Source organism: Thalia democratica, chromosome 8 (assembly GCF_965202585.1).
Source record: "Thalia democratica chromosome 8, ktThaDemo2.hap1.1, whole genome shotgun sequence".
NCBI classification, from domain to species: Eukaryota; Metazoa; Chordata; class Thaliacea; order Salpida; family Salpidae; genus Thalia; species Thalia democratica.
The window spans coordinates 10,379,595-10,451,683 of NC_139172.1; the positions used below are offsets into that span (position 1 = coordinate 10,379,595).

At 24.7% G+C, this 72,089-nt stretch overlaps 3 protein-coding genes across 3 annotated transcripts; 2 read left to right on the forward strand and 1 right to left on the reverse strand.

Moving 5' to 3' along the window:
• Positions 1 to 933: 933 nt before the first annotated feature.
• On the reverse strand, positions 934 to 25,013 carry LOC145842729 (uncharacterized). Its single transcript, XM_082950208.1, has 9 exons — positions 24,945 to 25,013; positions 9,643 to 9,789; positions 6,856 to 7,009; positions 6,017 to 6,309; positions 4,569 to 4,668; positions 3,794 to 3,905; positions 2,328 to 2,481; positions 1,450 to 1,605; positions 934 to 1,043 (listed from the first exon to the last, which is right to left on the reverse strand). The coding sequence occupies exons 2-9, from the start codon at positions 9,770 to 9,772 to the stop codon at positions 1,021 to 1,023; spliced, it is 1,122 nt and encodes a 373-aa protein (XP_082806334.1). The 5' UTR covers positions 9,773 to 9,789; positions 24,945 to 25,013; the 3' UTR covers positions 934 to 1,020.
• Positions 25,014 to 47,379: 22,366 nt separating this feature from the next.
• On the forward strand, positions 47,380 to 49,048 carry LOC145842905 (late secretory pathway protein AVL9 homolog). The gene has a single exon (XM_082950380.1). The coding sequence runs from the start codon at positions 47,380 to 47,382 to the stop codon at positions 48,973 to 48,975; it is 1,596 nt and encodes a 531-aa protein (XP_082806506.1). The 3' UTR covers positions 48,976 to 49,048.
• Positions 49,049 to 59,608: 10,560 nt separating this feature from the next.
• Positions 59,609 to 71,101, forward strand: LOC145842427 (translocating chain-associated membrane protein 1-like). The gene is made up of 10 exons (XM_082949871.1): positions 59,609 to 59,754; positions 60,541 to 60,643; positions 62,516 to 62,619; positions 64,845 to 64,964; positions 66,287 to 66,376; positions 67,497 to 67,621; positions 67,697 to 67,807; positions 68,904 to 69,047; positions 69,609 to 69,754; positions 70,445 to 71,101. Exons 1-10 carry the CDS (start codon positions 59,638 to 59,640, stop codon positions 70,477 to 70,479), a joined length of 1,095 nt encoding a protein of 364 aa, XP_082805997.1. The 5' UTR covers positions 59,609 to 59,637; the 3' UTR covers positions 70,480 to 71,101.
• Positions 71,102 to 72,089: the final 988 nt, after the last annotated feature.

Below are 72,089 nucleotides of genomic sequence, written 5' to 3' on the forward strand. Positions count from 1 at the left end.
ACGATCAAAAATACTAAACTTTAGATGTCAGTAATTATCATGCACGAAAATTCACTAAAACTCAATTCTATCTAATAACACAACATGATATAGTTTGTCCATACAATTGATAATTTTAGGTGAATCTATTCGAATTTATTTGAATTTCAAGCTTAAAACAAGTTTTCAAAATGTGGTTTGTATTAAACTTGAGAATAATATTTATTTTTATGATTAAGTCAAACAATGCTTCAAATTTGTTAATTAATTAAGACTTTAGTCTCTAAGAGTTTTTAGAGGTGTCTTTTTTGACTAATAAACTAGTGATATAGACCGCCCCAAAAGTTCTTAGAAATTAAAGTCTTTATAAACTAACAAATTTGATATATTGTTTGTCTGTATACTAGCTCTTTAAATTCTTTTTAAATAGAGCAAACTTATTTAAGTCACTAAAAGTAAATTAGTTATAATAAAACGCCATAGTTTAATAAATAATAAAAATATATTATTTAGATTAAATAGAAAATTATGAAACCTGTTTAAATTTGTATTACAAAAATATGAAAATTTCTGAAAAAATGTCTTTTACACTTAACATAATCCTGAGCAAAACAATCTTATATTACAGCAACTATAAAAAAGAATGTTTAAAAATTAAAAAACAAACCTTTAAAACTGTGTAACAGAAAAAGTTTCAAACTTCTAAGTAAAACTAATTTGACATTAAAAGCTGAATTAGCTGAATGTTGCTAAAGACTTATATTAAACAAACTTTTTGGCTACTTTTTAAACCAATTTATGTTTGACAGACGAACCAAGAAAAAAAAAACAAACACTTATTCATTTTTAAAGTAATCAACTTTAAACCTAAAACATTAACTAAAATCTAGTAAATGCTATTAACACAATTGAATTTAGTTTTAAAAAATTGTTCAATATTTAAAAAATATTTTAATCGGAATCAACGGTAAACAATCAAACTGAAGTAGAAACGTTTTATCTGAGGTAGAAATAACTTTTCTTTACCATATATTCATAATGTTAACTTCTTTTGATTTTTTGGTCTGTTAAAAATTTAAATTATAAAAAAAAAACAACTTATTAAATATTTGTATCTTTTTTTAAAGCACAGTAAACTTTAAAAACAAATTTCTTAATATTTTTAAATAACAAAATATTATTTTTTTAAAGTTTTAAGGGCTACTATGAATTTTGTTTAAAAAAGTAATTTAAGCTTATGACTTTGATATTATCTAAAAATTAATATTTGTTTAAATATTGTATCCTTATCAATAAAACGGAGTCAATCATTTTAAATAATATTTATGAAAAAAACTTATTAGTTAATTTTAAAATGTCTTAAAAGTTAAATAAAATGCGTAAAAAACTAGTTTAGTATTAGCAACGTATTTTGAACGAAAAAATATGCGCAGCGCACTTATAAACTGTATTAATTTCAGTTCAAAAAACCTCTTTTGTTTTTTCGTTTTTGTTTGTGAGGTAACAATCTGTTAAACGAAACCAGATGATCATAGTTTCCATTGTTTTGTTTGACTTTTTTAATTTGCAGCAGGCGAGCAGATATTTTGTTCATAACATATTCATCCATACAATCGTCTCTGTTTGCTAAAAAGATATATAATTTTAGTAAAGTAAAATAATTCAGAACTCCATGAGTATTCTAGGCATTTTTGGTTTGAGAGTATTTTAAAGTTTTTTTAATTAGTCGGTATAGAATTAGTTTAATACATGTAAAAAGTTTAATTTGACAAAATATCTAAAACTGTTGAACTATTTAGAGTTAAAAATTGTTTAGACTATATTTTTAAATATATACAAAAAATTAATACAAATGAGAAATTAAATTAAATTAATCTGTTTAAATAATTGCTTCACATAATAATATTGAGACTATAAATTATCATTAATATAATTCAAAACAAAATTAAATAATTAACAACTTTTATAGACAAAAAAAAAATTAGCTACTTTTGAATTCTAAATCTCTTTATCTTTTAACATAATAAAAATAAACTAATACCTAACTAGATAACTTAATGTTTTACTAGTAACCAAACTTTATATAAAGTAATTTCTTTTGAACGAAAAAATATGTTTTAACTAAATTTTAAAGTCCTATCACTCCTACTACGTTCACTTTCAGTATTTATATACTCTCTATTTTTTTCAAGTACTAATTAAAAATACTTCTTAAATACGTTATAATTCTTTTTTTTTTCTCCCTGAACAACCAACATTATTACTTGCATTCAAACAAATGTCGAAACAAACAACTGACTTTTTTTAACGAAAAAACACACAAATCCAACAAAACGTATCCAACTTACGCAAGGGTAAACGTCTCTCTCTTTTTTGGTGCTGCTTCTTAGCCGAGTTGTCGGTGTTTGTAGCCTGCGAATTCGATTGGTCCAAATGAAAGGTCACGTGTCGTTCCAGCTGATTGGCCGTGTTGAATCGTAAATTGCAGCCGGGAAAGCAACACTGGAAATTGAGATGATTCAACTAGTAATACTCTCTTAATGTTTACAAAACAATACAAACAATTTTTTCTGTAATAACTTTTACTGATACGTTACAAGTTAAATACTTGAAAAGAACAAACTTGAAAAATTAAGATTTTATTTTCCCAATTAGTTTCTATACTAAATGAGAAATTCAATTGAGATGGATACAATAAAGATAATTTTTCTGTGGTTGACGTATGTTTTATTTGGTTAGTAAGAAACTCAATTATTAATAGCATTAAAATTGCATTTAGATAAACTGATCGAAATTATTCTTGGTACTAATTAAAACAGAAAGATAACTAAAAAACTGCAAATATTGTACCACAATTTTTTTTTTGTGTTTGTAAATTAAAAAAAAGCATTTTTAAACTATGCTAAGTATTACAAAACTTTTCTCAAACTTATATTCTTGGAGGGTCGGCAAACTGCAACCCGCGAAGAACTTTTTAGCTAAAAACATACTTTTTTAAAACTATAAAAACTGAAGGTTTTATAATAAAAACTTGCACTCAGGTTCTTAATTTAATAAAAACTCTTTATTAGTGCTCTACTATTGCTTATTATGTCATACTTTTGGTTGATAACCCTATTTATCTACAATAGTTTCAAATAACTGCGGCTCTCTAAGACTTTTTTTGTAATAGTGGTCCGCAAGCTATTTTGGTCAAAAAAAAAAGGCTTGCAAGTCACAAAAGGCTGCCGACCCCTGCTCTAGGACCCAGAATTAAACCTTTTTTACTTGTTCTGATTTAGTTATTTCTAATGGTTTACTTTTAACGCGTAAATTTTAAAGACTTGGTAAGAACAACTTGAAGTTCTAAAACTTAATTTTATATTTTACTTTACTGTAAATTACAATATCCTTTTAAAGCTACTTAAATGTATTATATGTTTTGGTTTTAAGAAAACAAATAGAGAGATCTCAACTACTTAAAAGTATGATAGCCAAAGTATTGCTACTAGTCAATATTTATTTTGAAATTTTAATATGAAGTATAACAAATTGCTTGTAACTATTTGTTTTTTAACATACATGTTTATAATTACTATGAAATTTAAATGAATAATGAACATATCAGTCTTTTAGAAGTTCAGTTATTATTCTTTTTTTTTAACAATTTAAAACTGAAAAGTGTAAAATCCTAACAGTCTATATTTATTTAGTAAAGAGAAACTGCTTAAAAAAAAATTCTACGTAAAAATTGAAGAAACAATTTAAACTTAAAAGTATTAATTTCTATATATTGGTAAACATATCAAAATACTATGTCAACGAAAATACTCACGGCATGAGGTTTGCACTTGCTATGGACTTTTGTTACGTGTTGTAGCAAGCAGTTTGAATTTCGAGAAGACTTCCCAAATACTCTGCACCCTACCCATTTGCACGAAAAATTGCTGTAAACATATATTTTTGATAAGCTTAGTGAGCACGGCTCTGATTGTTTTAACATTTAACAATCCATTTCCGTAAAATTAAACAAATTTAAGAAAGTAAAACTTTACTATAAAAACAAAATCAAGAAAAGTTTACTTAAAATTTATAAGCTAAATAAAAATTACAATTTTTTCTGGTTGGCAGTCAAAATTTACTGCAGAAGGAGCTTTATAGACTCGATTTTTTTCACAGGTCACGTTTTAAAAAACCATAACTTTATATCAAAAAATTAGTATATCGTGAAAATTCATATAAATGATCATTTTATAAGCACTGTTGCCTGCTGAATATCAAATTAAAAGATAAGATTAAAACAAAATTGTGTTTGTTTCACACAGGTTCTTCTCAAGATAAATTTGCAGGTCAGAGATTTCTGCCAGGTGTGCTGCGGGCTGTTGCCCACCCTTAAGATGAGAAATTAGTAGAAATATTGAGAAAAAACAAAAATATAAAACACAAGTCAAATTACTATATTAGGGTAAAACATCAGACACTAATTTAGGAATAATTAATAAAATCAAAATTTTGAAAATTAAGAGCGATTAATTAGGGAGACATACATGTTTGAAAAAATTAAATATTTTTAGAGTACTATAGCCCCTATCACTTGAAATAAATCATACCTATTTGCAGGCATGGAATTCACATGGGCGTTGTGAAGGTGGGATTGCAGTTTGGCAGAACTTTTGAACACTTCGCCACATTTCTCCCACTTGCACACAACTGTTGAAATAAGAATGTATAAACAAACAATTATAAACAAAAAATAGATGAAAAATTAATAAGCTTATACTTAAACTATATACGAATATTCGGATTCTATAAATTTGCTGATAGCATTTGTTTCGATTTAGTATTTAAGAGCTAACATATTCCAAAGAGGTTGTTTCTTTTTAATTTTTCATTAAAACATCGTTAATAATTAACAGTTTAAATATTTATAATATTAACATAGGAGTTGATCATACCAATTCGACCATCAGACCACAAACTTTCGGTAGACTGTGACCGGTTTGGTCCTGTTTAGGACTCATTAGTCAGTCACAACCGAAAAATTTGCTTGTAGCTTAATATCAAAAAATCAACAAAAACATCGGCGAAAGTCTGCAGAGCAGAAGCCTGGACTTTCGTATGCCGTGAGAAAAGCTCAAGTTTAACATAACAGTTGATCATACCAATTCGATCATCAGACCACAAGCTTTCGGTTACGAAGGAAACAAAAAGCAAACCGAAAGTTTGTGGTCTGATGATCGAATTGGTATGATCAACTCCTATGTTAAACTTGAGCTTGTCTCACAGCATACGAAAGTCCTGTCTTCTGCTCTGCTGACTTTCGCCGGTGTTTTTGTTGATTATATAATCTTAAGCTACTAGCTTTATAAACTTATGTTTTATTTGTTAAAAACTGTAAAAATGTATGAATGCTGTTTTAAGTCGTTTAAATTAGCCTTAAAAACATTATTTTTCATTCATTTTAAGTTAACTTTATTACTTTAAAAAATTGTCAAAGCTTAAATGCTTGGATAAAAGTAAGCAGACATTGTAACAGCCTTCATTTAAATTCTTTATTTATATACTATTTATTTAAGTATTTTGATTATAAAATGTTAGTGTAAAATGCTTTGTAAAATAAATACAAATTTTTAATACTAAAAGTCTGCTTATAGCAGCTAGTTTTAAAGTTAAGATTAATCTATTAGCCATTACATTACATTAACAAACATTGTTTAAAAAACATATGATAAAAACATAAGTCAATACAACTTAAGTATAATAATGATAATGTATCTTTAAAGAGATATTCTATTTGAATAAGACCTATTTACAACAACTGAGGATCTCCTATATGCAAGTATAGGAGTGAAACATTGTTTTGTTTGTAATAAACTGTTGAAATAAATATTGGACAACTTAAGTATGCTAAAACTTGAAACCAATTGAAAATTTATTACCAGAGTTTACTTGATTACTTTAAAACACAAATAAAATACTTAAGGAAAAAATATTAGTTAAAAGTACATAAACTTTTTATATTCGAAAATTTAAAATTTCAAAAGTAAATTGTACTAACGTTGGGACTTTAACTGTCTTTGAGGGGGAGGCAAAAGATTTAATCGGTACGTGTTTTTGACACTTCCCTTTTTTTCAGCAGCTTTTGATGACGGGCTGTTCATTAAACCAGGTACGGGCTTCTCAGTTTCATTTGAGCAACGTTTTTCAGGCAGGGGTCGAGAGAGGCAGGTAGGAGGTAGTTGGGAGAAATTACAAGATTGCAGTTCGGTTTGAGGTAGATTCGAAGAGGCAGCTGGGTGAAAATTACTGAACTTCATTTGTAGTTCGTACCAGCTATCAGGTGTGTCCGACCTTTATCATGTTTGAAATTAAATTGTAATTTATATGGCTTGAAAACTCATTTTTTGACAAACAGCCAAGTTGATGGTTTTAATTTTTTCATAAACTTGGTAACATAAATCTTCTAGAATAATGCATTGTTGAACATTTGATCAGGGTTGCCACTTGTTTTTCACAAAAATTTCCAGATTTTCTAAATTTCTTCCAGGATTTTAAATGTGCACATTTTTGGGTCTATTTTTAGTTTAAAGTTAAGTTTAAGGTAAGAAACTGTGTTAAATAGTATAAAAACATTGAAAAGATACTGTAAAGCTACTTTAAATATATTTTTAATAAAAAAAAATTTTAATGATGACAAATTTTTTTTATTTATGTGATACATTTTTAAATGTTAAATCGAAATTTGACTACTAAACATTTAAAAATTGTTAAAATTCCAGGTTTTTCAAGGTCTCCACGTAAAGTGGCAACCCTGTTTGATATAACAATAAGTGAATAAATTAAGTTTATATAAAAAAACTAAACTTTGTTAAAAAAACAGATTTTAAACAGCCTAACCTACAATTTTTGTTACAAAAAGAAGACTGTGAGTGGCTCGGTAACAGAGAGTCGTTGTCAGAGTAACCACATGACGTTGTTCCACTACTTGCTGTAGGAGAGCAAGCTTCGTCAGTTCCATTGCCCTCGTCGAATGATGACGTCATGATAGTCTCTGTTTTAAACAACGCTTTAACATCGTAAAAAATCAAAATCTATTGTTTTTAAAACAGTTGTAGTAAATTAACTAGTCAAAAATAGCACACACAAACGCTAAGTGAATGACTATTTCATTCAACTTTACTTTTAACTGGTTACTTTTAAAAATTTACAGTAGATTTCCTTGATTATGCGATTTACTAGAACTTTTATTAACAAAAATAGCCAAAAAAAAATTGGGGTAAATTTTGCCTGTGGACTAGAAAAGTTACCCACTCCTAGTCTTAAATAGTACTTAAGTTTTAAAAAATAACAAGTAGAAGGATTTGATATTATTTCTTAAATAAAAAACTCAATAGACAACATATAATAATGCTTTTAAATATTACATAAAGTGCATAACAATTTATTTCGAGAAAATAATTTTATTACATCATTACAATTTTTGAACATAAATTTTTTTTGTCTTAATCAAAAAAATAATGTACATTTAAAATGCGTTTTTTCATTTTATTTTCATTTTATTTTCTAGTATTTTTTTTAATACTACGATTGTTTTGGTAATTAGACAACAAGTAAAATATTAATGAACAAATTTTAAAAATATGTTAAAATTTTATCTCACTACATTTAAATAAATAATACTTTAAGAATTTTTAATTTATTTTTTGATAGATATTTAAAGAATAAAACTGTTTGATTTTAAAATTTATAGCTCTTAAATCTTATACTTATAATATATAGTTAAAGACATTTGTACCAATCAATAACTTAAAAAGTCTTGTTAAAAGTTGAAAAAGATAAGAATATTTTTTTAATTAATTTCTACTTAAGTTATAGAAGTAGTTTTCTTTTTTAATAAAGGTGAATAAAAATATAATACTAAGTACCTCTACTTTCTTTTAACAGTATTACTTCCTTAGGTATAAAATAAAACTCTTTATTTTAAATAGTATGTAGTTTTTATTTTGATACTACATTTTAAATTTGTTACTTTATTATACTTTGGTTAAAAAATTATTGAGTTATTAAAGCTGGAATTAATGAGCAAAACTTTTTTTTTTGTTGCTAGAACTTAACCTTAACACAATACTTTATATTAAAAATATTTGTTACATTCATTAAGTAAAGGAAATGTGTTAAAACGTTTTAGCACACTTTAGGTTTGTAAACAGCTAAAAGTATATATTTAAAATTACAACAATCTAATAAAAACAGAAATAAATAAATTGTTTCACAATTTTTAAATAAATATTATTTTTATAACAGTGCTCTTTGGATGTGCAATTTCGCATATGTCACTTGAAATTAATTTTATTTCCAAGTTTAAGTTTACTTCTATTTATTTTAAATTTTTTTTTAAACTTCATTACGTTGCTGTTACAGTGCAGAAAAGCATAACAATTGTTACAAAAGAGAAATTTAAAATAAAGCTAGCAATTTTACAGCACTTTTAATTATTAATTTGACATTCACACAAATTTTTAGTAAAGTAGTCTAAACTAGCATAAAGGAGCTGAGAACCATAAAACTGCCTTGATATTTGTAGAGTTGCAACAGTTAAGTAATAAGAGACTATTTTTTCTGAATACCTGAACAAATTAAATACAAAATAAGAGTAGACTTTGAACACTACCATTGACTTCTTTCTGTTCATGTTTTGATTCTTGAACAAGTAAGCCAAGTTAAGTTTAAAAATTGTTATATTCTAAATAAGTGGTCTCTAAGGTGTGCATAGATTTTTTTTTACTGTGCACTGTGTAAGAAAATTTAGCAAGGTGAAAAAACGTTTTTTAAATGACGTTTGTTTTGTCTATTTCTATGGGAAAAAGCTAATTATAATATAAAATAACAGTTTTCAAACCGTTATTTATATACTAAGTCACTCTAAACATTAAAAAAAAATCTTTAACAATAACTACAATTTTTTTAAACTAGTGTGCACAGAATATATTTCCTAGTAACTTAATGTGCACAGGTTTTGAAAAGTTTGAAGACCACTGTTCTAAATGGTAATCATTTTTGCAAGGTTTAGCCAAATATATGAAAAATTATCATTTTAATCCTACGCAGTAAACTGAGTATCCTTATAATTAAATCATAAGTAACAATTGATATTCATTTTCTAGTATCATTCTTATTTAAACTAAAAATGTACAAACTATTAGCAAGTCGTACCAGAAAAGTAATAAAAAGTGAGCTTACTATACTTCTTATACATTATCAACTTATAAATACTTTATGAATTGACACATTGACATCCAGTATATAATTATTTGTTTAATCAATGTTTTTTATAATTTTTAACTATTTTGAATTTAAAAAATAAGTATATAATTTTTTTAAGCTAAAATTACCTGACTACTATGACTTTTTTGTACAGTACTAAAGGTTTCACCAATACTTTCTTATTTTTGGACTGATTTTATAGGCTTTAGTCTTTATAACTTTTAAGAAACTTATTTTAAGAAATAAAACAAAATTTTAAATTGTGTTAATGAATTATGTAGAAAGTACTTAAATAGGTATTATATATAGAAAGTTCATATGCTTCCTAACCAGTTAAGTGTTCACAAGTTTTCCAAACCTTCTGAAGCACTAATAATAAACTGTTTTTACAACTGAAAAATAATAACTTTTTATGCTTACCTTTACTACCGATAAAGTCTTGATATTTGTTGTTGCACATTTGCTGTTGAGAGGAAATTAAGTTACTTAGAACATCGTTGTTGTTTTTGTCTTTTATACTTGATTTCATACTATTATGTTGATCGAACATTACGCTAATAACGTTTTCTGTAAAAATAGGTTGTAGTTTTATTTCTATTTTTAATATTTTATTTAAAGTAATTTATAGATATATACAAATCAAGGTTTGAATTAAATGATTTAAAAATTTCTAAACAAATTATCTCCATTGTTATGTTAAAATAACACAGTATTGAATAAAAATATAACATTAACTAAATTTTCTAAACTTCATCTTAAACTATTTAAAATTTGAAAAACTTTTCAAAGCTTAAACTTAACAATATAGTTTTGTAGTACTTTTACTTGTTAGTAAACAACAATACTTATACTAGTGCTATTACTTAAAAGAATATTTATAGTTCTTAAAAAAATTTTGCGTTATTAATTACGTAACAAAGTTCTAAATAGAGCTGTATTTTTTTTTACAAAAAACTAAAATAAACGAGGCTACAATGATTAGCTTAAAATTTATCCTCTTTAAAACAGCAAATACTTTTAACAGACTTTTTGAATGATGTAAAACTTGAAGTTAAAAATTTAGCTACTTTGACTAATGTATTTAGTGTTTTATTTATAAGTAAATCATCGAAACAAACATTAACTTACCAATTTAGTAAAAAATAAAGCATAAGCAGTATACTAGTATAAAGTATAAGAAACAAACTCTAATTAACTCGTCACATAAAATAATATTTTTAAACGGTAATAAAACTTAATACGTTGCTTAATGTAATTTAGAAAACTTTCGAGCTAAAGTATTTTTTCCACGACTGCAACAAGTCAATGGTGTCACAAACTTTGTAAAAGTCAAGAAAGATTATGAATCTTCTCCAAAAAACTATCAGTGCGAAACGAACACTGTTTGGTGTTAGAGAGTCATTTGATTTTACTAACTTTTTAATCTAAATCAATGTAATTTAGCATGGGCAAATATGTAGCCTTTATTCGAGCTGCAAACACCGAATTTCTTGTCAATAAATGATGAAAAAAATATTGAAAAACTATTATATTATTTGATGCTTTTTTTGCTAGTAATTTTTTTTTAAATACTTGACTGAATTATCATGACAAAAAAAAATTTCGAGATTTTAAATTATCAGAAATAGATACTTTAATTTACTAGTATTTTAATAAAACTTACACATTCAAAGTTTGTAAAGATAAATAGAATCATTAAGTATAAATAACTATACAAACACAATTTACCAACAAAATGCTTTTCTGTTTTTGTAATAAAAAATATTTATATTGTTGCTTAAATACGCAATTGTAGTTTATTGTATAAAAGGTGAACAACTATACATGTACAAAATCTGTAAAACATATTGAATTATTTTAAAGTATTAAAATACTGGTTAAAAAACTGCTTATTAAGACTACAAGTCAATTTTTTTCTAGCTTTTCACGAGTGGTGTTAGTAAAACTAAGTGGTAGCGAACAGAATCTTCGAAATTATGTACAAAAATACTCTTCCGATAAACAAATAGAAAACGTGAAAAAATACTTTATCTCTAAAGTTTCAACGGTTTACAAAAATCGAGTTTCATTTAAAACCTAGTTTAAGCAGAATTAAATTAAAAACCAACAACTTTTTAAATAACAGTTAAATTTTAGCATAGTAAAAATTTGTACAACATTAATCTATTCAGTTAGATAATATTTGTTATAATTCAAAACTAAAACTGAATATTTTTTAAGATGTTAATTCTTTACAACGAAATCAAAAACTTTTTTTTTTGTAGGTAGCAATCAATGCGTAGGACGCCATGTAAAAAGCGTAGTGTAAATAGATTAGTTGAAAAAAACTTTTTTTTTTGCTTTTAGTATAGTATAAAACTAGTTAATATAAATAAAATCATGGATACGTTACGAGTGTTTAAAAAATCACAAAACTAAAGATATACTCGAGTTGCAAAACTATACTTGTGAAATATTTAGTTCAAAGTTTTTAAACAATAACATTTTGAAAGGTAATTTATCAAATTAATTTATTTTTAAAAAATTTAGGTTAAATCAATGTTTAGTTAAATACACCTTACTTATTGTCGCATATATTTATTTAGTTTACGAAGTATTTAAAATATATTTGCTTTCATAAACTTAGTTCGCTTGTAAAGAACTTTATAGTACTATCTAGCGATCAAAAAGCCTAATAAACTTTATTTTGGTTGTATCTCAAACAAAGTTTTTTTTTAGCAAACAGTTTCAGTATAAATACTTCGTTAAGTTAATTGTTGCCGACCCCTACTTTACAGACTCAACTCTATAAATTACAGACCTAAATAAAATTCAACTTCTATTTTGCTTTTTCCGTAGCAACTTAACTCGTAATCTTATCCTTTTCAATATTATAGCGTTTATTTTTTACACTATGAAATGCTAAAGCATGTACCAAACTAGTTATTTAATTAAGTTTTGAGTTAAGTTTTATTTAAACTAAAAGCATTTTCATTTATACTTTACAATTTGTATTAAACAAAATATCATTTATAAAAAAAATTATACATTAAGGTACAAATCAAAATATTTAAATTATATTTACAGTTAAAACTTACTATTAAATTTTTGAATAAAAATTTTGAAACCAATACTATAATGCAATTTAATTGACAAACAAACTTTTTTTTCTTTCGAAAACTTATCAAGCATAGGAAAAGCGAATACTTTAGTATTGACTATTTAGAAAGTTCTTAAGAAAATATTATAACTTATAGTTGAACAAATAAAGGTTTTAATAAAGTTATGTACTTAAAGGAATTTTTTAACTTAATTCAAAATTTATAAAAAGAAAAACAATAAAAAATTTCAATTATGAATATATCTCTTAAGTAATATAATAGCTACCTAAAATTTAAACAGTAAAACTAATACTTTTAAAAAAGATTTATTATAAGCTGAGATTGTTGACTAATATAAATATTTACGTACTTTTACAAGCAACAGTTTTATTCTACCTGTTAAAGCATTAGTTTCGAACTTTAAACACATCTGGCAAAAAAAAACACAGAATAAACAATTTTTGAATAACTGCTATAAAATTTATGTGATAGTCATTTTAAAACTTTTTTCATAACAAACCAGAAAAAAAAACCTTAGAAAAATTATGGTTTAGAAAAACCAACCTTCGATTTTAATATAGTTATTTTGCCTTACTTCAATGATTAAAAAATTATATAAATCTTACTATGAAATAAAACTATGTCTTAAAATTTTTTTATATACAAAAACTTGTCTTTGATAAAAAACTAAATATACTTAAAAATAATTTATTTCCAGTTTAAACAAAATATTTATCTAGTTTTTTATAACTTATACTATGTTTAAATTAAAAGTTTAAATTAAATATCGTTTACTATAAAACTTTAAACAATTACAATGAAATATAATCATTAAATATATATATAGAAGTTTTATTAAAATCTTTATAAATAAAATAAAATATTTTTAACTGAATATTCAAGCAGTTGAAAATGTTTAAAATAATCTTTGCTTACAGAAATGCTTAATTTTTACCAACTAGATCTTATCATTGTGTTTTATATTAATGTTATAATAAAATAACTTTTACAATGTTAAATCGTTAGTAAGAATCAAATTAAAGATCAAACTAGTTCACTTACTTTTGAAGAAAAAATATTGCAACTCAAACATTGAAAGAAAAACGAGCCGGTGCTTCATGTAATGCAGCGACGAAACCGCTCATGCGGAACTTTCAAGGGAGAAACTTTAAAACGAGACATCAGCCTTATGTTGTTTTAAATCAAAACTAAAAGCGTCGCGCAGAGTATATGTTAACTGGAGTTCACGGTAAAAAAAAACAGCTTTGTTGGTGGACAACAACCACTTAATTAATCATCAAACGCTATTGACAAAAATATTAACTCAAACTGAAAAAAACAATTGTGCAGGGAAGCCGGTTGCAAATAGATATTTCTCATGAGAGGAGAAGGAGACAAGGACCGGCCGGGTGATGTGCAAGCGAACAAGCATGCTTGAATTATTTAACACTAGCCGCTGTAAACATCAGCAACGTTTTTAACATTTATATTTTGTTGTGATTAAACGACAGTAAGCGTGATTGTGTAAAATCCTTTCTATTTAAAAATTTCATATGAGTTTATTTGATTTCAATTGTTAGTTTAAAGTATTATAACAATTGAGGTTACAACTGTTACATGGTAATTATATATAGAACAAAACGTTGTTTTTAAGTTTTTATTCCATTTTTTATACTGCCAAATAACTTTCACTAAGAGTCATTTAGTCGTGACTATTGAGGTTAAAAAATTTTGACTAAACCTCTATGAGCCAAACTACATATAAACTACTCATGAATTACAAACAACTTTACTTTATAGAAAACTTTGTACCAAACAAGATCATTAATTTAAAATATCAGTTAAGTAAACTTCAACTAGTTTCCGTTGTTCGTGCTTAAACTATATCTATCGACTAAATATTAAAATTTTACAATGTTAAATATAAATAAAAAACTATTTAAGTATAGTTATACTACTATCCGAATAAACTATTTTAAATAGCACAATTATTAAATGAGTTTATGACAATTAAGAATGTTTTTAGTTTTATAGTACTTTTTCAACACTAAAATTGTTTTACTATAATAATATTTATATATTTTTAAACTTGTTAAAATTCCATGTTCGTAAGTTATTTAAATATAGTTTAATAAATTTAGATATTTATAAAAATAATTCTATTATAATAAACATTAATAAAATACTAATATTACTTTTAGTCACAAATAACTCCTAACTTTACTTTGAGTTAAAGCCTGAAAAACATACTTATTTCTAGTATGCACAATAACTCCATAAAAATAAATAGTTTTTTGTAGATTTATTATGCATACTAGCAATAAGTTGGTTTTAAATAACATATATTTCATAGAACTTTTAGTTATATGTGCTTGCTTTATTGCTTTTGTTTAACTTTACATTATTTATTTTTTTAATTATATGCAGATTACTAAAAAAACAATGCAACAATCAAAACAAACTTCTTTTTTTCTGCTCGTTCAAAATACAAAAAAAAAGTTTCTTTGGAGTGTTGTAAAATTAGACAAAGTTTTAATTTTATTTCAAACAGTCAGACATAAACTAAATATCAAAGTAGAACATGTAAAAATACAGAATTTGAAAACAAACTGGACAATTAATTACAAGACAGCAGCGAACCGAAAAGATTTGCATGAAAAGCAAAATACCTCGAGGCTACGTCAATAAGCTGAATAATAAATAACAAAATTTTGTTATGTTTTTGTATATGCTAAATAGTTTCAATAACGATTACTATCTAAACTTTAAAAAGTTCATTAAGCTAAGTTTTAAAGTTTTGACCAACTTTATTTAAGAAATAATTTTCAAGTTAAACTATATGGCGCATTAACGTTTTTACCAAATTTCTTTCATTTTGTTTAAGTGAATTGCAGAGTGTTCATTTTGTTTTACAACTTTATTTATTTATAGAAGTTGTAGAAAAAATTAAAATTGATAAAATGAACCAAAACTAAATATAAAACTTTTCATATATTAACACTATAAGAAAAAAACATAGGCTTTTTTCTACTATAAGTGAAAAATGATTTAGGTGGTTGTGAAGAGTTTAGAACCAATATTTTTACAATCATATATAGTCTTAAGAATCCTAAAAAAAAACTTAAGTATATAAATCAAGGTTAATAAACTTTAAAGATACTTAAACTAATCTTAAAATGTTTAAATATCCTTTATTTAAGACTAAAAACTACATTTTCACTTAAAAAAATATACAAACATTTAACACTAATGTAAAAATAACTTTACTTTAATGTTTATTTAAAGAGTATATATTATAATATAATTGTTCCGTTTAACATCAATAGCGTAAAATAATATTTACTTTTAAAAAGTGAGTATTTGTTTTAAAAAAAGTGTTTACTAAAAAAGTCGGGTACTTTTAAAACAACTTCTTTTTAGTTTGATAAAACATTTTTCCAATTAAAATGTTTAAACATGCTATATTATTATTTTTTTTTACATAATTAATTTATTATTTATACAGCAGACTGTGTATACACTTAATAATAATAAAACTAGTTAATTTTTTTAGCCTTATATTTTTAAATAAAAAACTTTATTTAAGTATAAGTAAAGCAAACTTTTATCGAAAAATTAAAAAAAAAAAAAGAAGTTTAATAAAGTTTTAGATATGGTTTTTACATGCAATATATTCTAAAATTTCATTTTCAGTTTTTTAAAATTAGCTTTATTTAAGTTGAACGTTCAATACACATAACAAAGAATAAAGCTCAGGTTTACCGTTTTTTTCAATTATCTCACTACGATAAAAATCATAAAAACTTTTATAAAAATTGTTTCAAGAACATACAACTTAATTCGTAAAAAAGATACTAAAATTAAACTAAATTTTAAGAACACCGCTGTATAATTCTTAAACATATTGAAAATAAATAAGTGTATTAACTGCTTTAAAATTGAACATTAACTAAAAAACTACTAAATCTTCACTTTTACAAGTAAGTAGTTTCAAGTTTAATATAACAAACTACTAGAACACAAAATAAAATATAAAAACGGAAATGTGTGCTTTGTAAGTTAAATCTAAATAGTAGCTAACGGCACTAAAAAGTTGAGAATAAAAACAAAAAAAAATCAGAATTGTTAAGTAATTTCCGTCAATTTTGACAGATGTTACAACTTTTCGATGGACATATGAATAATATGTGGGAAAAATTTTTGTTTTTGTTTAGAACATTTATAGGGTTAGTTAAAAAGCATGGTATTAGTTCATTTTGCACCTCTCATGGTAATATTACTATTAGTTTACAGTAAGTCAAAACCTTGAGAACTAAAATTTATAATAATTTAAATTCTAAGACATTTAATATAGTTTAATATATTATATGTTTTGATTTATCGAAAACTAATAAAAAGATCTCAATTTCTAAAGGATAAATTTATTTATTAAATTCTTTCAAGACTATTTAATGCACACTCAAATTCGGTCAAAGACCTCGTCAGTGCTTATACAAAAATATTCTTCTATTTGAATAAGATTTTTTATATAAGCACTGACGAGGTCTTTGCCGAAACTGAGTTAGCATTAAAAAATCTTGAAAGAATTTTTTATATATAGTTCAATAAATTTAAAATTATAAGCTTTTTTAAAAAGTTTTACTTGCTGAGCTTGAAAGATTGAATTTTGAAATTAAAAAACAATATAAAAACTAATACAAGAGGAAAACAAAAGTTAGTAAATATTTGTCATTTTAGATACAGACATAAAGAAAGTAGATAAAGTTGTATAATATTTTACAAATGCTTTTGTTTTACTTTTATTAACTCGATAAAATTAAAGTTACGCGTAACAATATCTCAAAACTCTTTTTATAGTTTTACTTTTTGCTAGCTCTGTACTTTTCCACTGACCAATTTTATGTTTAGTTTTTTAAAACGCAGAAAATTGAATTAAATATTGAAAAACTTTTATAAATAATTTCAAATAGATAGGTACTAAAGCAGTAGTTTAGACTTTTATAACAAATTATAGCTGAAATTAAACTGAGGAGTGTTGTGTCACTTTTTTATTATTTAAAGCTTTTAATCAACATGTTGTATAAAATTAGCCTAAATTTTTATTTAAAAAATACTTTCAAAAACAAAACACAAAATTAACATAGTACTTGCATTTCGTAAGCAGTTATTTATAACATTTTTAAACTTAAGAATTTTTAAATAGCATTGTGTGTTCTAAACACACAACTAAGTTAAGACAGCAATTTATAATTGTAAAGTTTGCGTTAAATGGTATAACTTTTTTTTTTAACTTTTTCGTATTACTTTTTTTATTATAATTGAGATTTAAATATTTAAATGGAAAAATAATAAGTTTAGACTTTGCTAAAAATATACTCTATTAAGTCGTAATATTTATTTTTATATTTCAGACCATTTTCAACTTCAAATTAGACGAGTAAATCGTTTTATATTGATGTCTACAACATAATTTAACACTAAAAATATAAAATGTCCATACACAACTTTTAATTATCTTCGTATTTACTAATAAAGTAAAAATTTTAACATTTTTTTTAACAAATATAACTATTCACTCATACTAAACTAACACTACCAATTAAGTTCCTAAAAAATTAACCCGTCAGTAACTAGCTAGAAGTTCACTGAAAATATGGTAACTTTTTGAAATACTAGCAAAAAGTTTAGTTTTTTGAATGAAAGTATAACATTTTTAAATCGTTTTAATATAATCTAAATCTCAACATGTCAACTGGGAAGACCTAAAAAGACTCTAGTTTTACAATCAAATTTAAACAAAAAAGAAGAACTGAAAAATGATTTGAAAGTTATCGAGCAGTCGTTATTTCTGTAAACTCTGCGATGACGCCTAATGGTGGCAAAAAGTGAGAGTGTTTTGTTTAAAATGAAGAGAGAAAAGTTGAGAATAGAGCGCTGAGGTAATATCAACAATGTGCTCGAATTACTGTTTCGTGTGCAGAAAGCATTCAGCGGAGACACAACCACGTCTGCCTGCACTCGTCGGCAGCTCGAATGTTATACAGAACTCAGGTAAAATCCATCAACAGCAAACAAGTGCAATATCAAAATAATATATATTAAACAAAACACATTCTTTTCGGAGTTTTATTGAATGCTACTATCATAACGAAAAACTCGATTTGTACTACATAAGTCTACATGATCAATTTTTAACCACTCCTTAAGCAGCTAATTAAGTTTATGTTATTTATTTAAAATTCTCTTTTTGTCGTCTACATTTAAGTTTATTTCATTAACCCATTATTTTTATGTTTACTTTCAACAAATTAGAAAACTTTTTTTTAAAGTTAAATTATGTTTTTAACTATTGTTTCGTTTTAATGGCGTGTTTTAAGTGGCCTAGGTTTTTATGCCTGGGTCAAAGGTTGTACAATATTCTTTTTAACGCTTTGGTTATATTTCGAAAATGAATATTTGTCTTGCTTAAACTAATCGAAAAATATGTGCATCAATAAACTTATAGATATTTGAAACTAGATAGTTACGTCTCTATAGAAAACTTAAAACTTTTAGATATAACGCAAGTATTTTACCAACTTGTCATAAATAAAAACTTAGAATAATAAACTTAAAGACTAGCATAGTAGTTTGGTTCCAAGTGTTACTTTTTTAACATTTTTCTCTGACTTACTTTATAATTATAATATAACAAAATAAAAATTTTGTTATAATATGCAAAGAAAATTTCAACTATTGTTGCTAAAATGAAATTAATATCAAAACCAAATATTTTATAGTCTAACCGACAATAAGTTTAAGTTAAACATCAACAGTCTAATTAAACATCAGGGCTAACTTTCGCCATGAATTCCAGGAGCGCATGTAATAATTCAAGCCAAATAATTAAGTAAAGTACTGTGTTAAAATTTTAAATAAGAATTTAAACATCTACAATAGTAGCAATTTCACCATAAATTAGGACGTGTCTATCAACATCACAAATTATACAGAGTTCAGTCAACAAAACAAACATAAGGATTGTGACTAACGTACGTGAATTACACGTAGCTTTTCTTATCATATGTAACACTACGAAAAAAACTTTTCAACGTACTTTACTCTATTTAATAATTTTAGTTCTAAACGTGTATAGTTCTCAAAAAAAAATTAGGAGATATACGTACAATACTCGTTAAATCATTTATTGCAATACAATTTTTCACCTAAAAAAGCAAAGTATCTAGCAATATGATATAAGTTTTTTTTTTTTTGTTAAATTTAAATATTAGAATATTAGATGTAAGTTCACCCAACTATGCTTTGTTATACTTTATAAGATAGTCTATGTTTGTAATATGTATCTTTTTCTTGTTTTTCTTAAATAAATGTTATATTCACTATCATATTTTCAAATTAATATAAAAAAAACATTTCTAAAAACAAATTGTTAGAAAACAAAGCAAAACAAAAAGTATTTCAAACTTTGGTTAAATCACACTAGTGAGTAACAAGTACAACATATTTAACAAAAAACACCTTAAACTTTTTAGTAATTCACTAACAATAAAATATAAAAAAATATTGAAGTTTTTATTAAAAAAAAAATATTTTTATTAAAATAATTTTTTATAAAAATAAAAATATTCTATATTTGAAACTAGGCTTCTACTTTTATAATTGTTTTTTTTTAGCAGATATTCATACAACAGATGTTGAGCAGCAATTAGAGTCATCTTGAACAATTACTTTGACATTTTTATAAGATCATATTTAATAATAACGCATCGATTACGTCATTAAAGCAGATTCAGACGTGTTTATATAATTGCACGCTTAGATTTGACAAACTAGGAATACATGAACTCTAAACAGTTTCACTAGTTTAAAGCTTTTCAAAGTTGTACAATATTAATTTATTACAGGTATAAAAACAGGTACCTATCAATACTGACTAAGTTATCATGTTTACTTTTTGAAAACAACTGTATTGTTTTAAACAACCAAAAAATAACTTATTAACCAATACAGCTTTTAATTCACTAACCACTAGGTAAAAACTATACTTTTTTAATTTTCGTCACCCTATAAAAACATTAATTTTAAAGAATAATACAAATGAACCTAATTTTAAATTAGATAAAATACACCTTTGGTGGTGGAAATATTAAATATGCCTAAGTCTTATTACTGTATAGAAACTAGGCATTTAAAAAAATTATAAAAACAATTGTAAATATTCGAAATTCCAAGCTAATCATTTGTCAATAAATATTCTAGCGAAGCAAGTTCACAGGAATACTCTGTAAGCTAGGACAAAAGTTTACAGACTCAAGTTTACTTGTGAGTTTTAATTTTTTTAGTTACAAATTTGTTTTTAATAAAATAATTTGCCAAATACTTTTCTTTATTGAACAGTAATAGAGTTATCAAGATCCATATAGTAAACTTATTTTTGAGATGTTGATAACTCCTTTGAAGTGTGTTAACTTGTTTAACACACAGAAACATATGTCAGTTCAATAAAGAAAAGTACTGCGCAAATCTGTTTTATTAAAAACAAATGTAGAACTAAAACAATTAAAACTAACAGGAAGGTTAAATCTATAAAATTTTGTCCGAGCTTACAGATTCTCAAAAGAAAATTAAATGTCAGCATTTATTTTAATGGTATTGAAGTAAAGGGCAATATTTTTTATTGTATAATAGATACAATTAAAACTGAAAAAAGATCTGTTCACTAAAAACTTATATATAACAACTATTTCTTAAAAACTATACATATAAATATCTGACAGTTCACTAAATACTAAAATCTTAGCAATAGTATTTTCACAAAAATAGTTTTTAAAAATTCAAAATTTATTTAAATTTAATTTTGAATATTATGTAGAGCTAATAACAAAACATAAATGCTTTTAATACATTTAAGACAATATTACAACAAATAAAAACAGGCGGGTGTCACTTTTGCACGGCGTTATTTTTGCACGCAGGGTTTTTTTTGCACTTTTGCACGGCAACTCTTTTGCATTGAGCGTCACTTAAACACAGCGTCACCTATTGCATGACATTACATTAGCATGGCAATATTTTTTCAAAGCGTCACTTTTGCACGGCGTTATATTTTAACGGAAATATTATTAAAAAGCAACTTAAAAAACATTAGGTGCCAGAAGTCTGGCTTCCCTCCTCACCTTTGGAGAAAAAAAAAAGGATTTTGACGGGCGGAGACAAACAATTATGCAGAGGCTGCACATTGGGCTCTGTATAGTGTTCTGTCAGGCAATAACCTTCGTCATTGGAGCTTTATTCAACTGCCAAAATAAACTCAAAATACTCGTGACCTGAGCATAGAACACATTGTCTCAATAGTAAAGCCTGCTGGGAGACCGTTAAAATATAAACAGGTATATGAATGAACTCATCAACTAGTTTCTAATTTTAATAATAGAAGAAACATAATCAAATTTTTGAGAGGGATCGATCTCTCATAATTTTACTTTAGAATAACTTCAGATATTCTTATTTTCTTTTTTTTTTCTTTTTGTTAGTTTGTTGTGGATTGTTTTAATCGTAAATAACAAAAAAAAATCGGTATTAAATAAATTAATTAGCTGTTTTTTTTTCTAATTAAAATATTTATTCTATATCAAAATATAACGCAATCTTAAAATGTATAAATTGATTGATTATAAATTTTACATGGTAAGTTCGAACTTAAGTTTAATCCACAACAGCTGTTTTTATAGACTTACTATATATCTCGTCAGATTCAACAAAACTATATTAAAAACACTTAATGGTAAATTATACATTTAATAATTTTCATGCATTACTAAACCAAAATTCTAATAAGTCGAAATACATAAAAAAAAATATGTTATTACATCACAACTAAAATCTTAAACAATTCTGTTTTTTTTAAATTGCACTACTTTCCATGTACTTTTATGCTATTATAATCCCTTTGAGCTAAGTTTTGTTTCTAACACTAATTTTTAATATTTAAGTTATAAAAATAGTGATTTTTTGTCTTTGATATGAGTCTGCTTAATATCACTCAGTTTTTTTGTTACAGATTTGGTAGTAGCTGGAAACATTAATCAGCCTGCATGCAAAAGTGATGTTCCATGCAAAAATGTTGTCGTGCACAAGTGACTCTCCGTGCAAAAGTGACCCATTCCCAATAAAGACATTTTACAATCCAAACTATTTAACTTTAACTTTAACTTTATTTAATAATAAAAAACTTAAGAAAACTATCATAGACAATCTTACTTTGTATAGATATAAAACCTATAAATAGTTCGTTTTTACTATTTCATAATATACTTATTATATTTATATATCACTTTATAATGTTTATTTTGTATATATTTTAATTGCTTTGATAAAATTAAGGTGTATTAAAAATCATTGTAAATAATTCTTTTTAATCAGTACTACATGTATAAGAAATTATTATACATCGAAAAAAGATGTTTTAAAACGTATACTAAATTAAAAAAAACTTAAAATATGTTTGTTTTTAACAAATCAAAATATGTTGATACGTATAAAAAATTAGTTTTTTTTTTCTAGTACTTTTTTTAATAATGGGTATCTCCACAGATAAATATTTTAAAAAGGTCACAAATTTTTTTTAATAACATTTTATTATGAACTATAATCAGTTAAATAAGTTTTTACCAGAATTAAGTAGTAGAGACAAAACTAAACTATTTCACAATTAAATTCTTTACTGTATCAGGAGCTTAAAATAATGTTAAAACAACATTTATTTTAAAGTTCGACTTTAATTGTAGTATTTTAATGTATCTGCTACAAAAATATTCATTAAACTATTTTTTTTAAAGTATAAAACTATTTGATTTGCGAAACAAACAACACATCATCATTACTATTAATGGGTTATATATTTTATTTATCAAATCTAATACTATGTAAGGGCAAAAGGGGTAGGCACTTTTTTTTACATGTTGATCTTATTTTAAACATTTTAATTTGGCTACCACATGCTTTTCACTGTTTTGTAAAATTTAAATTAGTGTTTGAGATATGAGGTTTCAAAGTCAGAAAACTTAATAGGTAAAGGACCAAAGTAAAGAGGCAAAAAAAAAAGACTATTTCATTAAAAATTTACCTTATCCTACAATTTTTAAGCAATCTTTCTGAAACTTTCTCAATTTAATCTTAACTAAATAATAAACATTTCTATTGTAGGAATTTTTCTGTTTCGTTTAAAAATGTTTTATTATAAAAATGTTGGTCATAAAATTATATTATGTTGGTCATAAAATTTTCAAATTTAAATTTTCTTCATATTTTTAGAATAGGATTTTTTCTATTAATGCAAGGAACTTTTTCTGAAATTTGAAGTTAATTGACTATAAAGGAGAAGAGAGATTTTTAGTGAGTTTTTTAAATTTCTAAGAAAATTGACAATTAAAAAATTTTTATTCATACATTTGTATCAGAAACTTTTTACACAACTGATGATATCTGAAAAGCTAATAATTTTTTAAAGTATTATATAATATTTAATTAGAGTTTTTATATAAGGTTTAATGATAATATTGTTAAAAATAAATGAAATGCTGGACCCCTCTATGCCCTTAAATTTTCAAGATGGGTGCACCACTATACAAGTTTGAAAAATTCAAATTTTGAAGATATAAAAATGATTTTATGTGTTTAAAAATGGAATCTTTGATAAAAAAGCTAGCTTGAGAGCCAAAAAACTAGTCAGAGTTACATCAAGCTAGCTTGAGTTGGCCTGAGTGTAAGAAAAACAAACTGTAAAAGGAAATTAGCAAAACACTGAAAAGAAAAATGTTGCTCATAGTAAAATATCTGAAAATACCAAAATAATAAAAAGTACTTAAAAAACACAATTTTTAAGGAAAAAAGATTTCAAGTCATAAAGCTAGCCTGTGATTTGTAAAAAATATTCAAACAAGCATGAGTCAGCTTTAATTTTTTTAAATTTTAAAACTAGTCTGAATTATAGTGAGAAGCCTGAGTGTGTGGCAACTTTGTTTTAACTAAGTCAGTCACTTTTTTTTTTTAACCAGCATAAGCAAATGGCAGCTAAAATAGTATAAATAAAAAGGTTTTCTTTAATCAGTCTTTGAAACTGAAAATCTTAGTAAAAACACTTTTATAAAAATAAGTAACAATATTAGAAATACATAGTTTATTATAGTGGTATTTATTCCGATAAGCTTAGCTTATCAGGATCTCCAGGATTTAACGCCTTTTAACTTTACATCTTATAGTTTTCTATATTAATTTTTACATTTTAAATTATTCAATATTTTAAACTAGTTAGCTGTTATCTTCAGTAGCCAGTTGCACATTCAAAAGTTCAATATGCCTTTACAGCAAATATGCTATTAGAAATAATTAACTAACTTCAAAAATACAATAAAAAAGCTTTTAATCAATTAATAAAAAAGCCAATGAGTAAAAATAATTTTTAAATAGAACAAGTGGTAAAAATCTTTATAGGATTTTTTTATTAAAAAACAATAGTATATGGTTCAGACTTCAAATTTACTTTTGGCGAAACCTAATTTAACAGAACTTAAAAACAACTTTAATAACTATGAAACAAAGTTTTAAAATAAAAGTAATAAAAATAATTATCTAAAATTTTACCTTCAAAGATAAACAATACTGTCTTCTTTTGTTTCTTGAAAACTATTTAATACAACTATTTGATATTATTCTGAAAAACTGTTAGTTTAAATTTTTTTGTTAAAATCAGATAACCACAAAAACATATTAACTATTACAACAATTAAATTATATATTTAATTTCGTATAAGCTATTCAAAATGTGAAATCAATGTACAGTAACCTCTTGCATATATACGCACTTATGTCGATGCGCACTCCCCTTTCTCTTGCCCTACATATGAATAAACATCTAAAAAATAAATCTAATGAAACTTCCTAGCAAAAAGTAGCAGTGATACTTAATAAATATAGAGCTTACAAATAATACAAATCTCAATAGCTTTTTTTAGTAAAAATATCATTAATTTTCATTCCACGTTTTTTTTAGTTTATGTTCTTCTTCTGTAACACTTGCTTTGCACAGCAAGAGTTGAAATTTTTCGCATGTTGCCTTTAATTCTTTGTAATGCTCACCAGCACCAGTTACAGCTTTAGAAGAACACAACTGCGCGTTAAAATTGATGGTCTTCATTAACATTGGTTTAAAACCCTCGAATTCAAATTCTTCTTCTTGCTCTGAAAAATATTCTTCACCAGTTTCAAGATGATCCTTTGAAATTCTAGGCATGTTTGTGGAATCAACTTCACTGTTTGCCGCTTCAACTTCCTTTAAAATACTTTCAGAGTATTCTCCAGTTGTTTCATTGTCAAGGGCAGCTAGCGTATTAGGATCATCTTGGTCTACTTCTCCTCCTTCTCCATAAAGTACTTTTTGCATTAACCCTTTTCTTTTTCTAAACTTACTGTACCAGCACCATGATGCTTTAAAATCAGTATATAAATGTTGGTCAGCTAAAGCCTTTGCTTTTGAAATGACTAATGAAGGGGATATAGGAATTTTTGCAAACCTTAGTGTTTCAATCCAACTGTATAACTTATCCTCTAGATCTGCATACTGAGGTTTTGCTGTCCTTGAAATGCTATTTATCATGGTATCCGACATCTGAAAGGCACTGTCTTTTATGATCTTTCTTTTGCTCCAAATATATCTTATTGATCCCTCAGTTACATCATACCTTCTTGCTAGGCTTGTTTTACTTGGAGGTTTAGGCTTTAATAACTCTTCAATTATTTCTAGTTTTGACTTGATTGTCAACTTGGAACTTCTTTTTTCAGACATGTTAATTAAAAAAAACAGTTATAAATCATAAATCTACAATATTAAACATGTGGAATAAGTTGGATATTTTTATCATATTTTTATTTTCTTAAATGAAAAGACAACTTTGAAATCTAATAAAACTATTTATTTTTTCTAACTTTAAAATTCTTACAATAGGAGTTTACAAAATAATATTAGGAACAATTTTTTTTTTAATTTGAAGTGAATAATTTGAAAAACATAAGGGATGATTTTTAATGAAAATAATATTTTTGAATTTTTAGTTTGTGCCTCCTATAAGGAGCCTATTGTACTCTATGGCTTTAACCTTTATAGCTTAACACCCCTCCTTTTAAAACTTTTAATAAATAAAAATTTTCAATTCCTCAAATTCTTATGGCATAAATTTTCATTCCTACTTAAAAAATCCATTAATATATCTTTAATACAATGCAAGACAAGTTTATCCTTATGTGGGCAAAGGTCAAATTAAAAAAGTTTTAGTAATATAAAATATTTTTATTTTTTATTAAACTTTTTCTTATATTTTATATATTTTTGTTCAAAAGAAGAAATCCATTATAGCACCAAATGCATATTTTTGTAAAAGGCTATAGAAACTAACTTTAATATAGACACCACACCATTTCTTAATTGTTAACAAATGTTTAGTTATAAATTGAATTTAATAAGTAGACTAGAATTTAAATGTAAAGTATCAAATAAGTCACATATAAATAAAGATAAAGATAAAATCTACTTATTATTAAAATTAGTAAAAAAAATTTACAAGTACATTATTATATATATAAATTTAAATATATATATATATATATATATATATATATTATTATTACATAATTATTATTACGTAATAATAATTCCATTATATAACTAATATATAATTAATAACTATTCCATTATTACGTAATACCTAATTTTGTATAATTTTATTGCAGTACTTACAAGTTTGTTTTTCATTGAATAAAACTTGGCTGAAGACGCGTATTAAATGCAAAAACAGCTGTCCCAAGCAAAAGTTTATTTTGTGTATTTTACTTCTATATATATATATGTATAGTTTTATCTTTTGTTTCCATATTTATAAATAAAGTAAACAAATTGTTAAAAGTAAGAAAGTCACCAGTCTGCTTTTAACTAGAAGCAATATCAAAAAACAGCCATTATAGTAAGTATATTTGGTACCTCTTGTATCTCTACGATCTCTTGTATCTTTATGCATTTTTTTCTGTGGACACAATGTGCGTAAATAAGCAAGAGGTTACTGTAAATATTTTAAAATAAAAAAGTAAAAAACATTTAATATCAATTAGCTTAAGAGCATAATGGATTAAGGCTTTTTCTTTACAAAAACTAGCTTTGGCTCTTATATTAAAGCTTAAAGTATAAACTATAAGTCAGCTTTAGAGATAACATAAAAAACAATTAACTTTTGAGTTATAGTTATTTTTGTAAAAAATTCCATTAAAACCTAATGGACAGGATTTTTTTCACAGTCAATCTAGTTGAAAATTTACTTGAAAATCACTGTCAAGCTATTGACCTCAAATTTTTAAGAAATGCACATTGCACTACAAGAAAAAGTTGTTTTGTAATAAATTAACAAAAAAAAAAATTTATGACCTAAAAATGAAAAGTCTAAAAAATAAGTTTTGAATAAATGTTTATTTAATCAAATCTTTTTTAAGTTCTACAACAAGATTGTTTATTATTAAGTGAAGATTAAACTGAGAAAATTTGAGAATGATAGCTTAAAATTTGTAGAAGGTAGACCTTTAATTAACTTTTTTTGTCTTATTATTCTTCCCTTCCATAAAGATCTTATTAAAATTTCTAGCATTGTGTTTCCGTTCACATCTAAAAACTAATTTTAGGTACAAGAAACAGTAAAAACCAACTGTAAAAATACTTTAAAATAAAATCAAAATTTTAAAAAAAGTGCCGTAATCCCTCCCCTTTTTGCCCTTACCGGACCACTCATAAAAATATATATTGTAGTGGATTTATATATATTATAATATGTATGTTTGTGTTAATATTTTCCTAGATATAACTTTGCATTAGTGATCAACAACATTCAGCTCTTTTAAATCCAGAACTGGCCAGATTCTAATTTTGTGAATAGATCACTAATTTTAGCAAATGAATCAAAAAAAAACATTAGATATTTTGTAGTTTGTGATGACAGAAAAAAAAGGTCTTTGGCAATGGGTCTTGGTTTGAAAATGAGATTTGTATCCCTAACCTGATATAAAATTGGATCCAAAACCAGATTCGGCCAGATCCAAACTTATAAAATGAATTTGAATCAGACCAGGAATCATGATCTTTTTTTTTTTGAAATGTGATTTAATTGTAACATATGATTTATTTATTCAAAATTTCATTACCAAAACAATGTTTCACTTGCTTGAACCTAGTCAAACAAGATCATCTTTAAACTATAAGTTTTATTTAGACTTTTTTTAGTTTTTTGTTTCTTTTATTTCAGATATAGGAACATAAGTGACCAGTAAATTACAATAAGTTACACAAGACACACACTTTCAAAAACACTAAATATATTTCAAGCAATTCTCTTCAGTAGAGTACAATGCTGGCAAATAATAAGATTTTACACACTTATACAATAACCAAGTAATCATGAAGTAATCAAGAGATAAAAAAAAGACAAAAGCAATTAGTAAAAGTTAAAACCAAATAAGTCCATTTTTGTTATAATTAATCTACAGTAAAACTAAACATAAAGAAAATGAATACAATTCTTATAAAATGTTACAAAAATAAAGAAACATTATAGTCAAAATCTTTTTGCTTACATAAAACAGGTTTCCTTAACAAAATACAAATGGCTTCTAATTTAATCAAATCTAAAACATTGCTACAAGTTTTAATAATTTCAAATCTACCTAAATTATAATTGTTTGCACAAGTTGGATTATTAACTAAATGTTCTTAAATAGATGGACGTTTAGATGCGTTCAGAACCTTAACCGGAATATCATCTTTCTTATCTGACAGGCAAAAATTCTCTACACATTTTGGTATATGTTCTTTTATTCTCTTCCTTAGATGTCTATATGTTAATCCAATATAACTTGCTGTACAACAGCAACTGTACTGGTAGATTACCATACTTTTATTTAATTTTGATACTGGATCCTTACCACCTGGTGTTATTAGTGGTTTAGAGGTAAAAACAATTCTAGGGTTCGCTGCGTAATAAGTATTTCTTACTAATTGTCTAATTTTCTTTTCTAACATCTCTGAGCTTTTATTAATGAATGGAATTTTTAAAGTACCTACACATTTTTCTGGTCCTATTGTCTTTATTCTATCCAAATTTTTCACATGTAAATGAATTATTTTGTTAACTAACTCTTGTGGGTAACCGTTTTTGTTTAATAGTGTTTTGATTTGTTTGACTTCACCTAGTAGCAACTCTGGGGAACAAAGTTTGTGTGCCCGATGACACAAAGTTCTTATTGAATTTACTTTTCTCTTTAAACTGCAGTTTGATTAAAAGTTTAAATAACATCCTGTAAAAGTTTTCTTTCTGTACACCAAAGTTAAAAATCTATTTTCTATTCGTTTAATTTGTACGTCTAAAAATGCAAGTTCATCATTGTTTTCTTTTTCTATTGTAAAGTTTTAAAATCATGAGCATTATTCAAAATATTAAAGAATTTATTCATAGCTTTCTCGCTTTTAAGTAAAACAAAACAATCATCCACATACCTTACATATAATAAATTGTTTTTGAATGCAGGAACAACTTTTAATTCAATATAACCCATAAATATATTTGCTAATGTTGGTCCCAAGGGGCTATCCCGCCTTGTTGTGAATAAATTAAGGAATTAAAACTAAATTTGACACCAGAAGTTGCAAGTTTCAAAAGTTTTTTAAAATTCATTCTGTTAATTGTAGGTTTACTTAAATTAAACAATGTATTAACACAAATTTCAATAACCTTATCCAATGGTGCGTTAGTGATAAAGACTTTCAACATCAAAAGACGCAATAAACGTATTACTAGCTTCCATTTCTTTAATTTTGTCTACAAACGTAAAAGAATCCTTTAAACAATATGACAAAAAGTGTTTTAAAACTGGTTCAAGACACAAGTTTAAAAACTTTGCCAACTTATGTTGTGGTAAATTAATCATAGATAAAATGGGCCTCAAAGTAATGTTTTCTTTGTGAATTTTTGGTAAGCCATACAAACTTGGGGAAACTGATCCAAACAGTTTAATTAAATTAAATAATGATTTACTAATTTCATTCTTGAATAATAACTGTTTCAGAAACTTAATTATTTATTTTCCACGTTATCAACATTATCTAGTTCTTTTGCTTATCCTAAAAGTTTAAATTTTGTTGAATCACCAACAATATCATTCATTTTTTTTAAATAATCAGATCTGTTCATTAATACACAGCCATAACCCTTGTCGGGTTTAGAAATTATCAAACTATTGTCATTTTTTAACTCTTGTACTATTGTAATTAAAAATTCAACAAACTACTTTTTTTCAGGTTTTGATTTACTATAATTATATGCCAAGGATGACAAATTAACTTTCATAGCAGTTTTTTCATCAGTAGATTTAGATTTTAACACACTTAGTTGTTTTTAAAAACACTCAAATCCTAAAAAAAACAATTCCTTATCTACATATTTGGGAGGGAGCAAAAAAATTATTCCAAGACTTAATGCAAAGCTCTCTTGTTCAGTCAACTGTTGATCAGAATAATTAAAGACATTATATCTAGCCAAAGTACCAAACTTTCTCAATATCAAATTATTCAACTTCTCGCTATTGTCTTTTATTATTTTACTCTTTTGTTTAGTTACAACTTCTTCTACATAATTATTAAATTTATCAAAATCTTCTAAAGACAACACTTTCTTTAATTTACTTGAGTAATATACAACTGCAGATTCAATATCTTTTATTTCAAGTTTAGTCTAATGTCTTCTTGCATGTTATTGTATAATTTTTTACAAATTTTATTCAACTGATGATCTTGTTTGACTAGGTTCAAGCAAGTGAAACATTGTTTTGGTAATAAAATTTAAAATTTTGAATTGATCATTCTCCTTTTAATCAAGTTGAAAACTTTGATTGTTATCTTTAAAGTATAAGTACACATACAATTTATAACACATTAATATTATCTTAAAAGGAAAGTTCACTCCATGCTCTAAAACAGGGGTCGGCAACCTTTTGTAACACCCGGGCCAATTATTCCAGAAAAGATTGCTTGTGAGTCACACTTTTTACAAAAAAGTTTTTGAGGGCCACATTATTTAAATATAATCATAGTATTTAAAAGAAAAATACTCTTTTAAATTAAAATATTACAAAATATGCAGTAAAATAGCACTATATAAGAGTAATTGTTAAATTAAGAGCCTAATTGTATTTTTTTTATTGCAAAACCTTTTCCTTTATACGTAATCAAAAAAGTATGTTTTTAGCTAGAAAGTACCTTGCGAGCCGCAGATTTTGGCTTTAAGGGCCGCATTTGACCCGCAGGCCGCAGTTTGTCGACCCCTACTCTAAAACCTGAAACTGTTAAAAAATGGCTGCAATAAAACAGTTAATTTTCCAATATAATTATAGTTTAAATGTACATTGACTAGTACAGTGGTCTTCAATTTGTTTTGAGGTGCATGGATTGTAACTTAAAAACTATCTTAAACTTTGAAACTTACACTAAATATTCCAGAGTTGATAATGAAGAGCAAAATATAAAATAAAAAGATCTTAATTGTTTTAAGTGGTGGTTTTTTGAGAAATCTTGTTGGGGGTCAATAGCTTTTTTAACTACTTTAACTGGGGCCTTTTGAAAAAAAAGCTTGAGAAACCCTGCACCAGATATTACAGAAAATTTAAAACTTTTTCTAGATATTTGCACATTAGGGTACACAAAATCTTAATTTGCAATTTAGGGTGCACAGGTTTTGATTAGCTTGAAGATCACTGGACTAGTAGATCACTTTATTTGAAAGAAAGTAAAAATATGGGCAAGGTTAATTGAAAAGAACATAAATGAGACAATTTGTTTTATTAAAGCATAAGAAACATAATGCTATGACTCAACTTGCTAACCTAATTTTCTTTTTTTTATCTATGATTAATAAAGTCATAAAAGCGTAATAAAAAGAAAACTTGTAGTATGTGTTTTTAGAACTTTGTTTACAGGAGACTAGTTTTGTATGTAGTAGTAGAAGGATAAACATATTTAAGTTTTCTGCTTGCAATCAAAAACTTAGTGATTAACAACAAGCTAAAGTCTCAAATTATGTGGTTTATGATGAAAAAAAGGTTGATTACTTAAAGACTTTAAATATGATAAAACTCCAAAAGATGTTGACTGATTGAATTTAATTTCATACATAGTAATTACGATAAAGATAAAAAATCACAAATAACAACTGACATACCAGAAGGACAACTTTAAAACATAAATTTTATAACATTATTATTTTGAATTTATATTACCAAGTCCAATTATCCTGGGAGGGGAGCATGAGATTCATTTTCAGATCTGACCCTTGCATTGAAGTCATCCATATGACAAGCTAGTCATGTTTGGATATCTTTCTCATTATAATACTTAATTTAGAGGGTTCCCAATAAAATTTAATAAACAAATCTAAGAACATTAAAAAACTTAAAATTATAAAATGAAGCTTTTCAAACATTTAAGCAAACAATTACTAGAAATATACTTAATATAAAGATTTAAAAAGTCTAGTCTGATAAACAACCTTTTTTCTGTTTACATTACCTGAGGTTTAATGATTGACTACATAAAACTTCCAGAATATGTAGGTGAAAAAAGTTCTCAGGTAGCATTAAAATTAAAAATTCTCAATCTTGTTCTTACTTAAATGTTTCACTTACTGGTTGATCAACATATTTCAAAATTCTTAAAAGCAGTATAAGGGTCTTTTGAAAAAACTAGATAAAAAATTATTTTCTGAATTTGGCAACCATGAGTGTGCCAGTAACTACAAGGAGAATTATTCAAGGTATGTAAAAGCTAATGTGTGTTTTACTATTAGATACAACCTAAAAGCAAACACTACAACCTGAAAGCAAAAACATGTTTCTCACTTTTCTCTACAGATTTACCAGACCAATTGATAGAATAAGCCTTTTCTCCAATTGAAAAAAAGAGTTTCAATAATATGAACTTTAAGACAATGATGTTTGTTATTTATAATGACAGTTTTTCTTATATCAATAATATTGTCAGCGTCAATACCAGTAGTAATAGTATAGAAACTTCAACAGTGTAAAATTATGTCCATTTTCAGGTTATTAAAATAATCTATTGAACTAGTTTAGTTTATTTATTCATGAGATTTTTTTCTAAATAACTATAATAACTTTGTGTTAAAAAAATTACTAACGTGTGTACTTACATTTTAATGCAACTGTGTCAGAAATTAATTAAATAGTTGTGATTAGAAAAATGATTAGTTGTTGCGTTTGTGCTATTTTTAACTTCAGTGTTCATTTGGCTACATGAGCTTCAAGAATTTATTGTTGAGACTCTTCAATTTGTAAGTGTTTGTCTTTGCAGTGTTATAAAATAAAAAGCTTTTTTATAAAATATTCTTTAACTTAAAATCTGATATGACAGAAAAAAAAAACAAGATGTAACTGTATGGCTTTGGGAAGTTCAATTGTGGAAATAAAAGTCACTATTGGTGTTCATTTTTACACCTCTAAAAGTAACACTAACTTCAAATTAGTCAGACATTTCAATAATTTTATAAATGTTTGACACTGAAAAATATTTAATAATTTTAAGACAGCGCTAATTTTAGTACAATGAACTATTTGCATTAATGATCTTTTTTACCAAATTAAAACATGTTTAGGGAGAACATTTAATGGTATTTTATAGGGGGTTCAGAGTAATTTGTTGTTGCAAAGGATAGAGTTTAAGTTTTGTTGTTGTTTTTCATCAATTAAATAATCAAAAATTAACTAGTTTATTTTGTGTGCTATTGTTTTCATGTTGAAATGTATAGTACAAATAAAAAATTATTTCAAAAAGAACAAACTATACTGGATAATTATATCAAAGTAATCCATTTTGCTTTACAACCCCTATAACGCTGTATGTAACTACAAATAAAGTTAAGTAACTTTTATTTTTACTTTAGGACTTACCAAAACTTTATTAAAAATACAAATAATCCAACTTTTTTGGAAAAACATGGAGTTTGTAGATATTTCTAGTATATTATTCAACTTGAACATTTTACTTATTTATTACAATAATAATTATTTTAAAAAAATTTCTAATTAAGGTAGTTGTGATTTAATTTTTAATAATCGAAAATTAATTATAAATGTTTATTAATTTATTCAATACCAACACTTATTTAAATTTTTATTATGTATTTTGACTAACTAGTTTTTATCTTTCAACTTACAACAGTTACAGTGTTCAACTTTTCCTACACTAACATGCCACACAACTTGAACACACTTGAACAAATTCATTTATAAAAAGTAAGAAGGTATATTTAAGGGCATAGGGAGGGTCCACCTTGATTTTTACAAGTTGATCTTATTCAATAGAGTTTAATCTGAGCTAACATTTTTTAATCGCTTAAAAAAATTCAAACTAATTTTAGAGATATGAGCAATCAAAGTTGGTGACCTAAATAGGTTCCTAATGAAAGAAGCAAACTAAAACACTAAAAAAGAAAATTTTACTAAAAATCTATATCCTCCTTTATTTTTTAAGCAATCTTTTTCAAATTTTTATAGAAAATATATTATTATATTTTAAAAAGATTGAAAGCAGGACTTTTTTAATTTTAAATAAAAATTTTATTTAAAAAAAAAACACTTTTTTTTGTTTCTTTATCAATTTTTTTTATTTACTGATATTTAAAATTGCAACATTCAAAGCCTTCTAAATTATAATAGGAACGTTTCTTAAAAGTTTGAGGTCTCTAGCTTAAAAAATTAAGAAGAAAGACTTTTAGTAATTTTTTTAAATTTTCAAGAAAATTGATTTCCAAAAGTTTGCGGTTCATACATTAGTATTGGAAACTTTTTATAAAAATTACAATATCTCAAAAGTTGAATAAGATTTTTTTATTCTATAAAAACTGGATTGTAGTTTGTACAAGCTTAAATATAAGATTAAGTATTAATTTTAGTAAAAATATTTTGGAGTTAAATACCTTACGACGTCTTTACTTTTGAAATCACAGAAATTCGGAGCTGGTAGTAAATGTATATTGCATATCTTATAAAATTGAAAAAAAGTTCCTGCAAATAATGCTTAAAAGCGTGTGCCCCGATTCGTGTGTAAAACCCTTGAGCTGTTTATAAAAAAATACTTAAAAAGTTTTTTAAAAACAGATTTTAAATCTTGAGTAGTTTATATTAGAATTTTATACGAGATATAAATTTTAGGAATAAAAGTATACATTACCATTGCCACTGAAATTATTGAAAACAGTTCTATAGTAAATATTAGATTTTATAAGTCTATCAACATCTTTTTTATCAATTTTCAGTATCTTTAAGTTTTAATTATATCTCAGCCTAAGAAACTAACATATATTAAACTGATTTAAAACTTTAACACATTCACTATTTACAATACTCAAATTTTTCTCCAAACTCAAACTCTGTTTCAGTGATAAATAAACTTACTTAGTTGTTGATTTATAAAATAATATGTACTAATGTATGCAACTTATACTTTTTAAAAAGCAATTAAACTTTGTGGAGTATTATTTAAAAAGTGCTCATACTACTATTACGTAATATCTAACTTTGTATAAAATTGTACTCATACTTAAAATTCGCCTTTTATTAAATAAAAATTTGCTGAAGAAAGTGTATAGTGCGCTGAAATGGCTATACATAAAAAAATTTTTTTTGTTTACTAGAGTTATATTTTTGTATGTATAAAAGTATAGAAACGATTAAAAATCATCGCTAGCGTAAATTTAATAAATTATAATAATAAGTCTACTAAGTTTCCGTTTGAATAAGCCTTTTTTCATTAATGCCTTCTTAAACGACGAAAGCTTTGAAAAATTATTTAATATAGTTCATTCAGACAGTCTGTTTTAAATCTCTATAGCAATTTTTTAAAAACTTTGTTTATTTAACGTTACCATTTGAAGAAAACAAAAAGCAACAACAGCCCCCTTTAACAAATTTCTGAAATAAAAACTCTTAACTTTTAAGAAAACACTTTTTGTTTTTCATCATCAGCACCAGATGTTCAGTGCAAATTTTTTAATTATGGAATAATGGCTTCTTTGCAGCTTAAGGACCCCAAACTTCTGAAATGGTTAACTTTGGAAAACTCTGCTTAAAAGTATTGACAAAACATTTTTATGAGTCGATGACCTAAGCCAAAAGATTTTTGTTACTTTGATTTATTAGACTAAATTTATATTCGATATTTTCGTTAATTTTTTTGTTTTATTAAACCTAGAATTAAATTTTTACAACAACTATATTGAAAAAAACTTTAATATTTTTTACTTGCAAAGTTGTCTTTATTCTAAAAATACTTATACTTTTGCATTATTAAACATAAACTACCTAAATTGATTTAATATGTCATTAACATATGTTTGTGAAGTTTTTAAATCTAAATTCAGTCAACTTAACCTTTTTTTTGTTATAAAGTGCAAGTAATACTGAAATAACTGTAATCAAAGTCATTAGAAGTTGTTATAATTTATAAATTTTTAACTTTTTATATATTGTTATGTAAACAATATTAGTTATTGAAGACCAAGGTTCCAACACGATTTTTATAATCGCTTCTGGGGTGATATAACTCATTTTAGGAAACTCTGGTTTGTTTAGGTAAAACCCTTTTATAACTTAAAATTTATAACAAACATTTACCAACATTAAGAAAATGTTTTACAATTAGATAGGCCATAAAAGGTATCTCAAATACGTAAACATTAATGTTTTTTTTTTTAATTTTCAAACACCTTGATGTTGATTCGTTAAAAACTAATAAAAAAAAGTAAATAGTAAGAAAAATTTGTTAGGTTTTTGTACAACGTTTTATAAAAGCTTTTTATTTTGTTGCAAGACTTAATAACTTAAAAGTTAGTTGTATTGCAACCGATACAGTTAAAAAAACTTTTAAGTTAATTACTTTTGCTAAAAAAGTGCTTAGGCAGCAATAAATTAAACTGTTTTCAAATAGCAAACTAATTTTAAGTCTTTTACAAAAGTTTTCTACTTTCTAGTTAAAAATTTAACATTCCTTATTTTTCGAACTTACAAAAGAAAAAAAAAACGATGGTTTAAAAATCTACAAGTTTATTGCATCAAAGTTCAAATCGATTTAGGACAACAACAACAGTTCTTTATCCATGAACTTCAAACTCTAGTTGATGATCTAAAGAGATGAAGGACTGTTGTCCGAAATCGATTTGAACTTTTATGCAATAAACTTGTAGATTTTTAAACCATCGTTTATTTATTTTTTTGTAACTATTGATGCAGGGAAAAAAATCACAAGTAAAAACAACTTACTGTATTTTGGACCGATTTAAGAATTATTTATAAATATTATCTTATTTTTTAAAGGAAAGTTAATACGATCAAATTAGTTTTAAAAATTTTTACGTACAATTTGTTTTGTTAAGTCACAACTTACGACACATGAGTTAAGATTACTTCGATAATCAAATTTAATAAAAAAAAAATTAATAAGTATGTATATTAAGTAAATTAAAGAATATTTAAGTATCTACCAAATGTCTAATTTTTGTAGTTTTAAATAAGTTCTGCTAGTTTTTAACTAAAGTTTAAACTATACTACTTAGAAAATTATTTAATGAAGGCGTTTTTTATTTCAACATATAAAAAAAGTAGAATACATTTAATACAAAATATTTTTGTATAAAAATGTTTAATCAAAAACTAAATATCTTTAAAAACAAAGTACTTTGATGAAAGTTTCTTTAATTCTTTGATTATACTGGACAATAAAGTCCTGGACAAGACGTTAAAAGGTATCCGTGGTGTGCGACTCGATGACTGAAAGGCTCTTTGTGCACCAGGTCCGAGGACCAAAAATTTTGACCGTCTTTTTTTTATTGTTCAATAAACTATAACAAAGATTACTTTGTATTTCGTAGAAACATTACATTATATAATATTTTAAAAAACTGCAAAACATTTTTTTTCAACAATTTAATTTAAATTGCATGTTTTATTACTCAAAAGAAAATATTACAAATAGTTTTGAAGTTGAAGAATTTTTTTTAAGATCAAATAGTAGTCATATTAAACCTAAGAAGAAAACATAAATGATTGAGTATCTTATCAGCTTGGGGAATTTATTTTTATTTTGTAGTTACTATTATAACTATTTTTGAATCATGTAGCAAAGCATAATGCTCATTTGACTAATTTTATAGAAATAAGACAGCAACTTTTTTGAGTAATTAGATTTACTTAGCTAATGTATTGTTAAACTTAGAAAAATATCACACAATTTTTTCCATATTAAATATTTAAAAATAAATGTTTAAAATATCCATTATTTGTTTTCCTTCAAATTTTTTGAAAGAATTATTTTTTCCAAATTTAATAACAGGTTAGCAATTTCATCTGAAATAACTTGAAAATTAAAATCTTATTCAAGAAATCCGGTAGTTTTGAATAAAAAAAGTTAAAGAATCTATAGTTTTAAAAGATTATATAAAATTTAGTTTTTTTTTTAATTAGAAAAACATCAGAGAACACACTCTCCCCTCTGCAAAATAAGAATAACTGACAAAAATTAAATTATAATTTAATAGCCCTACAGGGAAAAAGATTGTTTAGTAAATAAGTTTTTTGAAATATTAAATATGTCTTATGTACTTGAATTCATGTCAAGAACTATAATTATTGGTAATTACCTAGCATGATGTTTTTTTTTTTATATGGTAGAAAAACATCAGAAAATACTCACTCTCCCCTCTGCAACAATAAACGCTTTCTGAAGGTCAAGCAAGTGAGTTTGAGCTCATCACATGTTATTCCACCTTCCCTATCTTTAAATTTACTAAGAAAAAAATTACCTTTTAACTAAAAATAAAACCAAAAATGTCTATGTAATTAAAAAAAATTTTAGCTAACTGAAATAAAAACTAATCCTAACCCTTTATAGAAAAACCTCTGGTGACACGTCATTTGGCAAATACTCGCAAGGTTAAAATCTCAACACTAAAAACTACAAAGTGTAGGAAAAACATGAAGCTCAAATCCCCAAGTAAGTATTTGCAGACGCTACAACAAAAAACACACCAACAATATAGTCATGTGATAACTGCTACCAGTGTGAACTCACAATCAGCTGTTGTAACCAATATTAAACTAAAATTACATTGTTTTGATATCTATTTTCATCATAATTTTAGACTTAAAATCTATGTTTAAAGCCTAATATGTTTAGTATAAAAATATACTTTGTTTTAAACAAGCTTTATGAATAAATATAATTTGTTTGTTATAAACCACTTAAACTTAAATATTTAATTGCTTTTATTTTATAGATTTTTAGTTGATATAAAATATTGTATTAGTATAATTGATTTATATTGTAAAATGAAAGCAATTAAATATTCAAATTTTATTGTTCAAAGACTAAAAAGCTTGATTTTGTTATTTATTTATAAAATGTCATTTTTAGCCCAAAACTATGGTTAAAATAGACCTCCAATAAAATATAACTTCAGTAATAAAGATATTGGTGCGACATCATGCTAAGTATTTACCAAATTATTGGATTTTATATACCTAAAGTATGCAAGTATTAAGTTCAACACCAAAAACTATCGGCACTCTTTTTTGAACTCACAACTTCAGTATTGACCCTAATTTGAACACCACACCATATCCTCCCATAGATTTCTGTGTTTAATGATCATATCTACCTTAATAATTTTTTGTTGACATTAGTACAAGAGCAACCATAAAAATCCAACAATTAACAAAATAGTATACAAGATCAGAGAAATAGTAATGCCAATATAAATCTTTAGTACAAACATAAAACTGTAAAAACACAATGTATAAAATTTGAAAGTTTGTTGTAACTGATGATCACTGGTATTTTACCACTGTGAAATTGAGTAATAAACTTTAATCACTAGGAAATTCTTAATCTGAAGTTTTTTATTTTTTTAATTGAGCAAAGTTTTATTACTTAATTAATGTGGTTTTGAAATAAACTAAGTATAGTCTACAAAAAATTGTTAAATGTGCTTGTAAGTAGGTAAAATTTTAAAACTATTAAATATATAGCTAGCTTATTTTTTATATATAAATAATTAAAAAAAAAAAATAACTGTATTGGAATGCATTTTTCTTACGCTCTTCCATTGTTTTACTTTTAATTGTTTAAATATTGAAGGTTGAGTTTTACAAAACAAGCTTAACCAATGAAGCATGTAATTGCACAGAAGTATAACATAGATTTTTAGACTTGTGTTAACATTAGATAAAGTTTGTATTTAGATATTGCTAAAAATTATTATTAAACTTTTTTTAGAACTGCATATTGTTTATTGTGTATGATTATTTTTTAAGTATTAAGAGTTTTTATTTAACAATACTTAACTGTTTTAGAGTTCTTGAAGTGTTTACAGTTTACATTATTTAAAGTTTTAGATAATTGTTAAATATTTTTTTGCTTTAATTGTTATTAAACTTTATTCATTCCAAGTTGCTTATAAAAGTAAATTACATTTTGAAACAGTGTTCTTATGATAGTGTTCTGTGGTTTTTTTATATAATAGATGCATCACCAAAACTGTCTGACTAAATTATACAAAATAGACTAAAGTAGCATCTAGTATTTATAAGATGATAATTAAGTAAGTATTTTATTATGAATGTACCACAATCCATTCCCTACATAACTTTAATTATTAGAAACTGAGGGTACTCAAAATATTTAAAATTTTGGAAAATATCAGGATAACTCAGGGTATTTTGACTTTTTTTAAATCAAGATTTATATACTGAATATAATGCTTAAATAAGTCCAGGACATTGTCAATTTTTTGTATGTGTTTTTTTAAGCATCAATAACTAAAGGAAATCAAGCTATTGTTTTGAAAAATCTACAAATTTTTATTACACAACATTAAAGTTTAAAATGCTTTCAGGTTCTAAACAAGTTTTCAACAAACTTTTATTAAGCTAATAAAACTAAAACGCACTTATGCAATAAATTAAAAATAATCAAAAAACAATAATTAAGGATATTATGCTGTAGTAATTCAAAAAATGTGTACAAAATTAATTTGTAAAAAGGTAGAAGATTTTTAGTATACTATAATGATATTTGTGTATGTAAAAGCAAGTTTAATTGAAATATAAATTATTTTTTTTTATCTACTAACATAGTTACATAAATTATCTAAAAATTTGGTTTTTTTATTTAAATTAATTTAAACTTTTAAGTTTAAATGTTCAAAAATAGTACTACTAATAGGTGAACATCTAATGCAAAAGCATGCACATACAAACTTTTTTAATTATTAAAAAATAATGAACTTGAGGTGTAAGTTATTTAAGCCAGAGACAAACATTTTTTTTAAAGATTTGAAAAATAAATCAGGATGACTCAGTGCAGTTTAAGGTCACTCAAGACAATTTTTTTTTCCATTCAAATGTTGCAACCCTGACTATAAGATTGTGCCTACTTGTATACACAGGGTTGCCACACACTCAGAGTACTCAGGGTATTTTTTGAAATTCTAGAAAATCTTTAGGAGTCTTAGGGTAACTCAGGGTATTTTAACTTTTTTTTAAAACTCAGTATGACTCTGAGCATATCTGATTTTTATAAAGATCCCAGGATAGTTTTAAGATTTTTTAAAAATCTCTGGGCAGAGTTTTTTCTAGATCTAAAATTGGATTTAAATGATCAAATTTCAATATTTTTTAATTTCATATACCCAATTTTGTTCAAGAAATGATATTAATGATCTTAAAATTCTTATTTAATTTTTTTTTAGCCTTGCATCTAGCAATTCACTATTCATAGAAATAACATTTTAGTTTATTTTTAATCTGAAATTAATACTTATTATGATTTGAGTTTATACTAAACAGAAACAGTTTAGAGATATAAAAGTTTAACTATGCATGAAAAGGTTTTATATAGGTTATAGTTTTAGTTACTTATAATGTAAAATTGTTTTTTTTTATTATAATGTTTAAAACATCTTTAATTCATAGATACAGTTGTTTTTTATAACTTATAAATACTTGCTTTCAGTAAAAGAAACTAAAAAATGAGAATAGACTTATGTTGTCTAATCTTTGAAAACAGTTTTTCTCACAAGTTTAGTGAATATCTAATGCAGAAGCATACACAATACACATACAACCTTCCTTTTAATCAGTAAGAAGAAAAAGAACACAAAGTAAAAGTAGTTTGCATCACAAGCATTTTTTTTATATGGATTTGAAAAAAAAAACTCAGGGAGACTCAGGGCAGTTTTTAGTCACTCAAGGCATTTTTTTTTTCTTAAATACAGCTAAGCTTAAAATTAGACTTGACATTTCTTTAAAAAGTAATGATAACTGTAACAAATAAGTTGAAAAATTAAATACAGTTTACTCATACCTTTATTTCAGTATTTTTAATTTCTAAAATATATAATGTAAAATCTACAAAAAGAAAAACTCACCAGAACTAAGTAATCACAGTCATTGGAGATAAAACCTTCTTATTAAATTTTAGATTCAATAAAAACAACCACTCAGACCAATCCTGCTCTACTCATACTTAATCAGTAACAACAAAAGTAATTAACTTTACAGTAAGAGAGAGTAGAAAAACTGATAACACTAAAATATCTTCCAACCCAGATTAAATGTTTAGAGATAGTTCTAGTCAAGCTACAGTTTAACTGTATACAAGACCTTTTTTGAATAAACATTATTGCAACATACTCATGGTAACTCAGAGCAATTTTCTTTATTCTCAGGAAAACTCAGGTTAGTCTGATTTAAAAAAAAACTTAGCCAGTTTAGTTTTTAATATAAAAACTCGGGATAGTTTATAAATATCTGAAATTACCAGGCCAGTTTTTTCAAAATTTTGAATGTTATTTAATTGATTTAGTTTCAATTTTTAGTTATTTTATAAACAATTTTGTTTAACAACTTGACTTTGTAAGTTAAACAAGTTTTTTTAAAAGATTTAAAAAGTTTCAAGATGACTCAAAACAGCTTTTTTGTTTGACTCAAAGAGTAGCATATGAAAACATCAACAAACAAAATAATAACTAGCCTTTAAAATGAATTAATTGTAATCATTATCCTAAATATGTGTAAACAAAATCTATGCAACCAATCTGTATTTTATATTTCGAATTATTTTTACTAAAATAGTCCTCTATTCAATTTCTAACCTTTTAAAATGACTCTGGTATTTTAAATTGTAACTGTTTCTTTAGTCAATAGCTTACTACCCTCTGATAAAGAAAGTATTTGTAAACATAATTACTGTTATACCCTTATAGGGTAAAAAGATATTTTGTATATAGAATCAGATAAATAAAATCTTAAAAGTTTGTCACTTTATATGTATATAAGTTAGGAACTTTTTATATAACAACATAGTCAATTTAAATTTTCATATATATCTTTAAATCTGTTTTTCAATTCAATTAACTTTTGATAAAGAATCAAGTAGATTCGAAGTCTTTAAGTTTTAATAATTTTTGTAAATGAAAAATATATCTTTATTAGGTTGCAAGTGGTATTTAAATACAACAAAAATCCTTCTAACAATAGATACAATATAGTAAATTTAATATTATAACTTTTTTTAAATTAAACAATTTAAAGTTCTCGACTTAAATGTTTTTAAGGAGATTTTTATCCAATATTTATTTTAACAGTTTATTACTAACAAAACAATGTTTCACTCCTATACTTGCATATAGGAGATCCTCAGTTGTTGTAAACAGGTCTGGAAAAAGTTTTTTGAACAAAATAAATGGAAGTAAAACAAAAATAAAAAAACTAATGGTTTAACAACAAAAATAAACCTTATATATACTAAACTTGAATAAAAATTAAATGCTTATGTTACGCCTTTAAGAATTTTTCTGGTAATATAGACTAAAAAAAAGTTATAATGTTATAAACGTTAAAATAGTAAAACATGACTCACATTGAAGTTAGTTGTCAAAAACAGAAATAGAATAATAAACACAACATTTGCAATTGGTAAAGATATAAACAGACTGTTGAAATTTAAAGATTAAGATTTCTAACATTCATTTATGACGTAACTATATTGTTGTTTAAATTAGTGCACAACTTGAATTAGTATATTTTAGCTACAAATTTAGAAAACTTTTTGTTAAATTGCCTTATTGGATAAAGATTATATAATCGAAAGTTTTAATTTGGTATCTTATTTTGATGAAAAAAAGAAAGAATTTTTTTTTTTTCTATGGACAATAAAAACTCTTTACAATTACAAATGATTTAACTTACTAATTAATGGGTGCTAGTTTATGTTTTAAAGCAGAGCTTTTGAAAATGTGGACAGTTTGCAAATAGTTCGTACCTCTTATTTAAATTGACTTTTTTCTTAGCATTGGCTATCTCTATTTTTTCTAAAGTACAAGTTTTGAAGATGTTATGTATGCTTTTAATTTCGGTAGGTTTGTTTTCTTTTTAGTTTGAGTCTTTACATTTTCTGTATATTTTAGTTTATGTTTGAAGTTGGCATTGTTTAAAGCGTTTTGTATGTGGCTACGTGGTTGTTAAATATTTGTTCATTTTTGGAAAGTTTATTAATTCTCCTCTTAGTTATCTCTGGGAGGTTCTTTTTTATAACTTTAGGATGGTTTAATTTGTTATTTATATATATTGTTGGTCAGGTTTAAAGTTGTATCTAAGAAATTACATACGGTTGTGCCACGTCAATAGTTATTTTGAAGACAATATCATTAAACAGTTTAATTGTTTTCTTTTTAATATTTTCAAGTGACTGGTTGCTTTTCCGTTCTATAACTGCGAGACTGCTGTCTCTGCATAAGCCGATTTTGTTGGCTTTATTCATAGATTTGAGGCGGTTTAGGGCGTACAGTCCCACAAGGTTGCATAGCTCAGCGCCGAAAAAAGAGCCCATTGGTACATCAAATAAAGCATTTTCATCATTTTTAATCCAAGTTTTATTGTCATAAGTTAAAATTGTTTTGCATAGGTGTTCAATTAGTTTATTGTCCTTATCTTCTATATCTGTATAATTTTTTGCAAAATTTGTGGCTTTCATTAAGTGGTGATGTTTAATACTCAAGTAGAAGTTTACAATTTCAAATCCTTTTACAACATATATAACATTATAATTTTTTTAGTCTATATTACCAGAAAAATTCTTAAAGGCGTAACATAAGCAATTAATTTTTATTCAAGTTTAGTATATTTAAGGTTTATTTTTGTTGTCAAACCATTAGTTTTTTTATTTTTGTTTTACTTCCATTTATTTTGTTCAAAAAACTTTTTTCAGACCTGTTTACAACAACTGAGGATATCCTATATGCAAGTATAGAAGTGAAACATTTTTTGTTAGTAATAAACTGTTAAAATAAATACTGGATATAGTAAATATGAAATATTTTGAAACAGCTGGTGAAACTTTGTTTTTATATTTATACATAACATACATCTTAACATATAATTATCAAACTCATATGTTAACTTGTTTCTAACAGATAATATTTTTTGTTTAAACTAAAAGCTATATAAAATTATTATTATTATTATACTTTATATGTTCTATAGTGAATGCTTTATTTATAAGTACAATGACTCCAACACAACAAACCATACTTTATCAAGGTAGACATTTAATTGGAAATGTTAAAAAACTAAAAAACTTTTGAAAAAAAGCTTGTAAAACCTAGAATTTTAACAATTTTGGTTTCAAAAATAATATAACTAGAATATTTGACTTAAATTTTTAAAGTTTATAATATTGATTAAATGGGTATGAGTTAAATATGCACAAAGGGACAATTTTGCTTGAAGACACTTTTGCAGGTTGGAAATTTTTTATTTGGTGTAATTGTTTATCAATTCAATTTTTGTGTTATTGTTTTTTTTTTATTTATACTATCACTGTTACCCCTAACCCTTACCCTTAATCGGTAACTTTTTTTCTGCTTATTATTTTTACTAATCTTTTTTGTTTCAAACTATCACTGTTACCCCTTGGCCCTGTGTCAGTAACTTTGTTTTATAATTTTTTGTTTGATTTTTATTTTCTTATTATCAAGTTTTTACTATCACTGTTAACCCTAACCCTTGGTTGGTAATATATATTTTTTCAATTATCTTTTTTTAAATCTTATGCAAAAACAGCCCTTTGTGCAACAGTGTTTTGGTGCATATTTGGCTCATCCCTAAATTTAATTTTCAATTCCATTTAAATTACTTTGAAGTTAAGTGCTATAATAATCTAGTAAATAATTTTTTTTGAACATAGTTTTTGTTTACATTAGATTAAAAAAAAACTACTTTTTAAAATTGTTTGTCTTTTTTGTTGATTAACATATGGAAACAAATGTTAAAAAATATATGCAAAATTTAAATAACTTTACTTAAGTGTATGTTTAAACTTTTTTTGCCCTTAAATAATCTACATATTTACCTTTGCACACTAGGCGGCCATGCGTGTGCAATAAAATGCTCAAATTTATGGGTATAAAAGCTTTTTATTCAAAAATATTTTATTAGTCATTAATGTTCTTTACTAAATAGCAACCTAATAACAAATTGAAGTGAGTGAAGTGAGTAAATTTATTTATAGTGTAGTTAAACTATATCAATTTATAATATTTTTACTGGTTAAATTTTCAAAATTGTAAAATAACCTTTATAGTTAAAATGATAATTTTTTGTTCACTTTAAAAAATTAAGCTATATTCTTTTTTATTCTATATATTAAAAATCTTTTATAGCCCTGGTATTGCAACTTTTATATAGAAACAATCAGGAAAAAGTTAGATTTATATTTTATTAATATCTTTTGATACCATTTATGATAAATCTCATACTGGATGTGTAATTAGAAAAAAAATAAGTTGCATTTAAGGTGTAATTCATTTTATTAAAGGTGCTAAAAATTACAGATTATTTTATACATTTTTACAACATTTTTATTTACAAAATGAGTGATGCAGTGTTGCATATTGTTCTTGTTGGTTTTCATCACAAAAAAGGTTGTCAGGTTGAATATTCCTACCCACCAATGTTAGAAAATAATGAAGTTCCCGAAGAGTGGAATTATCTTCCATTTTTGGCCCTTCCAGACGGATGCCACAACTATACTGAAGATTCTACAATATTTACGCTGCCTCCACTGAAAAATATGAAGCAATCCACAGTTTTTGGAGTGAGTTGTTATAGACAAATTGCATCTGATCTTCTTATTAACAGAGACCAAGATGTAACAAGAGGAAGTGTTCAAAAAAGTGTAGTTGTCCTAACACAACATTCTTTGTTTGGTTTACTGCTTGTCAAACTTAAAATGATCACTGAAGCGTATTTTGAAGAAAAAGACTTTAGTAAAAAAGGTATTTTAAAAGAATTATATGAACATATAAATTTATCAATTACAGCAGATCAACTAACTAGTAAATCATTTGGATTTTCACCTCAATCTCTTTTTGCAGTTTTCAACCACAAAGTCTTAATACTTTTTAAGCTAATTTTACTTGAAAAAAGAGTCTTATTTTATGCAACCCCTGTCAATAAACTTGTTAAAAAAGTTATGTCTTTACTCTCACTGTTTCCTGACCTAGTGGAAAAAGGCTTAACTTATGCTTGTACTACATTGCAAAATTCCTCGAAAAATCTAAAAGCTAGAGAATATAAAAAGCTTTTGAATGAAAATGATGAGTCTCATTTAAATGTAGTTTATGAAAATACAGCTTCAAGCTCTGAAAAATGCGAAATAAAACTTACTCAAAATGCAACTGATGATGAAGACTCCACAGACTCTAAAGAGGTTCTTAATACAAACAAACTTGGATTTCCATTGTCTCTGTTTACTAATGGTTACATGTTACAACCTTATGTATGTCTTCAACAGTTAGATCAAATTTCCGGCACTGAAAAAGGCTTTGTTGTTGGTGCCAGCAATATGTTGTTTTTGACACAATCAAAAAACTATGATGTTATAGTTAATCTTGATACTAATGAAATATCATATCAAGATGCTGATTTGAAAAAACTGCTTCACCTAACCTCTGCCGATCTTAGGTTTGCTGAACATCTTGTAGAAAATGTTAAGGATAGTGGTATCATAGATGAGGAAGTTTCAACTAATTGGAAAGGAGGAGATGAATGGACAAGATCAGAGTTTCAAAACTATTTGTTATCAATGCTTGCTTGCTCGCTTCCAAGAGAAAACTGTGACAAAGATGTAGATGATTTTAACACAGCCTTTATAAATGCTTGGAAGAAAACTAATAATTATAAAAAATGGTTTCAATTGCAGTCTGAGTCAATAAACGAAGTTTCCCCTCATCATCCCCATCAGGCACAATGGGGAATTACAGATGTAAAGTTGAGAATTCATCACAATCTGCAATCTAGTGTGAAGGGAAGAAAAATTGAAGATGCTCTTTCAAATGTTGATCAGTATGTTTCAAGCTCTTCTAAAGCTGTTTCTAATGCAGTAAATGTCTCAACAAAAGCTGTTTCTTCCGCCTTTGACTCAGCTAAATCCGGATTTATAAATTGGATGTCGAAAAAGAAATAAAACTTCTATTTTCTAGATTTTATTTATACTTTACATATTTTTTTAGGTATTTTGTACTGAAGCCTTTTTTTTCATTGCCCTATTATGTTATTTATGTTTTTCAAATGCAATAAAATACCATTAATATTTCCATATGACTTATTAATTGGTTCGTTGTGTATAATTTTATTAAAATAACTTGCTTTATTTTAAAAGTTTTTATTTACTTTTGATTTTTTAAATAAATGAAGCATTTTAACACAATTACACTGTATGAAGTTACTTATTTTTAATTTTTAAAAGTTCCCATAATTAAATAAAACGCTTAATTATGTTTTAAATGTAAAACTATTATAAATATTTTAATATTGTTGCATGAGTGTTATTATTTTATTTCTAAACTACAAGAGAAAATATGGATTTTTACAGTTTTAAATATACAGTGTCGTTTAAGAAAGAGGTAAACACCATAGGTGAGTTATAATTGTTTTAAAACTTTTTTTAAGACCCTTAAATGCAATATCTTCAAGTAACTGGTCTCTTTTTTACTATGCTATCTTTTACATATTAGATTTTTCACCTTATAACCTATTTTATTCACCTTTTTGTATTGCGTGCTTTTAAGGAAACTGTTTTAATTTTTAAGCTTAAAACTTTTATATGAAAAAAATATATATATAAGTTTCAAATATATGAATTGTAAATTACTATTTGGCCTTTTATATACTTTAGTTTACTTACAATACTGTTAGACTGCTTTGTTTTAAAACTATTGGAGTTTTTTATGAAAACTTGTAAAAAAAATTCAAGTTTTTTCACAAAACACTTTGTATTGCTTTATATATTCTCAAACTTTTTCGTTATTTATTTGTTTAATTTTTTATTAGTGATATTGGTATGGTATCATATACTTTTTGATAATTAAGTTCATGTGCATTTTATGTATTTGTTAAAATACCTATCATTTGAGACTATTTCTTACGCTTAATTACTGTTTTACTTACTTTTTTGACAACTTTAGTTATTGTCATATACTCATCCTAAAACTTTATTTTAAAACTTATCTTTGAAAGCTTGTTATTGTTTTGAAAGTTTGCAATATTTTCACATTTTTGACATGTACTTAAAAATTTATTAGTTAATTTACATAGTTTTTTGTTTTAAGTATTTTAGCGAAAAAAACATATATACTAGTTTTATAAAAAGACTAAATTTTAAATAAGAATTGAAAACTTCTGTAAAAATGTTGGATAGGTTAATTCTTTAGGTAGCTGCGAGCTATGTTTCAAAAATAAACAATTTATTTTTATACAAATAAAAAGAAAATAATCTTTTTAGATTTAATTAATAACTGAAGATCTCTAGCTAGAGAACCTAGAGTGAAAAACTTTTTTAATTTTGATAATATTTTGAATAAAATTTAGACAAATAAAAAACGTTTAGTTTAAACACTGATAAGTTATAAAAATATTTTAAGATTGTAGGTTTTTAGTTTTTAACTCGATTAAAAAAAACTTCCTAATTGAATTATCAACAATTAGTTTATTTTACTTTAAAATTATAGTAGATTTTATATTAACTACGTAAAAAAAGAACAACAAAATTGATGATTTTAGTATTTTAAAACACTTGAAGTTTTTTACCTTTAATGTTAAATGCTATGGTTTTTAAAATACGTTGACCACTTTACCTTCTTTGTTTAGTTTACCTTCTCTTAAAATTTTATTTTTAACATCTACACAGTTTTTATTAACATGTTTTACTGTAATTGAAAATTTTTGGTTTTTCTAGTACTTCTAAGTAATTATTAGAAATTATTATAATAAATGAAATGGTTTTTTATAACTGAAAATTTTTACAAATGATAAGTGTGTTAAATTTCTTTTGAGTAGTTATGATTGCTGAACAATGTTAAATTAGTAAATACTTAGCTAATCTGTAAGCAGTATGACTAATCTAGGTACACATACTCGAGAATAAAATACTAGTTATATTTAGTTTTAAATATATGATTAAAGTTAACCTTTTTTTTTTGATTGTTCATGTAATAAAGCTATAGGTTTCTATCTTAAGAAACTTTTTAGTAATGTGTTTTTCTATTAATAATCAAATAAACTACTTATGTAGAATTGCTGAGAACTGTTTTTATTTGGTTTCAGACAAGTTTAACGATTGTAACGTTTAGATATCATTTTTACGTGATGATATTATGCTTAAATAAATAAAGTTTTGCCAAAAAAACTTTTTGTTACTATGAGTAGAAGTTTAAATAGGTATAGAAATATTTAATGAGCTTTTATATTAATTATGGCATTTGATATACTACAAAAACTCTATAACAAGTCCACAACCAAATCGGAAGTTGCTTTGTAGTGTCAGTTTGAGCAGCCATATGTAGTGTTTGATATCAACTCTCAGTAGTTTTTTATTATTTTCAAATGAATAATTTATTTTACCTAAAAGCTTTCTTTATAATTAAGTGATAGGTGTAATATAATTTGCTGTATCCCATGGATATAGATACTTTCGTACATCTAGTTAGTCTAAAAACTTCAAAACAATTCCTAGCTTTGTAAAAAAAAAACGATGATTAATTAGTTTATTGTTAGTTGTACTAATTCTAATACCTCTACGAGCATTTTAATACAAGTTTTTAGTTTTATTTAGATATTTTTGGCCTTCTTCGGTTTTAAATTGTATCATCAAAAGATCTTATTTATTCAAAAGTCTTCAACCTATGGTCCAGTTATAAAAGATGTAAAGTTTTAAAAAGATAACATAAATAGCTATTTTGTACTCAACCATGTTTCAACACTACCAAGTATTTTAAATTTTTCGAGTAGATTGTTTATAAACAATTTAACAACATCTTTCGAATTTCAATATATTTTCAAAAATTTCTCATTTAAAAGTTGTTTTGTTGACAACGGTAAATGTAATTGGTTTAGATTTGTCTTTCAGTGCAAAGTTTTCGTGCAAATCATTTATCATTCAAAAGTCAGGGATGTTCAGCCTAAGACGTTTTAAAAAAATTGAATATGTTTAAAAGTTATATTCAAGAGTAACATAGTTCGTTAGTTTTAAATGGTGTTTTCAAGAACACATATAAACTTAATTAAGAGGCTTTACTTTTTATTGTAACATTTCATTCAGTTTTTAAGAGAAGTTTATTTTTGGCCTGCGTAAAAGTTTTGGCAATTAAAAAATCCCTGGTGTTAAGAATGATAGTTTTAAAGAACTAGAAAAGTTTTAAAAGGTAGAATTATAAAGTTTCTCGTGTGTTTGCTTTAAACTAGGGTATCCCATACTGTTTCTCAAATAGCCCCCTTTAAAGAAATAAAAAAAGCTATAGCCCCCTTGTACCAACAACAATTAAGACCTTTTTTTTTGCTCTTCATCAGCAATTTTATAATATCTAGTGTAAGTTTCAAATTATGACCTCATAGCCCCCTTTGGCCCCTTAGCTGCTCATGGTTCCCTGAGTATCTGTCATGGCCCACTTTGGGAAACCCTGCTTTAACGAAGCAACTTTTATTTTAGAGAAAACTTTCCAACTGAATCTAAATGAGTAGTTAAACACAAAAATTTTCGCAGGATTGTTTTTTAAAGTTTCACAGTAGGTTTAGATTGTTCTGTTTGAATCATACATAAAAAAATTTTTCAAAGAAATTAAGCTAAAAATATTATAAATTTTAAAATGCTATAAAGAAAATTTTAGAAACATATTGATTTTATACACATCATAATAACTAAACTTGGTTAATTAAATAAAAATGTAAATTAAAGTGTTTACTCTTTATATGCATATACGACTATCGATTTTAATATTATTATCATTTCTAGATATTAAGCTATATATTACTTGTTTTTTAGATAATATTTTATCTTATTTGTTTGGTATTTTTCTCAATATCTAATAATCTTTTTGTAGTCAAGTAAAATAATTATTTAATCATTTATTTGAAGCTGCTGATTATTATTTCAAATTTTTCTTAAAAATGTTATTTAGGATTTATCACTGGAGATTAAAAGATAATATTTTCTAAATGAAGCACTATAAACAGTTTTTTGTTAAGAGTTACTGTCTTAAAACGTCATTTATTGATCTAATAAGTATATTATATCGTTTTATTTAGTATAACAATTCGATTGCAAAAATTAAAAAAAATTTATAGTTAAAAAATTAATGTTGTCTTACTGTTGTTTCTAGCCTAAAAAACTAAACTACTTGACATTAATACGTCTGAATAACTTTACATTTGAAAAAAAATCTATGTATCTTTTTCCATCTTTTTTTTTTGTTGTAAAGTGTTTTTTTAATTGTTATACTTTGGTAGAAAAGTTAATTCAAAAAGTTAGTATAAATTGTTGTTTACTAAATGACAAAATAAAAATCGCTAAAAGTAGTTGGAACTGGTGAACGAAAAAACCTTTTTATTATCGAGTCGTACACCACTTAGATACAGTAAAACGTCTTGTCCAGGACCGAAATCAAATACTAACTTTTTCATTAAAATTAAACTTTGCAAAATAATTTTCTCATTTTAAAGCTTGTAATATACTTTTATAAATGTTTATTTTTAAAATAGATGAACATCAGATAAAACATTAAACAATTAGTTCAAAACAAACATACACTAAAATCAACATTACTTTTACCACACTTACCAGTGTTATATTTTGGCAATTTTACATGTATTAAAACGATTAGGTAAAAACTTTTAAATAAATTTTTACTAATTAAATACACATAATGTATTAAAACAACAAAATTCAACTTAAAAAAAAGTAAATAATAAAAAACAAACAGTAACTTTTACCAATTAAAGTATATAGTTAATCTATTTAAGTTCAAGGAGAAACAAAATTGCTCCTATTTATTAAACGCGAAAAAAAATTAAAGCTAATAATTTTTAGTAAAAGGATCTGGTGCATAGTAAAACCTTTTAGTCATCAAGCTACACACAAGTTACTTACTTTATCTATTCTGAGCTTTTAAATACGTACATAAAAAATTATCTTTTATCTTTACAACCTTGTACTTTAAAATAATGAAATACGTAAGAACAGGACATAAAACAATACGACAACTAACTCAGTATAACTTATCATCTAAAAATAGTTACTACTAGAGTATAAAAAAATTTGGCTAGAAAAACAATCTTTGAACTGCTCTGTTGATTTTTTTAATTTAAAAAAAAAAAGTTAGCTCATAAATCAAGAAAGTAAATTTAACTTACTTTGTCTGTTCTATGCTATTTAATTTCAAAACTGTAAATACAAATCTTTACCTATAAATTTAACTATAAAAAATCAACAACTGTCCTGTACTGTTAAGCAGTACAAAGTTGGTGTACAACTCAATAACCGTTTTTTAAGTGTAAAAGTATTTTCATACATCAGTTCCTAGGACTAATTAGTTTAAGCAATTTTTGTCGTTCAAGAAACAATATAACGTAAAAAAAACCAAATACACTTAAATTGTTTATTCCAGTAATTTGTTTGTGAGAAAAATAAAAAGACTAGTTAAAATATTTTTAGTTCGAATTCTACCAGTAGTTAATTTCACTGTTAAACATTTTTAAAGCAATTACATTAAATACTTTTTTTAAATACCTAAACAAAAGGTATACCAATACTTAATTAAGTTTTATTTAAAGTCTAAATATAAAAGTACTTGCTTCAACCTAAACTGGATAATTATAATCACAACACAATTTACATACTCAGTAAAGACTTTCCTTGATGTAGTAAATGTTTGTATACAAAAATATATAAACTAAAAAGTGTGAAAATTATATTCCCATCACAACCTGTAATTACTTTATTCATTCAACAGTGAAACATTATCTCAGGTCGACAAAGTAACTTTTAAAATCACCTTTATCTTGAAAGTAAATTAGTGTACTGGTCTATGATTTACTATCCTGATGTTTATAACAGCTTCGTAAAAAAAAAATTCTTTTTGAGAAGTATGGTTGAATGTTCTAGGTACCTTATGCATAGTATTCTTAAAATTACACTTGAAATTAAACGGTAAAAAGGAATAATAAAATTTATACTCAAAGACATCAAGCTAATATTTAAACAATCTACGTATAATTTTATTTTTGTTATTTTTAACTTGCTTACACTTTCATTATATATTTTGTAAATCTATGAGCTTTAATAATAATTGCTTTAAAAAAAAACTTAAATTATATAATGCTTTTTATTTAAATAATTTTTATCTAAAAAAAAATATATAGTTAATTTATTTTAAAGTTTTGGTTGATCTTAAAAAAAATATTGCTAATTGAAGGACAAAAAAGTGCCCACAATAATCGGTCAAAGCACCCAGTATTAAAAAAATCTTTTGATTATCTAGTCGTACACCGCTTGGATACAGTTTAACGTCTTGTACAGGACATAATATTTTATTACTATTTAAATAAAACAATACTTAACTTTATAGTTAAAACCTTTTAAAATTATTTAAATTGTAGTATTTAGAAAATAATTATTTTTAACTAGTTAGTTTTTCTTAATAAAAAATATTTTAATTTCAAATTTATTTATTTTAAAACTAGAATTGGTGTTTTATTGCAAATTTGAATTTAATTAACTTAAAATTTTGCTAAGTCAAGTTTTTAATAATGAATGTTTTTTTTTTACTTTTGCATAACAATATTAACCAAAAGTCTAATTTTTGAGTGATTTTATATTCTTAAGCTTTTTTGTTTATAATATATTTTATCTATATATTATAATTTTTTTTTTAAATTTATTTTATAACTCAGAAGCCCTACAACGCGGAACATCTGAAACTAAAACCTCGAAAGTTTTTTTTTCTTTTGTTAACATATGTTTGAAACTATTACTGTTTACATTTAAAAAAGTTACATTATATATATCACGAATTTTTTTTTATAGATACTTGCAATTCAGTTTATTACTTTAGTTACTAACTTTTAAGTTACTTTAGTTTATTAAAGTATTAAATTTTTTAATTAAATGTATTGTTTTCTTATAAATGTAAAGCAGGGTTTTCAAAAGTAGGCAATACCACCCCTTTAATGACAGTATTGGGTCAATACTATTGGCTATCAAGGGACGTTGAGTAATAAAGTGAAGAAAAACTAAATTGGTTAAGACTCTAAACTTAAGAGCGGCATCTAACAATGAATGGCGATTGATTTTTTGAATTCTGCCTAGGGGCGTTTATTAAAATAAATTCGGAAATCCATGAACTAATCAAGTAGCCGTTTTAAATAAAAAAGTTATTTTTATTTTACAAAAAAAAATTACAAGTTTATAAGTACTCGTTATATTGCCTAAAGTACTTTCAAATTTTCTTCTTCAGTAGGCAATTAGAACTGAAATTTAAAAGAAAATTTGAAAGTACTTTAGGCAATATAACGAGTACTTATAAATTTGTAGATTGTTTTGTAAAATAAAAATAACTTTTTTATTTAAAACGATTTTGATAAAGACAAAAACATCACGAAGAACAACACACAACCAAGGGAAGATTTGAGATATTTAAAACTATAATATTCTTACTCTAATCAAGTAACGAACGGCCTTAGATAGTTGAATTGCTCTAAGCATAAATGTTTTAGAACTATTCTAAATTTAAAGTATCTGTGTTTACTAAACAATACCACAGGACAGAAAAAAGTCGTAAGTTTCAATGAATGAAACAATTTTTGAAATTTTAGTTTTTACATTCCAACGAGCTTGTTTTGTTTCGATCTGTATTATAAAAAAGTTTTATAGTTAAAAGTTTAAATCATTTAAAATAAAGAGTATGCTTGTTCTTTTAATTGTTTTAAGCAAACTAACCAAAATTTAGAAACTTTTGAACATCGATAATTAATAAAATAACTTTAATTTTTAATAAATACTACTTAAAAGCTACCTTAACAAAGTTTTAACGCTGTTGTTTTGTAAATTAATAAATAAAAAACAAATAAACATTTTTTTATTTGTTATACTAGCAATATACACAAAGTTAAAGTAAATCTATATTCAAAATTGAAATTTAATAGCAGCTAAAACAAAAAATCTTAAATTAAAATTTTTTTTACACAAACTTTAACATTTTTTGAACAAAATGACGCTGTTAGTAACTGTTTATGTATTTTGTTTTGATGGCTTGTTGTAATTGTAAAAAGCAATGCGACTGAAATTAAATTAAACTGCATCATAATTGCTTTATTCAACTAGATTAAATTTAAATACATTAAACTGTATTCGTAGTGTATAAATCAATAACCGAAATGTTTTTTCTTCCGGATAATTAGAAAAAACTTTTTGAGGTTTTTTTTATTTCAATAAAGGATACAGTTTTGTGGTACTAGAAACTAAAAACTTAATTTTGTTTGTAATCTTTTTATTACTTTAAAAAGTAAAATTATTTGCAAAATTTCATGTACAAATAAATTGAATTAGTTTAAAGTTGCTTTTTAATAATTACGGAAGCAATAAAAAAATGTGAGTAAATAAGTCTTTAAAACTATTCTACAAATTGGTTTATAATAAATACTATATGAAAATATATTTTTTTATTTATCGAACTCGTAATTGTTTATTTCAATACATGATAAACCTATAAAGCAAAGCTTTTTAATTTGAAATAAAAACTATTAATGTTTTCAGGTTACAGTTTTTTACTAGACTATGTTTCATAATTTATTTTTTATCTATTCAGTGTTCATTTTCAATAACCATTATGTGCGTGGCAATACAATATGAATAATTGGTTATGTGGCTAAATATAAACAAATAGTATTAAGCATGCTTGAAACAAAACATTTTAGCATTCACACAAAAAGACTGTGTTGTGGAACTGTTTTTGTTAGCCATGTTTTTTAGTTTGTATTATTAATGTGTTAAGTATTAAATGGTTATTTCTTATGAGTAAAAGAATGATCAATAAGCTGTTATTTTTTCCAAGATTTTAATTAACCTTCATTAAACTTCTTGTTAATACTTTTATAAAAATGTATAAAAAATAATATTTTTATATATTTTAGAACAGAAGTATTAAAATTAGAATTTTATATTGCTATTGAATTTAATTTATAACTTAGTTTAATATTAACTAATTTTAGTAAATAAAATACCAAAACTTTTAGGCCCTAGCAGTGTTCAAGACGTTTTTTATTACAATAGAATAGCTTACATTGAGATAAAACTTTAAACTATAAAACACTTTTCACTAAGTGGTAAAAGTTTTGGTGGTATTTGAAGTTCTAAGATATATTCCTGTTTTTCTTTGTGTATGTGTTAACTATCAGATTTTGCTATTACAATTTTTAACTATTACAGTTTTTAATTTAATGCTATTGTCATTAGGACCCTACACCACCAAATTAAAGTTTTTTTTTGTTGTAACTTGTAGATTAAGTTTTTTCATTCCCTTTTTCTTTCGATTATTAGCTTTTTGATAAGTGTCTATTTATCTTCTTTTTTTTTATATAGACTTTAAGTTAAGAATAATCATTTAATGGTTTAAAAATGTTCCTAATATTTAAAAAATTGGTTAAAAAGGATGTCCATTTAACTTGAAGTCTTGGTATAATATATCATTTAAAATTTTGTTGAAAAATAACGAGATAAATATAATTTTGAACAAAATCATGGAACAATCAGGAAACCTGGAATCTTTGAAAAAACTGGAATCCTTAAAAAACCTGAAATTAGAGTAATTTAAAATAAACCTGGAATTTCTTATAAAAATCACTAATAAACCTCAAAAAAACTTGAATATTAATGAGTCTTTACATGCTAACTAATGAAATTTCAATTAGATACCTAAAATCTATCATATAGAAAGAAAAAATAAATTACAGTTTTCTTAATTAAAAAACAGATTTAAAGTAGCTTTACAGTATGTTGTTATACTATTTAAGACAGTTTTTTATTTAAGTAAAATTTTATACTAAAAATGGACCAAAAAAATTGTTTAAAAAACTTGGCAGTAATTTACAAAACTCAAATTTCAAAAATTCTTCTTTAGAAAATTGTTGAAAACCCATAGGGCTCCTACTTTTAGTTTTCGTTTAGTTTTCATTTTCTTTTTTTTTTGCATTTTTTTATTTATGTCATAAAACCATTTTTTAAACACATTAACACAAAGTTTTGCTTTTATCACCAAATACTGAAATTGACTAGGACGTTAAAGAATTTAATTTAAATGGTAACTACAGATGAAATGCATTAAGACACATTTAAGTCAAAGTATCATTTCAGTAGATTTTAAAATTATAAAAAAAATTTCTACCTAAAGTTAAATTTCTTACTTAAATAAGGCAAAAAAAGTGTCAAGTAAGATAACCTGTAAAAAATTTAATAAACATAAAAACGATTTCAAAGAATTAGAACCAATTTATCATGCTTAAAAGTTTTCCTAAATCTCAGGCAAGTTTTTTGACTCTAATTTTTTTTTATAATTGTGCTTTTATGAAGTCCTTTTGTTATTCTACTTTAGGCTTCTAGACTAAATTAACAATATTGTTTTAGTTTCAGGCTCGTATTGATTATTTTTGAAAAAGTTTTCAACTCAAGCTCATTCAGAATAGCTTGATATAACTCAGACTAGTTTTTTGTCAGGTTGGATTTTTTGCCTGTAACTAAGCTAAATTTTCAACTATTATCTGTTAACAGATTTTATTATAATTTATTAATAAAAAGCTCAAGATGCCCAAAAAGAAGACTAAGAGTCCACCAATTTTAAGTCATGAGTTTGTAATTCAGAACCATGCAGATATTGTTTCTGGTATTCTTTGTGTCTGTCTTGTTGGATTTTTCTTTGAAGTTAGTCTTCTCAATTGTGTTTTGTTTTTAATTTGACTGAAATTTTTTGTTCAAATTTTATTTATTAGTATTTAATTTTACAAAAACTTATTTAGTTGTTGTTAGGTTGCTTTAAAGCAGGGGTCGGCAGGTCAAAAAAGAAACATTTTTAATATGCCTAAAAAACATTTTTAACTACTTCTTTTGAGCAAAAAAAAATTAGGCTTTGGATTATCCTTTAAAAATAACATTAAAGTTTTGTTATTATTTCGTGAAAAAATGATAATAATTTAGTTGACACAAAATTTTGAGTCGACTCCAGCTTTAAAGTGTAGTTTAGTGTTTCCAAATTAAAGTTTTTAAAAATATATATATCAAAACAAATTTCACTTTTATTTATTTAAGTGATTTTGATTAAGACTTTTTGAAAATTGTATCTTAGTAAATAAAACTGAATTGAAACTGAAAAAGAATTCTATTGTGTTCTGTAAGTTAAAAGTTATAAAATGACATAGTAATATATATAGTATTTTATAAACTTTTAACTTTCTGACTACAATGTAATTCTATTTAAGTTTTAGTTCTGTTTAATTTACTAAGATATAGGTTTTGATAAGACTTGGTCAAAAGTATTTAAATGATTAATAATGAAATATGTTGTTTTATAATTATTGTATAAGTTAAACACTAGAAAAAAGTTTTTGAAATAAAACTCTTAACATGTGCATAAACTTTATCATCTTAATTTTTTTAAATTTCTGCTCTTTCTAATTTAACACCAAGACTTTCATTTTATCTGTTTTTTAGCCTTTGAAAGGATTTTCTGAACTCTTTGGTGTACAGTACAAAGTTGAGCACAATAAAACATCAGAAGGTGAAGAAGGTGAAGAGCAACAAGCTCCATCAGAAGGTTTTTTATTTATAAAAAATTAACTAACATAACAAATTACTTTCCATGACTTTTGCATGTTTTTTAATATTTTCTATCAAATGCAATAAAGAGTGTTTTGAGCAAAACTTCATTTACTAAATTAAATATATTTGTATAAATATATAAAGTAATTGATATAAAGTTAATGACTTTTATCTATTTGCAATTTTGTATCAGGCAATTTTGAATTTCTTTAAACTATGGGTTGGTAAACTTGAGATTAAATAGATAAAGTCGGTTGTATAAAAAGTTTTTCAATACAAATAAATGAATAAAGAAATTTATTGTTTGTTGATTATCTCAGAATTTTAAGAAGTTTGATAACATTTAAACATCTTCTTTTGTTTTTAAGCATAAAGGCTTTAAGTTTTCAGGTAATTAAAAGAAAATTATATTTTAAAAGTTAAAAATTAAGGGGGAAAAAAACTTAAAGGTATTTTTACTTGATACAACTTAAGTTCTTAAAATATAATATTAATGTTTTATTATTAAGTTAAGATGAGTGTGAGAAAAACTGAGAACTAATGCTTATAAACCATAAAAGATAAATTTGTTTTTATTTTTATTTTTTTCCTTTGGTCTTTACATAAGGAACCTATTGAGTTCTGCAATTTTGTTCAGTTATTAAAAATTGATTGAGTATATGAAATTCTCAAAAGTAGTTTAAGTTTTGTAAAAATAAAAAAAAAGCAATTACTATCTAATTTATAAATGTTTAAAGTAAGATCAACTTTCAAAAAAGATGCTTAACCCCTTTATGACCTTAATTAAAACAATATATAAGATATATAAAACAATATAAATTTTATATAAGAAAAAAATGTTAATAACAAGTTTCTAACATTAAATGGTTAACATTTTAAAGTTTCTTTCTATAAAATAGCAAGTTTGTCTCTTCTTTTCCTTACTATTATTGCCCACTGATTTGCTAGAATTATATCACCATCTTTGTTAAATTCTGTTCTATACCTTTACTTTCAACAATTTTTAACATTTAAATCATATAAGGTTTGAAAATAGGCAACATTTTGAAAAATTCTTAGTATAATATGTTAAAAAATACTTATTTAAGTTTTTAAGACATTAGAAGACTTTAAAAGTATAATTTTTTTTATTTTGATATGGTTAATTATAAACAAATGTGTTTAGTGTAGGTTATTATTTCATTTTTTTATATACCTTAATAAAGTTGTTTTATTTATATTAACTTTAAAACTTTGACAATTAATAGTAATCTTTAGTTGTTTAAATTACATAAAAGCTTAGAAAAAAATATTAAAATATACTTTAAAGCACATAAAAAATTACTGTTTTTTGTAGGCAAATACTGGTTTATTTTATGAGTGTTTTGCTGTTCATAAAGTATGAAAATCTCTACGGAGTCTGTAAAACATTAATATACCTTTAAAATGAATGAAAAAATATGTATTTAAGTGTTAAAATTTTAGTAGAAAATATAAAAATTTAAACACTTGTAATTAAAAACAAAGCTGTCAGATTTCACCTAACAGTAAAAAGCATTGCGTGAAAAAACAGTTGTTTTACTTAGATTCTTTTATTTAGTGGTGATTTTTTTTTAATTTTTGACTTAAAATTTTATTTTAATACAAAGACTTTCAACATGTCATTTATTTTAAACTATTTAAGGAATATTTTCTGAAAACTTAAGACTATTTAATAAATTGAATATATTTAAAAAGTTAAACCAAGTTAAAAAGTAAAACAAAAGAATTATTTGCAGTTTATAGTTTAAAATTTTTATTAATTTTTGTTAAAGTTCTCCTATTAGCTGAATTGTTTTGCTGATTGAGATGAAATTTTATAAAATTTGATTAATAATTTTAATCATAGGACCACCAATGTATGGACGAGGAATGTTAGATTTGTGTAACATGTTTGCTCAAGCTTGCGTTTGGATTATTGTTCAGGCCATTATACAAGAATTCTTCTTAGAAGTTAGTTTTTGAGTATTCGTTATTAAGTTATATAAGTTTTGTCTTATGAAACAATAAATAAGTTATGAATATTAAAGTTTTACAGTAAATTTAAAGTATTTTAAAACGAATAACTTTGAGTCTATTTTTATTAAGTGATGATCATAAAAGTGTTTTTTTAATAAGTAAATGCATTTAAATTAAATTTCTTATACTTTTATACATAATATATTTACAATTGACAAAATCAAGTCAATCAAATTTATTTTTTAAAAGCTAGTTACAGTTAAAACTGTTTAAAGATATTTTAAAGGCGGTTTTAAGTCAAGTAAATTCATTTTCAGGTATAAATTTGCTTCTTAAGACAGTTACGTTACTTTTTAACTGAATATTTTTTTTTTTATAATTTTGTTTTTATAATTCAACATTAAACGTATGTTTTTACACAATACAAAATTCTATCAGTTGCAGCTATTCCTGTTTTTTAAAGATTAGATAACTTGATTTAACTAAAGTAAATTGATATGGTTATGCAACCTTACATATTATTTTATTTCATTTGTTCAAACGTTAAGAAAAGAGAGTTTATTTTAAGAAATGTTTTTTATGTTAATAAACTTAAATTAGTTAACTGATAGTTATATTTCGCCTTAGTCTTCTTATTATTTTTATTATCATAGTCTTAGATTTTTTTTTGCAAACTTAAAATTAGATTAAAAAAAATCTCTAAATCTATTTTTATATTTACTGATTGTTTTCTCTTAAAGAAATATAAAAAAAGGTTTGATCATACCAATTCGATCATCAGACCACAAGCCCTTGGTAGACTGAGACCGCTTTCGCCCTGATTAGGACCCATCAGTCAGCCTCAACCGAAGAACTTGCAGTCGTTAAGGCTGACTGATGAGTCCTAATCAGGACGAAATTGGTCTCAGTCTACCGAGGGCTTGTGGTCTGATGATCGAATTGGTATGATGAAACCTTTTGTTAAACTTGAGCTTTGTCCCACGGCATACGAAAGTCCAGGCTTCTGCTCTGCAGACTTTTGCCGATGTTTTTGTTGATTAGAAATATATAGGTATAATCAGTTATGTACAAGATTTTTCTTTTTTTTTCGCAGCTAATAAGTTTAAATGATCATAAACAGTCTAACTCTTTTTTAATAGTTTTTAAGCCAGTTAATATAAGTCTTTATAAAATATAATTTATTAGTAGAGAAAGTTAAATGCTTTAAACAAAAAAAAAGGAAGTAAAGTAATAGAACTGTTTTGCTTTAAACAATGAAGCTTTTTGCTAAGATTAATTTTTAAAGAATTTTTCGCTTTTCAATTTACACCTTCTTTAAGATTTTACTTTTAATATAAAAGTTTAGGGACTATAACTATGTAAATTAAACATATTTTGTTAGTTTAGAATAAAGTTATATAAAAAACACAATAAAATTTAAAGGGCATAGAGGGGTAAATCATTTTTTTTTTAAGAATTAGTAACATTTTTTAGATTGAAAACTAAGCTTCTAGAATTTTTCCCATTTTTTTAAACTCAAAGGTACTTTTAAAGTAAAAAGAATCAAAGTAAGAGAGGTCAGTAGGTTCCTTATAGAAGGGACAATCAAAAGAAAAAAAATAAGGTATTTCACAATTTATTTCCTTATCAGTTTTTGTGCAATCGTTTTGGAAGTTTCTCAGTCTAATCAAAAAAAAGTTATGAACAATTGGTAAAATTATTTTTTGATTTTTTACAAAGTTTTTTTTTTATTATATTTTAAATTAACAAAAAATATATTTAAAATATTTAGGTCAAAATTTTTTTAAAATATCCACTTCTTCAACTTATTATTAATATGGAAAAGTACCTTGACTAAGTGTTTAAATAAATTGCTTAAAAAAAGAAGGAGGAGATAAATTTCTAGTGAAAGTTTTAAACTTTTGAGAAAGTTTACGATAAAAGTATAAATTTCATACGTTTGTATCGGAAGTTTTTTAAACTGTTAAGTTTTATCTCAAAAGTTTATTGTTTTTCTGTTCTATAAAAAGTATCATATAGCATAATATACTGTAAGTTTTCAATTAAGAGTAAATAATATTTTTTGTAAAAAAATGTTGCACCTTCGTGCCCTTAAACTTTTTTTTTAAGTTGTTGAGTATACTATAATTTTTAATAATCCAAATAGTATATTATTTGCAGTCGTATTATAGTAAAAAAAATATTTTAGCCATGATTGATTCAATATATTATTATAACAGAAACAAGTGAAGAAATTCAGTTTGTCAAAAACAAAGCATTCTAGATTTACTGAAGCTTTTCAAGTGTTCACATGGTCTTTATTTGCTGTTTTGTATGGAACTAAAGTTTTCATCATTAATGTTGGTTTAATAATTTATTTATTTAATTTTGATATTTAAAAAAATACTAAATGTGCAAAAAGTTTTAAACAATAAATAAATAATTACATCAACAACAGTTGTTTAGAACAAGAAATACAGGTAAAATATTGTTAAGAAGTTTAATAATTTTTTGTTGTTAACACTTAATAAAAATTAACAAAACTTTACTTCAATATTTCACAAAGTATCAGTGCACAGTACTGTAAATATGAACTATTTTACTGAGCACGGATATTTTGTTCAGGTAGTTATATTACTTACAGTATAAATGTTTATCTTAAATTTTTCTTTAAACTAGTTTTTGATATTTCTTAAAATTTTTAGTATGTAACAAATAAAACTTGTTAAATCTGATATAAATTTTATTAGTAGAAAACATTTTTCAGTGTACACATACCTTTTTCTTAGTAATTTATTGTGCGCTGGTTATGAGAAACTTGAGTTTCGCTGTTTTACTGACGCTTTTGCATACATATTTTAGTGCTGTGTTTAAAATTATGTGTGTTTGTTTGCTTTATAAGTGCTCAATTATTTTCTTTATGTCTGTTATTTTATATCAACATATATTACACTATTGACTTTATAACTGAGTTGCATCACTGACCATCTCAAATACATATTTTGCCTCTGATAATCCTTCGTGTTTGTAAATTGTGAAAAATTGTAAGTATGAGTTTTTTTAATAAGTAGTATTATTTGTTAATCTACGTCTTTTAAAAATTTAAGTCTAGATCTTAAAACACCCAAGTAGTTTTAAATGAAGCAATTGTTTTGTTTTAATAAACAACAAATCTTACATAGAAAGTATTGTTTTTTAAAGGATAAAAATGTTAAAGATAAGAATGTCGCGTGGATTATTGTTTACGGTCATGCAGTTCAGTTTAGTGATAATCAATTTAAAAATATAATTCACTTATTTTTACTATGGTCACATATCTGTATGTAGCTTTTTATTATTTTTTAAAAGTGCGCTTATACAAAAGCTTAGGATATATTCACTGCTACTTAATTCTGGTTAGTTTATTACATCTTTAGTTAAGTAATACATTATCATTTGTAATAATTTATTGGCATTAATCGAGAAATTTCACAATGCTTATTTATCGATAAATATTTCACACTACTTTGTTGTTCGTCTACTTTTTCATTCAACTTAATTTTAACATTTAATGCAGATTATTTGTAATGTTTATTGTAGATATTTTATACATATTTTAGTAATTACGACTATTTATTAATTTTTTTTAGAATATAAAATTGGTTTGTTTTTTCTGTTTTCTTTTATTTAATAATTTTGATAGAACGGGTATTTATCTAAAGTCTCAGACATATGGGAAAGTTATCCAGAAAACACAATGGACTGGGAATCCAAAACCTTCATGGTATTTCAGGTTCGTTGACCAACAAAGAGGTTGTAATGTTTTTGTTGTTTGTCAGCGTTTACAAAGTTTTCAATTTGAAATATTTATTATTGATCAACATTTAAAAAAATATTTTAATATATATATGTGCTTTATTAGTCTGTTTAAGTAAAGTTAGTTGTAAACTGTTGTCTAATTTTAAATTAGTTTTTTGCTTTTTATTTGAAACTTAAACTGAAAGGGTGAAAATTGTATATAGTTAAGGGCATAGGAGATCCACCTTGTTTTGTACTAGTTGATCAAATTTTATAGAGTTTAATCTGAGCTATCAGACATTTTTAATAGCTTAAAAGTATTAGAGTAATTTTTGAGATATATCAAAGTCGGTGACCTCAATAGGTTCCTTATGAAAGGCGCAAACAGAAAACGCAAAAAATAAACTATTTCATTAAAAATCTATCTTCTGCTTCATTTTTTAACTAATCTTCATCAATTTTTCACAGTAAGTCCATAACTAATATGTAAATTGATGTAATGCAGGAATTTTATTAATTTTGAAAAATAAAATATCAAAAAACCACTTGTTTTTTTTTTTTTTTGCTAAATTTTTTATTTCTTAATATATTTAAAGTTGTACATTTATGAGTTTTTTAAACTGCAAAATAAATGTTTCCTGAAAATTTGAGGTCTTTAGCTCGAAAAATGAAAGAGAAGATAAATTTTTGTTGAAGTTTTAAGTTGCCGAGGAAATTGATGGTGAAAAAATTGCGGTCCATACGTTTGTATTGGAAACTTTTTACAAAATTTTCTACATATCAAAGACTACTTTAAATTTTTATGTTCTATAAAAACTTGCTTGTATTTAATACAAGCTTTCATATAACACTTGATGTTATATAATTTTTTTAAATGTTGGATCCCTTTATGCCCTTAATTAAATCTTACCTTATTCATTGCACAAAATGCTATTTTAAATATATTATACTATCATTGTTGCTAAGTATAATATTGCTATGAATAAAAAGCTAATTATTTCTATCAGACTTTTAACTGAAAGCTCCATCTTGAGTATTGTTATTTTATACAAAGTGATAGAATTGAACTAAAAACTAATATCTCTCAATAAATATACAAAATTATATTTTTGCAGATGGCAGTGTGGGTGATGATGTACACTCAACTGTATTTCATGAAAACACGCAACGAAGAAATGGAATATAGAATTAAATTTTACTCGCTCCACCTCATTTTCATCGTTGTTGCGTATACCTTGCAGTCAGTAAATTGTATAATATCAGCTTTTTTCAGTACTTTAGTAATATAAATGTTTAAATACAAACATTTTTTCAGCCATTGGAGGTTATGCATTCTGCTGATGAACTTGCACTATTTGACTCAAGTTGTTGGAAAACTTGCAAAAATGTGCGAATATGCAGACAATAAATCTGCATTTAACACTCTGTAAGCTTTGTTTTTTTTTTCGAATGTTTCTTATATACGTAAAAGAAATTGTTTAAAAAAAGTTAGAAAGTAATAATTTCTAGTTTTAAATTTATAATTATGTTTTTGAATATAATGTTAATGAATAATTATATAAGCAGTATTAGTCTTTATTTTGTGTACCTGAAAAACGTGTGTTTAAAAATAAGGAGGAAATACCGTTTTTCACTAAAAGTTGAAAAATATAACTTAATTAATTTATTATTATTGCAAATCTTAAAGAAAATTAAGAAAATGATTGCTCACATATAGTAACCTTATGAAATTATTTTTGAGTATCTCTTTAATTAATCTCTTAAAAATCTTTTATTGTTTAAGGTAAAATTAGTATATGTATTTTAAAAAATGTATACATATAATTCACTAGTTATAAGTAAGCAATATAATTTTTTTTTAATTATTATGATATCATAGTTAAAAAACATGATTTTTAATGAATATTTTTTATACTACCCTGTGTTATAAAAATGAAATTAGTTATAAGTTGTTATTTTTACTTCGTGTAATGTATAAACAATATATAATATACATACTACTTTAAAATATTAATTTAGACAATTTCCGTTCACTTTAAAAATTATTACTTATTTAGAAATACAGATTTTTAAATACTTTAATCTCATCTTCAGTATTAAATTTTTTTTTAAATACTCTTTAAAACTCACATTAAGATGAGTTTTAAAAGTTTTGTTTTCAACCTTGTTTAGAAAAGATTGATATTTTTAAAGCAAAACTATAATATACAAGTAAAACTATGTTAAATTATCAATTAGTAAAGGTTTCCGAGAATGAAAAAAAAAAAAAAAAACATGTTTTGGAAACTTTTTTCTAGCAAATACTATTTTCTTTATTTGAGTAACACTATAAAAGCATGATTTATAACTAATATCAATTTTTAGCTTAGTAATTTATTCATAATATTTTTTTAAATGTCAATAGTTTGTGTTTTCAATTCAAATCATTATCTAGAAAAGCCTTTTTTCTAGCTGTAGTAATATACAAATCACTGCATGATATTTCAGCGCTCAACTGTTTGTGAAAATATCTGGTTTTTCAGGTCATCGGTTTGGTGCGTTATGTTTCCATTCACGAGAGTTGTGACCGCGCTTTTCACCTTGTACGTGTTCATGGTCAAACTGGCTGCTTCCGAGCATCAGGGATTCGACTGGTCCCAAGGCCTGGCCAATACTTCAACGACAAGGTGATGTGCAATAAGTTTGCTGATTTTTTATAAGGACGTAGCCCAGGGTTGCCAAAAATTCTGGAATCCTGAAAAAACCTGGAATTTGACAATTTAGGCTAAAAAAACTCGAAAAACCTGAAGTTTTAGAAGTTTTGAAAAATAACCTGGAATTTTGAACAAAAATCTATATAAAACCTGAAAAACCTGGAATTTTAAACAACTTATACATGTTTAAATTTCGATTTGACACAAAAAATCTATCGTATAGATAAAAACTTTTGTAATCATTAAACATTTGAAAAAAATAGAACTCATTTAAAGAAGCTTTAAGATATTTCAATGTTGCCATACTATTTAATACTGTCTTTTACCTTAAACTTAATAATAAACTAAAAATAGTCTTTAAAACGTGTAATTTTAAAAACCTGGAAGAAATTTTGAAAACCTGAAGAAAATTTGCTAAAAACATTTGGCAACCCTGATAGCCGTAGTTTTTGGCTACAGCGGATTATAACAGTTATTTATTAAGAATTAAAAAATACATTTGTAAATACTTTCTTAACAGTATGAAACATGTAGGTTGGTGTGCTGCTTGTCGGTGTGCTTGTTGCAAGTGTGGATGCTCCTTCAGTTTGTCAGCATGCAGAACAGGAGGAAACGGGAGGCTGAGAAAATAAGACAAATGGAGAGAAAAGCTGCCCAGCAGTTTAAGGAAAGCAAAAAGGGTTAGTTTAGTATTTGTTTTCTATTTTAATAAACCTTAGTTCAATTGCAACAATCAATAAGTTTTTACCTACTGGGAACTGTCATAATGTTTGTTATTATTTTATATATTTTGTGTCAACATCTTTTAAAAGGTTTTATTTTATTCAGTTTATAATTTTTGAATATTTAGTAAAAAAAGGACATAATGTTTCCATGGTATGTGTAATTTTTTATTTTTACATTTATTGTTTCATTTAAACAATACTAGTCGGATACTGCTTGCCTCATTATTATATTTTAAGAGTATTTTAGAGTAGCATTATTTAAAAATTTTTTAAATAAAGTATTATAGTTGTTTAGTATTAACATGACTTTTTTGCAGGATTTTTTGTTCTAAAATTAATAATTCTTAAATGTTTACTGTTGAATCCACATACTCATGTGAAAATCTGCATTATTAAAGACATGCATTGCCAGAAAAGATAATAATAATTTTCAAACAACAAAATGGAATTATTGTTTTTTATTAAGCATAAAAAATAAAATTCAAAATTATGCAACCCCTTATTCAACGTTAAATTTAAAAAAAATAGTTTTGTAAATCTAACGAAATTAAGTATTTATAATAATAATTATAGTAGTTGTTAGTGATTTTTAAATTTCAGACTATAAAACGTAAAAATTTGATTACTAATTAATAATTTTTACAGCAAAAAAAGATACGAAAAAAGTCAAAACAAACTAAATCAACGAAAAAATCAAAACAATGTAGGTGTTTATCTTTTGAAGGTGTGTGTTTTCTAGACAATTAAAAGTAAAATTTATTATACAAAATCAAAACGTTTTTTCTTCTATTTTTTGTGAGATGTCTGAATTTACTTAATGAAAGTTAAATTCGTTTTTAAAGTGTTTTTGATGATATTTTTATAATTGATTTAAGTTAATGAACTTTGCACCTGAAATTCTAAAAGCCAAAATTTGTATTTATAAACAAATTTTATAAATAGTCTATATCAAAATAATTAAAATTTTTAGCATACGTTGCTTTTATTTTCGTCCAAACATATCTCAAAATATTGTTATGTTTGTTATTTGATTGACCAAATGTAAGATATTGTGCAGTGCTGTCTATAAAATAAGTTTTATTTAACCAAGACGAAAAACAATGTTTAAAAACAAGTTTTAAAACCGATTTATAATAGCTATTTATTTCGAACTACTGCATTTTTGCTCTTTAAGTTTAAATATATATTTCTTTACTCGGTGGTTTTTAAGCGGATTTTGTAATTTTGAACTTTTTTTAGCTATAAAATTTGTAGCATTTGTGTTGTTTCTATACTGTTGCTGGAAATAAACTGAAAAAAATACTTTTAATACTCTAGTTTATCTTATACATGATTTAGTTATGAAATAATTTTTTATAGTTTACTAGTTACTTAAATTTTATGTAATAATATCCTTTAAAACATGTTTTAAAAGACCTTTCTTATCTTTAGGTTGTAATATTTTGTTAGTTACCTCCGACAAAAAAGTTACACTTTGTAGGAACTTATGATTGGGTTCAAGATGCTCAACCGATTAGTTTTCATTGTGATTACACTCCTAAAACTGATTTATACAAATTTACCAAAATGCCAAGTAGATGTTAAGTCGCTTACAAAAATAAAAAATTTCACTAAATGTTATTGAATCTAATTTTATTAACAACAATTTACAAGTTACTTGCGTTATTGAAACTGGCGTACGTTTTCTGTGTTAAAATAGTAACATAGTTTCACGGAGTTCTGAAAAACACTTCCAAGAATAGAAGATGAGTCTAAGTATTAAAAGAACGTTAGCTCGCTGTAGGGTCAGTTTGTTGTGCTTCAAGCTATTTTATGTAAAACAATAAATTAACTTTTTATACAAAATTGGTATTTAGTCGCTAAGTAAGCAGGTTTTAGTAATAGTTATTAACATTGAAACTTTAGGTTTATACAGAAACAATCAGTTTATACAGAAATGCTACATATTCAATACAAATATAGTTTATTTTCAAGTTTCTAAAGGCAAATTTAAAAGTTTTAATTTTTTTGCTAACATACATTACCATATATCAAAAGCAGTTGAAACGGTGTTACTTATAGTATGATAAATTTAGTACTAAAAAATATTTTCATTAGTTTGAAAAAAAACAATGAGTAAACATAAAAAAAAAATAATTAAATTATTTTAACTTTAACACAAAAATTTTAGAGAAGATCTTTGATAATACTTGGTAAGAAAACTTGAATTAAAGAAACAATGATGTTAGGTTCGCCGCCGCTATCACTTGAAATCGGCCATGCGTATCGTGCTAAATTTTTTTATTTTTGC

Bases quoted from the DNA above. Each gene is read 5' to 3' on its own strand.
- LOC145842905 (XM_082950380.1), top strand. From the start codon at position 47,380: ATGAGTGATGCAGTGTTGCATATTGTTCTTGTTGGTTTTCATCACAAA.
- LOC145842427 (XM_082949871.1), top strand. From the start codon at position 59,638: ATGCCCAAAAAGAAGACTAAGAGTCCACCAATTTTAAGTCATGAGTTT. The intron at 64,965-66,286 runs GTTGGTTTAATA...TAATTTTGATAG, and splicing joins CTAAAGTTTTCATCATTAAT to AACGGGTATTTATCTAAAGT. The intron at 67,808-68,903 runs GTAAGCTTTGTT...CTGGTTTTTCAG, and splicing joins AAATCTGCATTTAACACTCT to GTCATCGGTTTGGTGCGTTA.
- LOC145842729 (XM_082950208.1), bottom strand. From the start codon at position 9,772: ATGTTCGATCAACATAATAGTATGAAATCAAGTATAAAAGACAAAAAC. The intron at 7,010-9,642 runs GTAAGCATAAAA...TGTTTAAAACAG, and splicing joins AGACTTTATCGGTAGTAAAG to AGACTATCATGACGTCATCA. The intron at 4,669-6,016 runs GTTAGTACAATT...TTATTTCAACAG, and splicing joins AAGACAGTTAAAGTCCCAAC to TTGTGTGCAAGTGGGAGAAA.